The following is a 54,338-nucleotide window of genomic DNA, read 5'->3' as shown; positions in this document are numbered from 1 at the left end:
ATATGCACCGCAAGCAATCGACCCGGATCATTCAATACGACAGTATGAACACGATACCAAGGCAAACCCATGGAAATACCCCTTTAGCAAAGAAAAATAGACACGATGTCGCTTTATTTTATCGCATTGAAAAAGACTATCCATATCCTATGTACCTAACCCTTCTAGGGGATTCTGTGTCAGAAAGCGCGAATATTTATTTCATTCCATTAAAAATAAGAAGCCAATTCTGTTCATAAGAAGAAAGAGAAGCAGATCTATTCTATACTCGATAAGTGCCAATATGCAATGGGTAACTTGGCCAATTTGGAAAAAACGAAGAATAGATCGCTACCCCTCTTTGTTTAGCATTCAAATCACCCATTCCCTTTTCTTTATTCAATCTGTCTTACATTCCTTATATGTATAACCTTTCAATCTACGTATTAATAGAATCTATAATATTCATATAGAATAAGAATAAAAATTAAGACAATAAACTGCGGATTCTTTCTTTCTGTTCCATTCTTACGTTTCCATATTAAAGTGTGGTTTTCTTACTTAAATTTAATAATATTAATCTAATATGCCCATTGGTGTTCCAAAAGTACCTTACCGGATTCCTGGAGATGAAGAAGCGACTTGGGTTGACTTATACAATGTTATGTATCGAGAAAGGACACTTTTTTTAGGTCAAGAGATTCGTTGCGAGATCACGAATCATATTACAGGTCTCATGGTATATCTGAGTATAGAAGATGGAATTAGTGATATTTTTTTGTTTATAAACTCCCCAGGCGGGTGGCTAATCTCAGGAATGGCTATTTTTGATACGATGCAAACGGTGACACCAGATATATATACACTATATGCCTCGGAATAGCCGCCTCCATGGCGTCCTTCATTCTGCTTGGAGGAGAACCCACCAAGCGTATAGCATTCCCTCACGCGAGGATTATGCTTCACCAACCTGCTAGTGCTTATTATCGGGCAAGGACACCAGAATTTTTACTAGAAGTAGAAGAGTTACACAAAGTTCGCGAAATGATCACAAGGGTTTATGCAGTAAGAACAGGCAAGCCTTTTTGGGTTGTATCCGAAGACATGGAAAGGGATGTTTTTATGTCAGCAGACGAAGCCAAAGCTTATGGACTTGTCGATATTGTAGGGGATGAAATGATTGACAAGCACTGCGATACTGATCCAGTGTGGTTTCCAGAAATGTTTAAGGATTGGTAGTGTCCGGATTTCTTGTAAAGTTATTTCACAGCTAAATTCGTGTTTTCCTCGATTTAATAGAAAATAGAAAGACTTCATGATGAGCAATCATCAGGTTAAGATGGATCTAAACCAATCCATTTTTTTCTATATACATACAACATGCCGACGGTTAAACAACTTATTAGAAACGCAAGACAGCCAATACGAAATGCTCGAAAAACGGCCGCGCTTAAAGGATGCCCTCAGCGTCGAGGAACATGTGCTAGGGTGTATGTGCGACTCGTTCAGATCATGACTTCAAACAAATATAAAAAAAATTGAAGTATCCATGATTAGTACCAATGAATAGGATATAGCTTCTCTATCCTAGATTTCTATGGTATATGGAATTTATGGTTTCCTTTGGTGCAAATCCAATTATCTAAATTGGAAATAAGAAGCAATTCTCCCATTGGTAGCAAATGGTTATCCATTAAGCGGAGGAAATAGTAATAAAAAGAAAAAGGCTTATGCTCCTTTATCTTAAAAGAACGGACTAACAGGGTCAGCTACTTAGCCAACTTTCATAATTAAATACCGTCACTGTATGGATAACTCTTATTGTGAAAAGAGCTATTTACTCTATAATGGATAGGTAGAGCCAAAGAATGTGGACTATACAAGTTCGCAATACCTTTTGATGAAAGAAAGGGCTCCGGTGTATAGAGAGGGCCTCACCGTTTAAAAGGGAACCATAGAAACGATGGAACCCACTATTTTTTTTAGTATTATTAGAATGAATTTGTTATTTCGTATAGAAATAACTGAACGGAGTGGAATAAAAAATCGTGGTTGGGAAGGTTACTATAGCAAAAGCCATTGGAATTAATATTTTATATATCGGAATAATTAGTTTTGTTATTAATGAGAAAAAGGGTGGCTAAAAGAAGAGAAATCATTAGTTATTCATTAAGGTTAATTTGATTCAATGACCAGAGTTCCGCGAGGATATATAGCCCGGAGACGACGAACAAAAATGCGTTCATTTGCCTCAAACTTTAGAGGGGCTCATTTAAGACTTAATCGAATGATTACCCAACAGGTAAAAAGAGCTTTTGTTTCCTCTCATCGAGATAGAGGTAGGCAAAAGAGGGATTTTCGTCGTTTGTGGATCACTCGGATAAACGCAGCAACGCGGGTATATAAAGTATTCGATAGTTATAGTAAATTAATACACAACCTGTACAAGAAGAAATTGATTCTTAATCGTAAAATGCTTGCACAAGTAGCTGTATCAAATCCAAATAATCTTTACACGATTTCCAATAAAATAAAGATCATCAATTAAAGGTATAAATAAAGTAATATACTGGAATAATAAAAGATGAATTCCCGGAGAGGGAACTCCGGGAAGATACAATAAATTAAGATTAAGTGGTAGGAATCAACGAGCTGGATTACTTTCTTTATAATATATATAGGTCTGGCCCTTTCGAATTCGAATAAAACATCAACAATCGGAACTTAAGTTCCGGTTGTTGTTTCTTAAATTTTGGTTGTTGTTTCTTAAGTTTCGATTGGAATTGTACTTTTGCGTTAATTGAGGAATATGTCTATTTTTTCTGGGTCTAGAACCTGTAATTATTGAAATTGACTGGGCTTGAAATTGCTTTTCGTTCTCATAGTTACGAAACGGTAAGAAAGATAAAATACGAGCCTGTTTTATAGCAAGAGTAATTAATCGTTGTTGTTTCAAGGTTAATCTATTTATTCGTCTCGATAATATTTTTCCTTGTTCACTAATAAATCTATTAATTAAACTCATGTTTCTATAATCAATTCGATCTCCCGGGCCAATCCGGGGACGCCTACGAAAAGGTTGTTTAGATTTACGAAAAGGTTGCTTGAATTTACGAAAAGTTTGCTTGGATTTACGAAAGGGTTGCTTGGATTTATTAAAAGTTTGCTTGGATTTACTAAAGGGTTGCTTAGATTTAAGAAAAGGTTGTTTAGATGTATACATGATTTATTCCTTATTTAAAATTTGAAAATTTGAAAATTCACTTCTTTATTTTATTAATTTAGGATCCAGAAGAAGTAGTTTTTCTTTGATCCATATCTTATTTGATTCATATTATAGTATATGAATACCCTCTATACATATGAAATAATATCTACCGGAAATCAGATGAGTTGATTTGTATTTTGTATTCTATACTATGTTTTCTTTATATATTAAATATGAAGTTCTTACTCTTTCTGTTGTTTGGAAAGATCAAACACACGATGTTCCTATTTCTTTATTTCGTGATGAGTCGTATGCTTGCGACAATAACGACAAAATTTTTTGAATTCTAATTGTCCGGGTGTATTGTGGCGATTCTTTTGAGTACTATATCTAGAAATCCCCGTCGATTCCTCATTGGCACCTTTTCGAACACAACTGATGCATTCCAAAATAACTCTGATTCTAACATCTTTTCCCTTGGCCATGAACCTCCTTTTCTTTTTGGATTGACTTAACTTAATTCTTCTACTTATTCTTTTATTCTTCTATTTTGAATCCGAAGAAGAAGAATAAAATTCATTAGAATAATTTTTTTTTATTCTTTAATTAAGTAATAAAAAATAGAGAAATAATTAAAGAATACAATCCTTGTCGAATTAGCAAAGATTTTGGTTCGAAATCCTTTCATTTAATTAGCCAGCCCCGCCTTTTCTATGCTCTGATTTCTGAGGCCTTATTTAGCTTGGGTACCCCTTTAAATTGAATTTCTATTTTCAAAAATGGGGTTTACCAAATTTTTAATGACTCTGAGGTTCAACCCAATCCATCTTTTCTTTCTTTTTCCTTCCGATACTAAAAAAAGATTGAAAAGGATCAAATTTTGTCATATCACGAAGAAATCTATCCCTCCCATAGCAATAACTAGAATTAAAAAAAAGGGAATGACAAAGCATCTGGGAATAAACGATTAATTTCTATCAATAAACCTGCTAAAGCACCAAACCATAGAGTACTTAGCACGGGTGCTACAGAGAGATATGTTTTTATATCCCGCATTGAAAATCCTCCTTCCTTGTTGGAATACATATATGATCATAAACTCTTGCCCAAGATTGTTATGCTATATATAAAATGAACCATATCGACGAAATTTTCCTATCCCTAAAAAAGAAAAAGATGACCCCTTCTTCCTATATATTACCAAGGAAAAGTAATCCTTCTTTTATAGGCGAAATTATATTGGATTTTATATGTATATAATTCCTTAATTATATGAGACCAAAAAGAAGAAATGACACGAGGGTTCTATATATAGATAGAGAAAGAAAGAAGAAGAAAATTATGATGTGGAAAAGAAGACAGGAATTGTGTACAATGGCATTGTACAACAATTTAATTTGGAAAAGGGATGTAGCGCAGCTTGGTAGCGCGTTTGTTTTGGGTACAAAATGTCACAGGTTCAAATCCTGTCATCCCTACCTATTACTTCTTTCTTCTTTATAGGCAGTAGCGACGAGATCAATTAAAGTAAAGTGGGTATAACTTGAATTTGTGGAGACTATACGTACGTGAGATACATTAGGAATAGAAAAAGATTTTCTTTTTGAATGAATGAAAGCGCTCTTAGTTCAGTTCGGTAGAACGCGGGTCTCCAAAACCCGATGTCGTAGGTTCAAATCCTACAGAGCGTGATTCCATCTATTTTATGTCGAAGCAGAGTAAAATAACTTAACAAAATTGAATTGTAACTCCAATTTCAATTTGACCTCCTCTCTGGTCTGGAGGAGGTCAATCAAAAAAAAAAAATGACTCAATCAAAGATCCAACTGATCCCCACGCCTGTATTGCAAATACGCAGTCACGAATAATCCCGCTAAAGTAATAGGAATTAGGCCTAAGACGATTCCAAATAGAAAAACTTCAATCATTTCGATTTGTTCGAGGGGATAAAAAAAGAGGTACGATCTATCCCTAAATAGTACTCTAAATTATCCACGAATCTCAATGACCAAGAAAAGAATTCCTAATTAGTCTGGAAAAGAGTCGTAGAATGCCAGGAATCCCAAAGAAAGATTTTTCTTTTCTGAATTATAATTATTCAGTCAATTCAAATAAGGCGTATCTTGTTCAAGCCAATAAATAGAGCTGGGGTTATAGTTAAAGCAGCCAGTAGAAAACCAAAATAACTAGTTAAAGTAAGCATGAAAGAGTTAAATTCCATTTATTTTTTTTTACTACACTACATATGTTGGTAAAGCATTTACCTAAGTTATGGAAAATTCATAATTCATCAGTTATTTTAGATAATACTAAAAAACAAGATAGAGTAAGATACAGAAGTGTAAAAGAAAGTGGATTCATCAGATGATACATGAGTCCCTAATTCCGAATCAAGAGATTTGTTGTGGAATTTGTCAATTGAGTAAAGTAATAATATTAAGAACTAGATCATCTAACCCCATTGAATGAAAAAAAGAAATTCAATTTTCAGGGAAATTTTTGAATAAGAGATAAATAAACAATTGAATTTGAAAAAAAAAACTTCTTTCTATTTTGGATAATTTCTTTTTCAATAGGACCCTCTTTTTGGAGTGAACGATCGAATATTCCCCTATTCCTTCTTATTTTAACTGATTGTATTCCATATGGAATAAGAGGAGAACAAAAGCATTCCACGACCTGCCAAGGGGCTGTTAAAAAAAAAAAAAAAAGAAAGCTCTTCCTTGAATTTACTTTATTTTTATTCCTTTTTCGAACTCCAACCAAAGTAGATTCGAAGACGAGTCACTTCAATTATCCTTTTAAGTTCTATTCTATCTTCTGTCTTTCCCTATTTCATCTCGTAAAGTTCCGCGCTCGCAGTTTGGTCAAGAAAGTTAGACCTAATCCAACAAACAATACAAGGATGAATTACGAATTATGAAAGGATAGATTTCACATATACTTGTCCTTGTATTGTGTCAGTATGAGAATATCCTTCCTAAATTATTTATCCAAACCTATTGATCATTAACTTAGATTTTCCCAAGATTTTGGCTGCTATTCCGAATTACTCTATTATTCCGAAGCCAATGAAAAGTAAGTAGAACCTACAAAAATGGGGTTTTCTATTGATGCCTTGAATAACATATAGCTTACCTATAGACAAAAAAAAAATAAAAAAGTAATTATGTTTCGGAACCAGGCAAAACCAGATTGCTGTGCCATAGGAAGGATAGCTATACTAATTCGGTATACTCAAAATACACCTTTGGTACAAAATTGACAATCTCACAAGGATGAAATATCAGTAATTTTCTATTTACTGGTCGATCCCATCTTTTACGGAATCAATTCCTTTTTTGAATGTACAAAAATTTTGGGAGTTCAGCATGTCTGGAAGCACGGGAGAACGTTCTTTTGCTGATATTATTACCAGTATTCGATACTGGGTTATTCATAGCATTACTATACCTTCCCTATTCATTGCGGGTTGGTTATTTGTCAGTACGGGTTTAGCTTATGACGTGTTTGGAAGTCCTAGGCCAAACGAGTATTTCACGGAAAGCCGACAAGGAATTCCGTTAATAACCGACCGTTTTGATTCTTTAGAACAACTCGATGAATTTAGTAGATCCTTTTAGGAGGCCCTCAATGACCATAGATCGAACCTATCCTATTTTTACAGTGCGATGGCTGGCTATTCACGGACTAGCTGTACCTACTGTTTTTTTCTTGGGATCAATATCAGCAATGCAGTTCATCCAACGATAAAACAAATTCCAACTATAGAACTATGACACAATCAAACCCGAATGAACAAAATGTTGAATTGAATCGTACCAGTCTATACTGGGGTTTATTACTCATTTTTGTACTTGCTGTTTTATTTTCCAATTACTTCTTCAATTGAGAGAAAGAAAGAGACTAATAAGAATTCTCTTATCCCATTTGGAAGGATACCATCCTTATAACTACCCATGACTGTTTTTGTCTCTAGCATGACCAATTGATAAAATGTGGAGGAAAGTAGGGGAAATGGCCGATACTACTGGAAGAATTCCTCTTTGGCTGATAGGTACTGTAGCTGGTATTGCTGTGATTGGTTTAGTAGGTGTTTTCTTTTATGGTTCATATTCTGGATTGGGTTCATCTCTATAGTAATCGGAGGGACCAGATTGTAAACATGAAAAAGTAGGAGCTTAGCGGGTCCTTACCCCCCTTTATCTGATTAGAGCGGAAAGGACCCGCGGAATTTTTATTTTACTCTTATAACGCGAATTGAATCTATTCGATTCACTCTTATGAAGCAACAAGAAAAAGAGATCACTCGAGGATCCAATATCTTATTCCACGAAGGAAGTATCCTGAAAATCCTTGATTTAGTTTCGAGTAATAAACTAATAAAACCTTAATCAAAACTATTCAACTAGCCTAAAAATAAAAAAACCTTCAATGGAAGAGTTTACTTTTTTTTTGCAAAATTTCTGTAAATTTGAAGTTGAACTTAATTAAACAAGCCAAGCAATTTGCTCACAATCACAAGAAATTTTTCCCCCGCCATATTTTCTTCCCCTCTGTTTGTCCACTACCTCGGCTAAACCTAAGCAAAAGAAAAAGAGGTCCAAGAGACAGACCCGAATAAAGAAGAAATAGTAATCTTTGACGAATTAGGAAGAAAAAGGATTCTTATTTTGATACAAGAAGAATCGGCACAAGAAAAAGGCTTTTTCTTGTGCCGAATAGACGATTAAGAAGACCTGCAATCCCTCCGAAAAAGAAGAAATTTTAATTTGATTGTTCTCGCCTTTGCCTTGGATTCTCTTCTTTTGCATGGGATATAAATAAGGAATTCCAGACATCTCATAAACAAAAAGCAGTCTAAACAAAAAAAGGATTTCCAAAATAGATCATAGATAATTCTAGCAATTGCCAATAAATCGAGGCTTTTTACCAACTTGATGGTAAGAAATCCCGGGACCTAGAAATTCATTTCGTACAATTGAACCTTTTCAAACTGTTTCTTTTTGAGAACCAAAAAAACTTGTGCCAAAATAACGGATGCGAAGAAGAACAAAAGGCCTTGGACACGTAATGGATCCTGAAGCACGATTTCTGCGTCCCCCTGACCAAAACCTCCCACATTAGGATTGCTTGTTAATGGTTGATCAAGCTTGATGGATTCCCCCTCTGAAACAAGAAGTTCTGGTCCGGGAGGTATAATATCAATCACTTGGCGTCCATCTGATGCATCAACTATGGATATTTCATACCCCCCCTTTTCTTTACGTAGTATTTTTCTTACTATACCTGTTGACGTAGCATTATAGACTGTATTGTTACTCTTGCTACCATCAGGATAGATCTGTCCTCTTCCTCGGTTTCCCCCTACATATATGGGATATTTTAAGAAATGAGCATCTTTCTTCGTAGCAGGATCAGGGGAAAGAATGGGAAAGACAATTTCACTATATTTCTTACCGGGAACAGGGCCTATCACAAGAATGTTTTTTTTATCGGGACGATAACTCTGAAAAGCAAGATTTCCTATCTTTTCTTTTAACTCAGGGGAAATACGATCGGGCGGCGCTAATTCGAATCCCTCGGGCAAAATAAGAACAGCACCTACATTCAACCCTCCCTTTTTTCCATTAGCAAGAACTTGTTTCAATTGCATATCATAAGGAATTCGAAGAACTGCTTCAAATACAGTATCGGGAAGCACAGCTTGGGGAACTTCAATATCGACGGGCTTGCTAGCTAAATGGCAATTGGCACATACAATTCGTCCAGTTGCTTCTCGTGGGTTTTCATAACCCTGCTGCGCAAAAATGGGATATGCATTTGAAATAGATGTCCGAGTTATTACGTATATCATGATCGATACAGAAATCGATCGAGTTATCTGTTCCTTTACCCAAGAAAAAGTATTTCTATTTTCCATGTCCAATCGCAGATCCCAGAATTTCTACAATAAATTAGATAGGTAGCTAAGCTAATCTAGTTCCCTATACACGAATCTGTTGTCATTCTACTGCAACAGTTGTACTGCAATGATGAATACCTTAAAGTAGGTATAAATAGAAAGAATTTTGCTAAAATGGAAAAGGGCTTTCTTTCTAAAAAAAGATGCTTGCTAATTTGATTAATATTAATATCGGGAGATCAAATGAATTTATGCTTCACTAATTGAATGATAAATGACTACAAGCGAAGGAGATAGACGATTTAAACAAAAAAAGACCCAAAATTTCAAACATGTATCTAGAATTACTGGAAAACTACAAACAAAAATAGTGAAAATAAGCTCGTTAGGAGCCCATCCAAAATCGTTGTAGACCCAACGAATTACTAGTTCCCAACCACGGGTGGAGTGAAATCCAACAAAAAAATCAGTAACTAAAAGAATAAAAAAAGCTTTTATTGAGTCATTTAAATTATAGAAGAATTCCTGAACCCAAGAATTCAAAATGACAAGTTCCTCTTTACCCAGAAAAAAAGAACCACTTAGAATAGCCAAACAGATTATATTTGTCGAGAAATGCAAAATGGTATGGAGATGATCCTCATTATTTATTTTGACCCATTGTATTATTTCCTTGTGTATTCCTGTAGGAGGTTTTTGTACATGTGTCTTTAGTTTCCCTTTTATCATCTCGTCCAAGAGAGAAAGTTCTTCTAATTCTATGAATCTTTCTAGAATCCTTTTCTCTTGAATATCAGTTAAGAGAGTTTCGGATTGCCTGGTATTCCACCAATTCTTAATCCAAAGTTCCAGACATTTGTTAAATGAGGAAGAGACCCCCCAAGGCAAAAGTACGATAAATACAAGATATAGTAAAGAAGGCAATGCTTTCTTTTTTTTCATTTTTGATCTGTAAATGGAGTTGTTAATGAATATGCTTCATTCGCTGACTCTATTCCATTCCCTGACTCTATATGATGATATTTCTATTTCATGATATTTCTATTTCTTTGAAGCAAAAACTCTATAGGTTTGATACCCTGTATCTATTCTTCTTTTTTGTATATTAGTTATTAGTGGAATTTCAGTGCATTGGGTTCTTTCTTAGATCTAGATGGAATGAAATAGTGAAATAGAATAAAAAAAAAGCCCTTTCGGATGAAAAAGGAAGAATAGTATGCGATATATCTAACTTGGATAAAAAAAAATTAAAAGCAAATTTCTCTTATCCTCGTTTGTTCCTTCCTTTAGATAAATACTTAAAAATCCCCTTACAATAACAAATCCAATTTAGAAGGGACTTCCTCCCTGTGTTGAGAAAACTTTTCTTCTTCCAATTCTTCTTTTCTTCATTCAACTCAGTTCAAAAAAGATACCTCAAAATACTTCAATTGGTACGCGCAAGAAATAGGCCAATTCGGCAGCTTTTTGTTCAATTTCTCGTGGAGTAAAAAATTTATCATCAGTACGAGTCAAGGGAATGATCCCCTGGCCCCGGATTTCCATATAAAGAATACGACGAGGATAAAGACCCTCTTTAACCTGAATTCTAATTGATTGGATATCCCGCATAAGGAATCGAAGGAAGACGCGACGTTTTATTCCAGGGAATCCCCAACGAAAAATGCACACTATTCCCTCTTTTCTATCGAATCGGTCATAACCACTACCTACATTCCACAAAATAGTACACCACAAGTAGGAGCTAATGAATAGGCCTGCGATTCCGTAGAAAGACATCACGACCCCCTGCGGAAAAAAAAGAATTTCTTGAGATGGAAGTATAGATATAATATTCTTACCAAGATAACTGGAAATCCCAACCGATAAGAATCCTAGTGAACCTAGAAAAAGAATACAGGCCCAGAAAAAATTACCCCTTTTTCGAGAACCTTTTAGAAGTTCTACCCATATGTGTTCTGATCGCCAATTCATATTAGATATACTAAATCCAGCAGCGGTCGATTGAAATTGAGAGAATAAGCTAAATAATTTTGACTTTACTTTTTTTGATTCTGAAATCGCCTTCAGCAACTAGTACTCCTGTGAAATAATAGGTTAGATACATTGACTTTCTATTCAAAAAATATTCGTTGATTCAATTAAAATAAATAAAATAAAACTCGCTATACCTGGCTCTGCATATTCATGCATTTATGCTCGTAGCCTATATCCGCATCCATAACCGTTTTTCATTTGTGTGTAGAAAGTGTGTGTAGAAAAAGCCACATACCCTACCATATTATATTACTTACACTAAAAAATACTAGACAATCTTATTTTTTTGCACATAAAGAAATAAAGAAGTCATTGCAATTGCCGGAAATACTAAGCCTACTAAAGGCACGAAAATAGAAGGTAAGTTTAAATCCGTCATGGAATAGGTGTCTCAATTCAAATTTACTATTTCTATCTAGTCGAAAAATATCTTAAGATTCTTATGATATAATTAAGTATATCTATTATAAGGAATATTGACTATTGTATTGTATTTTTTATTTTTAGTTTGAAAAATATTCTGTAAAAAAAATGAAAGGATAATAAGAAAATTCCAAAAAAGGAGAACTAATTAAAAAGATTTTATTTTGATTTTCCCATCCTCATGGCCTTTCTATCTTTCTAATCTAATTTGAAATTGGATTCAAAAGAAAGCGGTTAGAATTTACTTCCTGCATACATACTTCTCTAGAAGCGCATACAATAATGCGTGGTAAAGGCGGAAAAATAGTATATTCAATCAAAATCAAAGGGCAAATTATCTTACCTACTATAGATCCCCTACTACCCTCTTAGACTTTAAAAGGCGATATACCACCCAAAGAAAGGGTATGAAAATGCCGGGTGGAGTTAGCTTTTCGACGAAGACCTGTCCCGTGCAGCGAAGCCCTGTTAGTAAGACCCCCCGCAATAATGGATTATAGAAGAATATTATTCCAAATACTCCTCTGGACGCATATAGTAGCATTGCGATTCCGAATCTTTTTTATTTATGAATATGAACAGAAAAAATTCATTGTATCGTTGGGTCGGAGCGGAGGTTTGGTCCAGAAAAATTAGAAACAAAACGTCTACTCTACCGCATTGAAGTCTATAGCGCTGTATTTCCACGAAAGTATAATTCTTACCATCAGGATACGATCCTTTCTTTTGAACTAAACGTCTCTACGATGGGTCCAGGTTCTATGTCCAATCCCAAATCAAGGATTTCTCGCTCTTGATCGGAGTCATAAACTAAAAAAAAACTACCTTTTTATCCTTTTTCTCAAGGTTATAGAAAACTTCCTTATCTAGTTCTAGCATTTTGAAAAAAAAAAAATGCTTCTTTTTTTACACACAGTTCGAGTCACTTGTTGACTCACGATTACGCCTGTTAAAAGTTTCAAACGTCCTCTTTTTTGAAATTGAAAGAGAGTCCTATAAAAAGGTCTAACTTCCAAACTATGTCTTTTTTCATTCATTCTCCTTTAGTTTTTTTCTCTATCTAGAAGTGGAATAGAATAACCCGGTTGAAGGGTAATGATCATACGTCTGTAATGCATTGTATGGCCCAGAATAGGTCCTATTCTTCTACCTTTTCCAGGTAGTCGATGGCTATTCACAGCTACCACCTTAACACCAAAGAAGAGTTCGACCCAATGCTTTATTTCTGTCTTAGTGAATCCCGATTCGACATTAAAAGTATATTGATTCTTTCCCAATAAACGAAGACTTTTTTCTGTAAATACTGCGTATTTGATTCCATTATCATTATCATATGATAATACTATATTTTATTATTTTATTATTTTATTTGTATTTCTTTATTGTATTATACCTTAATATATATATTCTAGATATATAGAATAGACGAATCTCAATTTGTCAAGTCTCATGATCATATCATGATCTATTTTTATTCGGCTCAATCTTTTTTTTCTAAAAAAGATTGAGCCGAGTTTAATTGCAATCAATTAGAAGAATAAAGAAGAATTACTGCATTTCATAACTGATTTTTTTCTCTTTTTATTTCGTTTCTTTTTTATTTATACCTTCTTTATCTTTAGTTTTATCTAGTTAATCAATAGTATCTACCGGCTCGAACTCGAATTTGATCGCCTTCCATACTTCACAAGCTGCGGCTAGTTCAGGACTCCATTTGCAAGCTGCTCGGATAATTTCATTACCTTCGCGAGCAAGATCGCGCCCTTCGTTACGAGCTTGTACACAGGCTTCTAAAGCCACTCGATTAGCTGCTGCACCAGGTGCATTTCCCCAAGGATGTCCTAAAGTTCCTCCACCAAATTGTAATACAGAATCGTCCCCAAAGATTTCGGTCAGAGCTGGCATATGCCAAACATGAATACCACCTGAAGCTACCGGTATAACACCTGGCATGGATACCCAGTCCTGAGTGAAAAAGATACCGCGAGCACGATCTTTTTCAATAAAATCATCGCGCAATAAATCAACAAAACCTAAAGTCATTTCGCGTTCCCCTTCTAACTTACCTACTACTGTACCGGAGTGGATATGATCTCCCCCAGACATACGCAATGCTTTAGCTAATACACGGAAATGCATACCATGATTTTTCTGTCTATCAATAACTGCATGCATTGCACGGTGAATGTGAAGAAGTAGGCCATTGTCGCGGCAATAATGAGCCAAAGTAGTATTTGCGGTGAATCCCCCAGTTAAGTAGTCATGCATTACAATAGGAACCCCTAATTCTCTTGCAAATACAGCTCTCTTAATCATTTCTTCACATGTACCCGCAGTCGCATTCAAGTAATGCCCCTTGATTTCACCGGTTTCGGCCTGTGATTTATAAATAGCTTCGGCACAAAAGACAAAACGGTCTCTCCAGCGCATAAATGGTTGTGAGTTTACGTTTTCATCATCTTTGGTAAAATCAAGTCCACCACGTAGACACTCATAACACGCTCTACCATAATTTTTTGCGGATAATCCCAATTTTGGTTTAATAGTACATCCCAATAAAGGACGACCGTACTTGTTCAACTTATCTCTTTCAACTTGGATACCATGAGGCGGGCCTTGGAAAGTTTTTGAATAAGTAGGGGGAATTCGTAGATCCTCCAAACGTAGAGCACGTAGGGCTTTGAAACCAAATACGTTACCTACAATGGAAGTAAACATGTTAGTAACGGAACCCTCTTCAAATAGGTCTAATGGATAAGCTACATAACAGATCCATTGGTTGTCTTCCCCAGCAACAGGCTCGATGTGATAGCATCGTCCTTTGTAACGATCAAGACTGGTAAGTCCATCAGTCCAAACAGTTGTCCATGTACCAGTAGAAGATTCGGCAGCTACTGCAGCCCCTGCTTCTTCGGGCGGAACCCCAGGCTGAGGACTTACTCGGAATGCTGCCAAGATATCAGTATCCTTAGTTTCATACTCTGGGGTGTAGTAAGTCAATTTATAATCTTTAACACCAGCTTGAAATCCAACACCTGCTTTAGTTTCTGTTTGTGGTGACATAAGTCCCTCCCTATAACTCTTGAATTAAGAATTCTCACAATAACAGGGTCTACTCGATGTTAATTAGGCGTAAATGAAACTTTAGCAAAAATCTCGTAAAACAAAAAGGATATTCAATTAATATAATATCAACTCATTAAAGAAAATTGAGGGCATGCTTAGGTTAATGAATATGTTTCATTCATATATAATGCGTACACCCTGTGTATGTTCTATCCTATAGGAATTCCAATATAGGAATTCGATAGGAATTGAGTTGTTGTTATGGTAAGTTAACACGGTTCGTTATTAAACCATGGATTTGATTTACCAAATCCATAATTATTGTATACTCTTTGATAGATATAGCGCAACCCAAATTAATTCCTAATCCTTATTTTACAAGTTCTTAATAGTTCTCTTTTCTTATTTTGAATGCAAATACCTAACTAAATACTAATAAAATTCTTTGTTGACAGCAATCTATGCTTCACAGTAGTATATATTTTGTATATCGAAGTCCTAGATAGGAAAGTAGAGTAGGCACAGATCCTCCACAAAAGGCAAAATGTATATGAAAAAAAAGATTGATTGAACTTTCCAATGGACTCATTCCATGAGTAAACGATTGAATGGGATTCGCTTGGGCAACGAAATCAAGTCCTGGTCCCCTTTTCTCTCTTATTGAATTAACTAATTCATTTCCTTTTTACTTTTGGATTTTTTTTGATTTGATTTGGCATTATTCAACAATAAAAAAAGAAAAATTTCGACAAATTCCTTTTTTTTAATTATGTGATAATTATGAGAACCAATCCTACTACTTCTCCTCCCGGGGTTTCCACAATTGAAGAAAAAAGTACAGGTCGTATCGATCAAATTATTGGACCCGTGCTGGATGTCACTTTTCCCCCAGGCAAGTTACCTTATATTTATAACGCTTTGGTAGTCCAGAGTAGAGACACTGCCGATAAGCAAATTAATGTGACTTGTGAGGTACAACAATTATTAGGAAATAATCGAGTTAGAGCTGTAGCTATGAGTGCTACGGACGGGTTGATGAGAGGAATGGAAGTGATTGACACGGGAGCTCCTCTCAGTGTTCCGGTCGGTGGAGCTACTCTCGGACGAATTTTCAACGTTCTTGGGGAGCCTGTTGACAATTTGGGTCCTGTAGATAGTAGTGCAACGTTCCCTATTCATAGATCTGCGCCTGCCTTTATCGAGTTAGATACGAAATTATCCATCTTTGAAACAGGTATTAAGGTCGTCGATCTTTTAGCTCCTTATCGACGTGGAGGAAAAATAGGACTATTTGGGGGGGCTGGAGTAGGTAAAACAGTACTGATCATGGAATTAATCAATAACATTGCTAAAGCTCATGGGGGCGTATCCGTATTCGGTGGAGTAGGGGAACGGACTCGTGAAGGAAATGATCTTTATATGGAAATGAAGGAATCCGGAGTAATTAATGAAAAAAATATTGAGGAATCAAAGGTAGCTCTAGTCTATGGCCAAATGAATGAACCACCGGGAGCTCGTATGAGAGTTGGTTTAACTGCCCTAACTATGGCGGAATATTTCCGAGATGTTAATAAGCAAGACGTGCTTTTATTTATCGATAATATCTTTCGTTTTGTTCAAGCAGGATCAGAGGTATCCGCTTTATTAGGGAGAATGCCCTCCGCAGTGGGTTATCAACCTACTCTTAGTACAGAAATGGGTTCTTTGCAAGAAAGAATTGCTTCTACTAAAAAGGGATCTATAACTTCGATTCAAGCAGTTTATGTACCTGCAGACGATTTGACCGACCCTGCCCCTGCCACAACATTTGCACATTTGGATGCTACTACCGTACTTTCCAGAGGATTAGCTTCCAAGGGTATTTATCCAGCAGTAGATCCTTTAGATTCAACCTCGACTATGTTACAGCCTCGGATCGTTGGCAACGAACATTATGAAACTGCGCAAAGAGTTAAGGAAACTTTACAACGTTACAAAGAACTTCAGGACATTATCGCAATTCTTGGCTTGGATGAATTATCGGAAGAGGATCGTTTAACTGTAGCAAGAGCAAGAAAAATTGAGCGTTTCTTATCACAACCGTTCTTTGTGGCAGAAGTTTTTACTGGTTCTCCAGGAAAGTATGTTGCTCTTGCGGAAACTATTAGGGGATTTCAACTAATCCTTTCCGGAGAATTAGACGGCCTACCTGAACAGGCTGTTTTATTTGGTGGGTAACATCGATGAAGCTAGCACGAAAGCTATAACCTTAGAAGAGGAGAACAAATCGAAGAAATGAAATTAAATCTTTATGTACTGACTCCTAAGCGAATTATTTGGGATTGTGAAGTGAAAGAAATCATTTTATCCACTAATAGTGGCCAAATTGGCGTATTACCAAACCACGCCCCCATTAACACAGCAGTAGATATGGGTCCTTTGAGAATACGCCTCCTCAACGACCAATGGTTAACAGCGATTCTGTGGAGCGGTTTTGCGAGAATAGTTAATAATGAGATCATCATTTTAGGAAATGATGCGGAACTGGGTAGTGATATTGATCCGGAAGAAGCTCAAAAGGCACTTGAAATAGCCGAAGCTAACTTGAGTAAAGCTGAGGGTACGAAAGATTTGGTTGAAGCGAAGCTCGCTCTCAGACGAGCTAGGATACGAATCGAGGCTGTCAATTGGATTCCCCCATCCAATTGAAGACAATCCAGTGGTTTATAGTTGATACAAAGAAAAAGGGAAGAGGGGTAGAAAAAGTTATTAGATAGCGAAGCGAAGTAAGTCCAATGCTATCTAGTAATTTTTCTACCTACTTACCTACTATTGGATTTGAACCAATGACTCCCGCCGTATGAAAGCAATACTCTAACCACTGAGTTAAGTAGGCAATTTATCACCACAAAGGAAGACCCATTACTTCGATCGATTATATATTGAATCCCTTTTCTAAGCAATACCGCTCTGTTATTGGTCTGTTATATACTAAATACTAAACTAAATACTAAACAGATACAGATCAAAGGGGTATCCTCTGGCATTAGAAAATATTCATCTTGACAAGAAATTATCTATATGTTAAGATATCTCTGATAAGGGCTATAGCTCAGTTCGGTAGAGCAACTCGTTTACACGTGCGCCAATGCTTTTCAAAGGAGCTTATTATGCAATGAACATAATCGATCTTATTGCAAAATCAATGTCTTACTTCATAGATTCGAGAGAATAGGAGAACAGTAGCCTGACAAACAGTCGGTTCAGTCCGATTCAGGTGCCAATTCAGGTGCCTAATCAAATAGAACCCTTATGGATTTGCTAGTTGATAAGGTAAATATCCAGCCCACTAAATGCTAGGCGTAATGAGGATAAGGGCCTCCAAAAAACTTCTTTTCGTTCTATGAACTTTAAGGTGTATGAAGTCTCATAGTTAACTCTTGCAGTGGAACGATAGAGACTCCATTTCACTTAGGTTGATTTAATTTAGACCGGAGGCAGACCTAAGTCAAGGTAATCCTCCTTTGAAACACTTTGGTATTGCTCCTAGATAGATCATAATACAAAAAATCAATCAGAGCACAGGGAGCCATCTCATTATCTTTCCGTAAAGAAAAACTATGGTGGACTAACTGATCTTTAAATCAGTTTATGAAAGAGCCCAATGCAAAAAAATGCATGTTGGGTCTTTGAAACAGTTCAAATCATTTCGATAATAATCCGTTTGATCTGTTTTACCGAGAAGGTCTACGGTTCGAATCCGTATAGCCCTAATATGCCCTTTTTTAGATTTTAGGATCTCTATCCTATGTTTTCTTTAGTTTAGTATAGTTTTCATTTTCTCATTAGTATTTGTTTATAGACTGGATAGGCGCCTGCGACATAGAATAGAGATAAAAGCATTACCAAAGGCTCATTCATCGAAAATCAAAATCATACAGACAGGAAAAGAAAAACGAATTTCTATCAAATCAATAGAAGAAAGGATCCTTTCCCTGATTTGAATCCCGTCCTCCTTCAAATAGGATATCTCTAGACTTCCCTATAATAACTGCAATGATTTTATCCATTTTGCGAATTCCTACTTTGTTTTAAGTATATTTATTACTTTGTTTATAGATACATTATGTAAATTGATCAACTTTAAATAGAAAAAATAAAGTAAAGAGTAAATAAGAAAACAGAATATTCTGTCTCATAGTTCTGAAATAGAGTTCTTTATTTTTATTTTATAGTATTACTTCTCATTAATTATACTGCATAGATTAGTCCTACTATCTTAATTAGGTTCTAATTTAGTAGTATTCTCATTTTTATTTAATAGTCTCTTATTATTTTATTATTAAATATTAAATAAAGGATAGAGCTATTCTTTTTTCTAGAGATTCTAGAGAAAGCGAGACAAAGTGAAACGAGAAAGTTTTCTTTATATAAGAATTAGATCTACATACACCATATCTAAATAGAATGGAAATCCAAAAGAAAGGGAGTTGGGATTCCATTGGATGAATCTTTAAAGAAGATGCAGCACAGAGGAAACAAAGGCTAAACTTAAACTAAGCGCTTTTGTTTGAACAAAAAAGATTCTTGTTTCACCGAGGAAAAGAGAGAAGTTCTGGATAAATTGACAATGCTGAATTGAATTGACTAATTTAAGTTCCGCCTATTCCACATTAATGGGAGTACATTATGTTTCTGCTTCACGAATATGATATTTTTTGGACATTTCTAATAATAGCAAGCCTTATTCCTATTTTGGCATTTTCGATTTCAGGCATTTTCGATTTCAGGACTTTTAGCCCCGGTTAGTGAAGGACCAGAGAAGCTTTCTAGTTATGAATCGGGTATAGAACCCATGGGAGGGGCTTGGGTACAATTCCGAATACGCTATATATGTTTGCGCTCGTTTTTGTTGTTTTTGATGGTGGAAACCGTCTTTCTATACCCTTGGGCAATGAGTTTCGACGTATTGGGTGTATCCGTTTTTATCGAAGCTTTGATTTTCGTGCTTATCTTAGTTGTTGGTTTAGTTTATGCATGGCGAAAAGGAGCTTGGAATGGTCTTAACTGAATATTAGACAAAAAAAAAGAAGGAAAAGATTCTATTGAGACAGTTATGAATTTGATTGAGTTTCCCTTACTTGACCAAACAAGTTCCAATTCTGTTATTTCAACTACACCAAATGATCTTTCGAATTGGTCAAGACTCTCCAGTTTATGGCCCCTTCTATACGGTACCAGTTGTTGTTTCATTGAATTGCTTCATTAATAGGCTCACGATTCGACCTTTGATCGTTATGGATTGGTACCAAGATCAAGTCCTAGGCAAGCAGACCTAATTTTCAACAGCCGGTACGGTAACAATGAAAATGGCTCCCTCTTTAGTGAGATTATACGAGCAAATGCCTGAACCAAAATACGTCATTGCTATGGGAGCCTGTACTATTACAGGGGAATGTTCAGTACGGATTCCTATAGTACTGTTCGGGGAGTTGATAAGTTAATTCTGTGGATGTCTACTTGCCGGCTGCCCACCTAAACCGGAGGCAGTTATAGATGCCCTAACAAAACTTCGTAAGAAGATATCGCGAGAAATAGTTGAGGATCAAACTCTATCTCAAAATAAAAATAGATGTTTTACTACCAGTCACAAGCTTTATGTTAGGCGCGAGTACTCATACAGGAACTTATGAGCAAGAATTGCTCTATCAATCACCATCTACATTAGATATACTTCTGAAACTTTTTTCAATCCAAAAGTTCAGTACCTTCCTACAAATTAGTGAATTAGGAGAGGGGCTCTTTTGTGTAGAAAAATAAAAAGCAGGGCAATCTTTCAAACTTGCATCCGAAATGTGAAATATTTATACAAAGAGGGAGAGATGAAGACAATGCAGCAGGGTTGGTTATCTAATTGGCTAGTCAAACATGAGGTGGTTCATAGATCTTTGGGCTTTGATCACCGAGGAATAGAGACTTTACAAATAAAAGCAGGGGATTGGGATTCCATTGCTGTCATTTTATATGTATATGGTTACAATTATTTACGCTCCCAATGTGCTTATGATGTAGCACCCGGTGGATCTTTAGCTAGCGTGTATCATCTTACGAGAATACAATATGGTATAGATAATCCAGAAGAAGTCTGCATAAAAGTCTTTGCCCAAAAGGATAATCCTAGAATTCCGTCTGTCTTCTGGATTTGGAGAAGTGCCGATTTTCAAGAACGCGAATCTTATGATATGGTGGGAATCTCTTATGATAATCATCCGCGCCTTAAACGTATCCTAATGCCTGAAAGTTGGATAGGCTGGCCCTTACGTAAGGATTATATAACCCCCAATTTTTATGAAATACAAGATGCTCATTGAATGATAAGAAATTCATGCTCACTTATACAACACAACTCCAGATTTTATTCAAGTCAAGGAATATTTTTAGGTTCTTTTCCTAGATGAAACGGAATACCTATTTATAATTAATTCCTAATTATACAAAAGCATTCCAGATAGACTGAGCAAAAAAAGGGTTTCATTTGGATTCCCCTATTTTGAAAATCGCATATTAATTTCCTTCATATGAACAGAAAAATAGGATGACTCAAAGAAGTTCTCTACCAGGAACTTTGTACCGCGCACATTACTTAGCACAACTAGGAAAATAAGATAAGATAAAGATAAGCAAGACTAAAAAAATATTCGTCGGAATAGCGGAATACAAAATTAAGAAACGCAAAAAAATAAAGGGGAATCTCACCCCCTTCTTTATCATAAAGAAAAGATATATTTTAAAACTTCTTTAAAAAGAAAAAGAAGTGCCTCTATATTTATATTATAGATTTATCCACTTAGATGAATAAATATTATTAATGAATATGTATCACAATCCATCTCGAGGTATTTGGATCAATACCTATTCGGTGGATCTTTTTTTTTTTTTTCTCTGCCAGGAACCAGATTTGAACTGGTGACACGAGGATTTTCAGTCCTCTGCTCTACCAACTGAGCTATCCTGACCTTTTCTTGTGCATCATCCTAGTAGAGTATTTGTATCTATGTCAATTAAAAGGACTAAAAATTAATTAAAGTATTTCAAATTTTAAATTTGAAAATGGGGGGGGTAGTCCTATGCATTGTGCATGGTTTACTTAAATAAAACTTAAAAATAGAGTGAATAACCAAGATTTCTTGCCGATACTCTAATAAAAAAGAAATCTATTCAATGAATAGGATAAGATCCATTGAGTTCTCTTCGCATTCCTTTGTGAAAGAGTAGAATGAGAAAGCTAATGAATCTTAAACCCATTGCATTGATAAAAAGAAAAAAAAGTGCATTGATAAAAAGAAAAAAAAAAAGAGGATAAATAATAATAATATAGTATAGTTAGGGAATAAAAGAGGATTTGGGGATAGAGGGACTTGAACCCTCACAACTTATAAAGTCGACGGATTTTCCTTTTACTAGAAATTTCATTGTTGTCAGTATTGACATGTAGAATGGGACTCTCTCTTTGTCCTCGTCCGATTAATCCACTTTTTTAAAGATCTCGAAAACTTTGAATTTTAATTGAAGAATTTGATTATTCAATATTCGATTGGAGTGGATTCACAATAATGAAAAAAAAAAATTATGATATGAGTTTTTTATTTCATAATCATTATCATTTCTAATTTCATTTTTAAAAAAGATAAAGAACCTATATTATAATTAGAATATAATATGAGTTCTGTGATTAATCGTTTGCTATGTCAGTATCTATACGTGTTTATTAAATGTATAAGGTATAAAACCCCTCTTTCTCTAATTTAGAACTAGAAGGAATTCCACTAACAACACAACGTAATTAACTCGATTCGTTAGAACAGCTTCCATTGAGTCTCTGCACCTATCCTTTTCCTTTGTATTCTAGTTCGAGAACCCCTTGTTTTCTCAAAACACGGATTTGGCTCAGGATTGCCCTTTTTTAATTCCAGGGTTTCTCTGAATTTGGAAGTTACCACTTAGCAGGTTTCCATACCAAGGCTCAATACAATCAAGTCCGTAGCGTCTACCGATTTCGCCATATCCCCATTTCCCTCTTCTTTGAGACCAGGATTCCTTGTGTAATTTCATCCATCTCTTAGTTTTTTTTTTGAATCATTGAGTTCATCACTCAACGTAGTCTAGCAGTTCAGTTCGACTCTATTTGAGAGACCTCGCTTGCTTATTGCAATTCAGAATTGAATTGATTCTATCCTTGATGTATTTGCAATTCAATCCGAATCAATATATCCAAAAGTTTTTATCTCCCCCACCTCCCGTCTTACTTTTTTATAGTATTCAAAATTATACTATAACGCTTGATATTTATTCTTTTTTTCTAATCAGAATTAGCAATTTTATTTACTCTGACTCTATGTTCCCCTTAGTGAAATATTAATCCTCAAATTATTAACAAATAATAAAGTCTATAATGATCGAATGAAAATACCAATAAATTCTATAATTTTATTTTTTAATATCCTATAGTTAAGCATATCAAGCTAACTTTATCTTTAAGAAGTTTTAGTATTTTTTTATTTTTATAAGTATAACTTCAAATTTAGAACTAGTTAATAGCTAAGATTAATAACTAATATCTGAGATTTTACGGATTTCCTATACTATACCTATTTCTATTTGTTACACTATTTCCGTTATGTAAGCCCACTTAGCTCAGAGGTTAGAGCATCGCATTTGTAATGCGAGGGTCATCGGTTCAAATCCGATAGTCGGCTTTTTTTTCTCTATCGATGTTCTACGAACAAGAATCTCTTTTTTTCCGAATTAAATGGAGAATCCAGGATCTTTTATGTTTTTTACCTTACAATTTTGCTAGATACAAAACAATAAAATAAATAATATATATACAAAAAAAAAAGATTTTGATGAAATTCCATTTTTTGGGGTACTTTAGTTGATTTTACTCTGTTTATCCTGTAGTTTAATTCAGTTTTAATTTCGATGTATTCTGTAATGTAAATACAATGAAATTAATTGTGTAAAATGAAATTTCAATAAAATAAAAAAAGGAGTCTTCATGTCCCGTTATCGAGGACCTCGTTTAAAAAAAATACGCCGTCTGGGAGCTTTACCAGGACTCACTAGAAAAACACCTAAATCCGGAAGTAATCTTAAAAAAAAATTCAATTCTGGGAAAAAGGAGCAATATCGTATTCGTCTTCAAGAAAAACAGAAATTGCGTTTTCATTATGGTCTGACAGAACGACAATTACTTAGATATGTACATATCGCTGGAAAAGCAAAAAGGTCAACAGGCCAGGTTTTACTACAATTACTTGAAATGCGTTTGGATAATATCCTTTTTCGATTGGGTATGGCTTCAACCATTCCTGGGGCCCGCCAATTAGTCAACCATAGACATATTTTAGTTAATGGTCGTATAGTCAATATACCAAGTTTTCGTTGCAAACCCCGAGATATTATTACTACGAAAGATAACCAAAGATCAAAAGGTCTGGTTCAAAATTATATTGCTTCATCGGACCCGGGGAAATTGCCAAAGCATTTGGCGATTGACACGTTGGAATATAAAGGACTAGTAAATAAAATCCTAGATAGGAAGTGGGTCGGTCTCAAAATAAATGAGTTGTTAGTTGTAGAATATTACTCTCGTCAGACTTGAACTTAACGAAAAAAGGAAAGGTTCATAGAATTTTCTTCCCCTTCCCCTTTCCCCGAACTAAATCGCCCTAAGACCATTACCATTAATTTGTATTTTCCCATCAACTAGCTAAAATTGATTAACCCTAGGATTAGGATCCTTTTTTCTTTTTTCCTCTATGTGTATTTTACATACCACAGTAATTTGCTATAGAGAATTTCTAATTTCTATTAAATCAAAATAAGATAATATAAGATATTATATTATTGCTGGAAAAAATTGTTATTTGATTTGATACATTGTGATCCTTAACGTTGATGAATTAAGAAAAACGGAAAGAGAGGGATTCGAACCCTCGGTAAACAAAAGTCTACATAGCAGTTCCAATGCTACGCCTTGAACCGCTCGGCCATCTCTCCTACATAACTTATTATGGAAAATAAACTGAGTGAATAGCGAGTTTTCTTATTCCTGCAGTACAGGTACAACCGCAACCACTCGGGGGTTCCATAGTTCTATTGGAAAAATTCCTTTTGATCTAAGTGGAAGGATACAGGATTTTTTACTAGAAATTGCGCTCGCTATAAAATAAAAGTTTTAATTTGGGTTTTCCCGCAACTAAAGAAAAAGAAAATGGAAGAATTCTTCTTATTGCATAATAAAATAAAGAAACCTTAGAATTCCGTTTGCATAAGATACGCTACACCATACTATCGAAATCAAAAATAGGGTATGAGACAATTAATAACTTTGAAAACACGAAATAGTTGATAACATAAGTTGTTGTTCAGAAATAGGAAAGTGGAATGAAATCCAGTCTTAGTCAAATATTTCATATCTCTTCGTGTCCAAGCAGAAGGAAAAGGATACAATTTGAGCTGAGCGGAAAATCCATATCTCTCTTATCCATTTAAAGCATATGGATTTAGAGTAGAGCATATGGATCAATCTATTTATAATTATAAGAATCGAATGTGTTTGTTTTTATGTTATTTTGTGAAGGAATGAAAACAATTCTATATAGAATGGGTTGGGAATTATGCCTAGATCCCGTGGAAATGGAAATTTCATTGATAAGACCTCCTCAATTGTAGCCAATATTTTATTGCGAATAATTCCGACAACCTCAGGAGAAAAAAAGGCATTTACTTATTATAGAGATGGTGCGATTTGACTCTTTTTTTTGCTTTTTTTTAGCCCTACCTATACCTCAGTCTTACGAAAAAGAGAGGGGGGTTGGCATAGAGAGAACCAAATTTGTAAAGCAAACAAACCCACGCTTCGGGAAGGTGAGGCGAACTAACAATTCCTTCCGTCGTGTATCCTCGATTGATGCGGCTTCAGATACTTCAATTGTAGATTTGAGTATTGAGCGAAAGGTTACACCTACAGGATATGGTATGGTATGGATTACAGGCCAATCCTACTCTATTAGTATCCGTAGGCAGCATAGGGGAGAAAAGCACTACACCTAGAAATAGGAATCAACAAGAGAAAAACTTTGTTAGAAATTACCCCTTTCCTGATCGGTATCAGGGCTGGGAAGAATGGTTGGGATAACAAACAACCATCAGGTTTGTACTTTGGATACCCCTATAACCATCAAAGATCGTTGAAGTAGCTAATTCCTCTAAATAGGAGGCGTTGAGAACAAAGAAATTATTGGAGCTATCGTTTTCCTCTAGCATTAATAGAATTCATTGGTGTTAAGAAAAACCTCTTGTGGGAAGGTTGGCTAGAGATTTCTTGGAAAAATACCAGCCCCTTTCGGTTCATAATGAGACGGGACTAATTCTATTTTGATTCTATAGATTATTTCGCTTAGTACTATTATGTACAGAAGGGAGGAGCCGTATGAGATGAAAACCTCATGTACGGTTTTGGAACGGAGATTTTTTGAATAGAATGAACGACCGTAACGGATGTTGGCTCAATCCGAAGGAAATTATGCGGAAGCTTTGCAAAATTATTATGAAGCTACGCGACTAGAAATCGATCCCTATGATCGAAGTTATATACTCTATAACATAGGCCTTATACACACAAGCAATGGAGAGCATACAAAGGCTTTGGAATATTATTTCCGGGCACTAGAACGAAACCCCTTCTTACCGCAAGCTTTTAATAATATGGCCGTGATCTGTCATTACGTGCGACTATCTCCACTATAGAAAGAAAAAAAAAAAAGAGAGGATCAAATTTTCTAGTAAATACTAGAAAAAAAGGGCTTTCTACATAGGGATCGTAAAAACAACGATTTTTCCCTATCAGCTGTAGGAAGGAAGGACACTTCACGAGAATCAAAAAACGAAGAAAGTATGGCCTATACTACTACTCTATGGATAAAGTTTCTCAAATTGATAGAGAAAGCACCGTAAAGATCAATTAGTGAGCGACTGGGTCGATACAACTAAAAAAAACTGCTTACTTATCCCATGATATGGGGCAAAATTTAGGAATCCGCTTATGTAATAGAGCCGATCCACTAAGGGATTAAGCAGCGGTGTAGTATCAGATCCCAAAGATAGTAAGTTCTTTTTTCTTTCTTATGGAAAAAAGTCTTTTTCAAGGATTCTATAGAGATTTCATATATGAAACCGGGATAGTTACCTCTCAGAAAATTTGAACGAAGGCTCTATATCTATCTATGCTTCATTCTTCTGAAGGTGGGAAAAAAGATCAAACTGATTATTGATAAAAATTAGGGTTTGAAACTTAGGTAATTAATTTCTTCTGCTTAACCCAAGAACAAATTGGATCGATTTTTGATAAATCGAATTCAGTTAAGATAGGGGAAATTCAGATAGCAATTTCTGAGCCGTATGAGGTAGGAAACTCTCAAGTACGGTTCTAAGGGAAGGAACTTCCTATTCCGACCGAGGAGAACAGGCCATTCTACAGGGTGATTCGGAAATTGCGGAAGCTTGGTTTGATCAAGCTGCTGAATATTGGAAACAAGCTATAGCGCTTACTCCGGGAAATTATATTGAAGCACAGAACTGGTTGAAGATTACGAAGCGCTTTGAATTTGAATAAGACCATGCTCCTTCTTTTTCATAAAATGGGTGGTTTGGTTGTTGATCCATTAATCAAATAAATTAGGTCGTAAGATCGAATCAAGAATTTCATTATATCCATTTCTTATACCTTCTATTTTATATGATATTTCATAAGAATAAACCATAGGGATAGGGTCTAGAATAGAAGTAATAAAGTGAATAAAAAGAGGGGGCAATCTAAATATTGCTAATATATTAGGACCATCTTATTAATAATTCTAATGAGTTATCTTGGAATTTAGAATCAAATAAAAAACCCTATATTATGCTCAAGGAAAGTAGATATAGATAGGAGCTTATGCCCTCAAAAAAAATACACTAGTTTCTTAAATTAAAAATAAAAAAGATTTTTTTCTTACGTCGAGAAATATTTGTTTTTCAAGATAAACAATGTCCGTTAGGCACCTAATCTTTATGTCATAATAGACCCGAACACTTGCCTCGGATTGACTTCAATATATAATTGCTCCAGTGAATAACTAAAAAAAAAATAGAAGGATGGTAGATAGTAAAGAAAAGAACTAATCACAATATCTATCTTTCAAAATCTATCTTTCAAAATCTATCTTTCAAAATATATATCTTTCAAAGATTCACTAAAAAGACAGTTGGCGGGTCTCTTTGTATGTCTTGTCCGGAAAGAGGAGGACTTAATGATTATTCGTTCGCCGGAACCAGAAGTAAAAATTGTTGTGGATAGGGATCCTGTAAAAACATCTTTTGAGGAATGGGCCAGACCCGGCCATTTCTCAAGAACACTAGCTAAGGGCCCTGATACTACCACTTGGATCTGGAACCTACATGCTGATGCTCACGATTTCGATAGTCATACTGGTGATTTGGAGGAGATTTCTCGAAAAGTCTTTAGTGCTCATTTCGGGCAACTTTCCATTATCTTTCTTTGGTTGAGTGGCATGTACTTTCATGGCGCCCGTTTTTCCAATTATGAAGCATGGCTAAGTGATCCTACTCACATTGGACCCAGTGCTCAGGTAGTTTGGCCTATAGTAGGGCAAGAAATATTGAATGGTGATGTAGGCGGGGGTTTCCGAGGAATCCAAATAACCTCTGGTTTTTTTCAGCTTTGGCGAGCATCTGGAATAACTAGTGAATTACAACTCTATTGTACTGCAATTGGTGCATTGATTTTTGCAGCGTTAATGCTTTTTGCTGGTTGGTTCCATTATCACAAAGCCGCTCCCAAATTGGCCTGGTTCCAAGATGTAGAATCCATGTTGAATCACCACTTAGCGGGATTATTAGGACTTGGGTCTCTTTCTTGGGCGGGGCACCAAATTCATGTATCTTTACCAATTAACCAATTTCTTGACGCTGGGGTGGATCCTAAAGAGATACCACTTCCTCATGAATTTATCTTGAATCGGGACCTTTTGGCTCAACTTTATCCTAGTTTTGCCGAAGGAGCAACCCCTTTTTTCACTTTAAATTGGTCCAAATACGCAGAATTTCTGACTTTTCGCGGAGGACTAGATCCAGTAACCGGTGGTCTCTGGCTGACCGATATTGCGCACCATCATTTAGCTATTGCTATTCTTTTCCTAATCGCAGGTCATATGTATAGGACCAATTGGGGTATTGGCCATGGACTTAAAGATATTTTGGAGGCTCACAAGGGCCCATTTACAGGACAAGGCCATAAGGGTCTTTATGAAATCTTAACAACGTCATGGCATGCTCAATTATCTCTTAACCTAGCTATGCTAGGCTCTACAACCATTGTTGTAGCTCATCATATGTATTCTATGCCTCCCTATCCATACCTAGCTACTGACTATGGTACACAACTTTCCTTGTTCACACACCACATGTGGATTGGCGGATTTCTAATAGTCGGTGCTGCTGCACATGCAGCAATTTTTATGGTAAGAGACTATGATCCAACTACTCGATACAACGATCTATTAGATCGCGTCCTTAGACACCGCGATGCAATCATATCCCACCTTAACTGGGTATGTATATTTCTAGGTTTTCACAGTTTTGGCTTGTACATTCATAATGATACCATGAGTGCTTTAGGCCGTCCACAAGATATGTTTTCGGATACTGCCATACAATTACAACCTATCTTTGCTCAATGGGTACAAAATATCCATGCTACTGCGCCTGGCGTAACAGCTCCTGGTGCAACAACAAGTACTAGCTTAACGTGGGGAGGCGGCGAGTTAGTAGCAGTAGGTGGCAAAGTGGCTTTGTTACCTATTCCATTAGGAACCGCAGATTTTTTAGTCCATCACATTCATGCATTTACCATACATGTGACTGTATTAATACTTTTGAAAGGTGTTTTATTTGCTCGGAGTTCCCGTTTGATACCCGATAAAGCAAATCTAGGTTTTCGCTTTCCTTGCGATGGGCCTGGCCGAGGGGGAACATGTCAAGTATCCGCCTGGGATCATGTTTTCTTAGGTTTATTCTGGATGTACAATGCAATTTCGGTAGTCATTTTCCATTTCAGTTGGAAAATGCAGTCGGATGTTTGGGGTACTATAAGTGATCAAGGGGTGGTAACTCATATTACAGGGGGAAACTTTGCACAGAGTTCCATTACGATTAATGGGTGGCTTCGAGATTTCTTGTGGGCACAGGCATCGCAAGTCATTCAGTCTTATGGTTCTTCATTATCTGCATATGGTCTTTTTTTCTTAGGTGCTCATTTTGTCTGGGCCTTCAGTTTAATGTTTTTATTCAGCGGCCGTGGTTATTGGCAAGAACTCATTGAATCTATCGTTTGGGCTCATAACAAATTAAAAGTTGCTCCTGCTACTCAGCCTAGAGCCTTGAGCATTATACAAGGACGCGCTGTAGGAGTAACCCATTACCTTCTGGGTGGAATTGCCACGACATGGGCATTCTTCTTAGCGAGAATTATTGCAGTAGGATAGTGGCTAGGAGGATTTGAAAGGCATTATGGAATTAAGATTTCCCAGGTTTAGCCAAGGCTTAGCTCAGGACCCCACTACTCGTCGTATTTGGTTTGGTATTGCTACCGCACATGATTTCGAAAGTCATGATGATATTACTGAAGAACGTCTTTATCAGAACATTTTTGCTTCTCACTTTGGGCAATTAGCAATAATCTTTCTATGGACGTCCGGAAATCTGTTTCATGTAGCTTGGCAAGGAAATTTTGAATCATGGATACAGGATCCTTTACACGTAAGACCTATTGCTCATGCGATTTGGGATCCTCATTTTGGTCAACCCGCTGTGGAAGCCTTTACTCGAGGAGGTGCTGCTGGTCCAGTGAATATTGCTTATTCTGGAGTTTATCAGTGGTGGTATACAATAGGATTACGCACCAATGAGGATCTTTATACTGGAGCTCTTTTTCTATTATTTCTTTCTACGCTGTCCTTAATAGCGGGTTGGTTACATCTACAACCCAAATGGAAACCAAGCCTTTCGTGGTTCAAAAACGCGGAATCTCGTCTCAATCATCATTTGTCAGGACTTTTCGGGGTAAGTTCTTTGGCTTGGACAGGACATTTAGTTCATGTTGCTATTCCCGCATCCAGGGGGGAGTACGTTCGATGGAATAATTTCTTAGATGTATTACCCTATCCCCAGGGGTTGGGACCCCTTTTGACGGGTCAATGGAATCTTTATGCCCAAAACCCTGATTCGAGTAATCATTTATTTGGTACCGCTCAAGGAGCGGGAACTGCCATTCTAACTCTTCTTGGGGGATTCCATCCACAAACACAAAGTTTGTGGCTGACCGATATGGCTCACCATCATTTAGCTATTGCATTTATTTTTCTCATTGCCGGTCACATGTATCGAACTAACTTCGGAATTGGGCACAGTATTAAAGATCTTTTAGAAGCGCATACTCCTCCGGGGGGTCGATTAGGGCGTGGGCATAAGGGCCTTTATGACACAATCAACAATTCGATTCATTTTCAGTTAGGTCTTGCTCTAGCTTCTTTAGGGGTTATTACTTCCTTAGTAGCTCAACATATGTACTCTTTACCTCCTTATGCATTCATAGCACAAGACTTTACTACTCAAGCTGCTTTATATACTCATCACCAATATATTGCAGGGTTCATCATGACAGGGGCTTTTGCTCATGGAGCTATTTTTTTCATTAGGGATTACAATCCGGAACAGAATGAGGATAATGTATTGGCAAGAATGTTAGACCATAAAGAAGCTATCATATCTCATTTAAGTTGGGCTAGCCTCTTTCTAGGATTCCATACCTTGGGCCTTTATGTTCATAACGACGTCATGCTTGCTTTTGGTACTCCAGAAAAGCAAATCTTGATCGAACCTATATTTGCCCAATGGATACAATCTGCTCATGGCAAGACGACATATGGGTTCGATATACTCTTATCTTCAACGAATGGCCCCGCTTTCAATGCGGGTCGAAGCCTATGGTTGCCCGGATGGTTGAATGCTGTTAATGAGAATAGTAATTCGCTTTTCTTAACAATAGGACCTGGGGATTTCTTGGTTCATCATGCTATTGCTCTAGGTTTGCATACAACTACATTGATTTTAGTAAAGGGCGCTTTAGATGCACGCGGTTCCAAATTAATGCCAGATAAAAAGGATTTTGGATATAGTTTTCCTTGTGACGGCCCAGGGCGCGGCGGTACTTGTGATATTTCTGCTTGGGACGCATTTTATTTGGCAGTTTTCTGGATGTTAAATACCATTGGGTGGGTTACTTTTTATTGGCATTGGAAACATATCACATTATGGCAGGGCAACGTTTCACAATTTAATGAATCCTCCACTTATTTGATGGGATGGTTAAGAGATTACCTATGGTTAAACTCTTCACAACTTATCAATGGATATAATCCTTTTGGGATGAATAGTTTATCGGTATGGGCGTGGATGTTCTTATTTGGACATCTTGTTTGGGCTACTGGATTTATGTTCTTAATTTCCTGGCGGGGGTATTGGCAGGAATTAATTGAGACTTTAGCATGGGCTCATGAACGCACACCTTTAGCTAATTTAATTCGCTGGAGAGATAAGCCCGTGGCTCTTTCCATTGTGCAAGCAAGATTGGTTGGATTAGCTCACTTTTCCGTGGGTTATATATTCACTTATGCAGCTTTCTTGATTGCCTCAACATCAGGCAAGTTTGGTTAATTTAGTTTGTTTTTTTGTACTGTATCAGCACCTAGTTCATTACTCTTGATAGAGAGGGAGGATCTGCCTTTTTAGATTTCTTTTTCTATTTATTTTTCCATCTAGGATTAGAACCGTATACTTGGTAATAATAGCAACGACACATTATGGCAAAAAAAAGTTTGATTCAGAGGGAGAAGAAGCGGCAGAAATTAGAACAGAAATATCATTTGATTCGTCAATCTTTAAAAAAAAAGATAAGAAGCAAAGTTTCTCCCTTGAGTTTGAGTGAAAAAACGAAAATGCGAGAAAAATTGCAATCCCTACCGCGTAATAGTGCACCTACACGCCTTCATCGACGTTGTTTTTTGACCGGAAGACCTAGAGCTAACTATCGACATTTTGGGCTATCCGGACACGTACTTCGAGAAATGGTTTATGAATGTTTGTTACCGGGTGCAACAAGATCCAGTTGGTAAGGATAAAATACCCTTTCGTATTTGTATGGATTTCTGGAATTGATAATCATAGAGGAGCCCTCTTTACCATTCTGTATAAATGGACTATTCTATTTGTATAGATATTGGTAGAGGGGCGTATCCAACCCTCTTTTATCCACTAGTTACCCCTCTTTAGTTTAAGAGTATAGAGCAGTTTGGTAGCTCATAAGGCTCATAACCTTGGGGTTGCGGGTTCGATTCCCACTACCGCCTCCATACTCCTTCTTTATGATATATGCATGATATAATATATACATCATGCATTTGTATCTGGATTTTTTGATTTCCTAAAAGAGTTTTGGTCTAACAGTTTTTTCTCGGAAGAAGCAAAAAAATAAAAGAAAGAATAAAATATGAAAGAAAAGCGTCCATTGTCTAATGGATAGGACAGAGGTCTTCTAAACCTTTGGTATAGGTTCAAATCCTATTGGACGCAATCTTATTTCTATCTATTCTTTAAATAACTATACTAAACTAAAAACAAAGAAAACTTTTTTGCATGATTCAAATGAAAAAGCTTTCTCAACGATTCCTATTCTACTAACAAGAGTAGACATGCAAAATTTATTTGTTACTGAAGAGAAAACCGTTCCAGCTGTTCCTGAATAGCTTCCTTCAAAAGGATTTCCGCTTGCTCGGTGAATGTCTTGCTAGAAGATATAATTTCTTGGAATTGAGGTTTAGTATCTTTTAGATGTTTACGTAACTCATCCAGAAATTTATTTACCTGTTCAATTTCTAACGAATCAAGATATCCTCTTGTTCCGGTATAAATAGTAGCTATCTGCTCTTCCACTGGGAGAGGATTTGCCTGGGATTGTTTAAGCAATTCCCTTAATCGTCGACCCCTTGCCAATTGATTCTGACTTGTTTTATCGAGAGCAGAGGCGAATTGTGCAAAGGCTTGTAACTCTGCGAATTGCGCTAGTTCCAATTTTGATTTGCCAGCTACTTGTTTCATGGCTTTAATTTGAGCCGCGGATCCTACTCTGGAAACAGAAATACCCACATTAATAGCGGGTCGAATTCCGGCATTGAATAGATCCGCAGATAAGAATATTTGTCCATCTGTAATGGAGATTACATTAGTAGGAATATAGGCGGAAACGTCTCCAGATTGAGTCTCAACTATTGGTAAAGCGGTCATACTTCCTTCGCCTAAAAGAGAATTTAATTTAGCGGCTCTTTCTAAAAGGCGTGAATGCAAATAAAAAACATCCCCTGGATAAGCCTCACGTCCGGGAGGTCTTCTTAATAGAAGGGACATTTGGCGATAAGCTTGTGCCTGTTTGGAGAGATCATCATAAATTATTAAAGTATGCCGTTCGCGGTACATAAAATACTCAGCCAGGGCTGCTCCCGTATAAGGAGCGAGGTATTGTAATGTAGCAGGTGAATCCGCCATTTCAGCTACTACAATAGTGTATTCCATGGCCCCCTCCTCATGGAAAGTAGTTACTACTTGAGCTACGGAGGATGCTCTTTGACCGATAGCTACATAAACACATATTACACCTTGCCCTTTTTGATTGAGAATTGTATCTGTGGCTACTGCTGTTTTGCCAGTCTGTCTGTCCCCAATAATTAACTCTCGCTGACCGCGCCCTATATGGGATCATCGAATCGATAGCAATAAGCCCTGTTTGAAGAGGTTCGTATACGGAACGCCTGGAAATTATACTTGGAGCAGGAGATTCAATTAAGCGAGATTCGGAAGCTATAATTTCGCCTTTCCCATCAATAGGTTTAGCCAGAGCATTTACAACACGACCCAAGTAAGCCTCACTCACGGGTATCTGAGCAATTCTTCCTGTTGCTTTTACAAAACTTCCCTCTTGTATCATCAACCCATCGCCCATTAATACAATCCCAACATTTTTGGATTCCAAATTCAGAGCAATACCCCTAGTACCTTCTGCAAATTCGACTAATTCACCTGACATTATTTCACCAAGACCTATAATACGAGCAATCCCATCCCCCACTTGAACTACGCGACCTATATTCTCAATCCCTACTTTCCTATTATATTGTTCAATACGTTCGCGGAGAATTTTATGAATTTCGTCGACTCGAAGGGTTGCCATTAGTGTTTCTTGACTCTTTTTTCGGAAGCAAGGGGAAAAATAATGCCTAAATTCTAAACGAAAGTAGAAGTTCAAGGCCTAATTAATTTAATTATTTCTTCCATTCCAGGGACCCGAGAATGCCAATATTAGCACGAATCGTACGGAAATGTAACTCGGTATTCAAACAACTATTCAGAGTTCCTAGAGCTCCTTGTACGGCCTGTTGGAAAACCCGCTGTCGGACCTGATTCATTGCCCTTTGTTTTTCAAAATAAAGGGTTTCGTTTTTAGACTTTTCCAATTGTTCCAAACTAATAGAAGTAGCATTAATCAAATTTGCTTTTTCTCGTTCTATCTCAGAGTATCCATTCATTCGATACTCATCCGCTTCTAGTTCGACTTTCTGTAATCGAATCCGAGCTTTTTCGAGTTGCTCAATGGTCCCTCTACGCAATTCTTCTGAATTTCGAATAGTACTCAAGATCCTCTGTTTTCGATTATCTAATAAATCTTTTAATGAAAGTAGATTATTTTGTAAGTTTACAACTTTTATGATCTCTTCCCGAACCAAACATGAATCTTTCGATTCATTTGGCTCTCACGCTCCTTTTTTTTTTTCTATAGCTATTTCCATATCTTTTTTTTAAGTAATGAGCCTATCCTCTATCTTCTTTTTTATGTTTATATTTCAATATACCGAAACCTATATAAGACTAGATAAATATTAAGAGGACTCTTCCGCCTAGATAAAAATATATCATGGTCAGCAAAGTTGTTTCTTTATTTTTATTTGCCCTCTAGTTAATAATTTCAATTTCATTAAGAAAAACTAACTAAATAAATGGAAAATGAAAATTAATAGAATTCTTTTTTATTTTTTTTTTCTTCAAATCCAAAAAATTTCTCTTTTTTATACATAGGTCGTCGATTCGGCATTGGTTAAAAAAGGGCAGGGTGCCCCCTTTTTTTTCTAGTAAATAGTTCAAACCATTTTATCGATATGAGTGTTCTATATCAGATAAATTTTACATTAGCTATTTCCCGTTTAAATTGGTACTAATACTAATATAGTTGTAGAAAGAGTACCTCTTTTTGCCTGGACTTCAAGCAGTTTAGCTTTAACCGTGTTAATGGTCTCACATTCTTGGTTTATAGAGAATCAAAGTTGATTTACCAATGAGTCGCGAAATGCTATGGTTCTTCCATATGATTTCTGAATTTATTCAGAAGTAATTCGTCGAGATCGTGCACCCTTTTCTTATTTATCCGAAAAATACTAAAAAATATTATAAAGTGCAGCCGGATAGATCCAATCTATTCTTGAAATAGACAACTCGCACACACTCCCTTTCCAAAAAAAATCAAAACACCAACCACTACAGTTAGATTTATTAGATTTGTTGCTAAAATATCGGTATTAAGCCCGAAACTGCCAGCGGATGGCCAGTGAGCTAAAAAAACGAAAGAATGGGTTACATTTTTCATATGCTCTCCTCTTATAGATAGGACGAACAAAGAACAAAGTTTTTCGATCACTTACTTCGCTCGCCCTTTTTTGATCGGTTTTTTTAATGCAAATAGATTCAATCTAGTAATTTCTTTTAGATTAAGTCTTACGTCTTGTTTGACCGGTGAAAGACTTCCTTTGTTGAAATGTTCTGTTCCCAAAATTCCTAAAATAAAAGGAAAAAACTTTCCACTTTCCTAAACTAAGGACGGGAAATAAGAAGGTGAGCATATCTTCTAAATTAATAATACTCAACTCAGCCCTTCCTAGAATGGGGTATTATCTGTCCCGATAAATAGATAATTCCAGGAGTAATAAATAGGAGTAAATTAAATAAAGTATTGATATAATTGGAATTGTGGAAGCAAATACCAATTTACTAAAAAAAGAAAAAAGTATCTAATCGAAATCGAAAGAATTTTTTTTTTAAGATTAAACAAAAGGGTTCGCAAATAAAAGCGCTAGTGCCACAACTAGTCCATAAATTGTTAAAGCTTCCATAAAAGCTAGACTAAGCAATAAAGTACCTCGTATTTTACCTTCTGCTTCTGGCTGTCTCGCAATACCTTCTACAGCTTGTCCTGCAGCAGTACCTTGACCAACTCCAGGTCCAATAGAAGCAAGCCCTACGGCCAATCCAGCAGCAATAACAGAAGCAGCAGCAATTAGTGGATTCATGGTGAGTAGTTCCTCGTGTCAAAAAAAAGAAATGGTTAAGGATACAATCAACCAATAAATTCTTACTTCTAAGCTCTATTGGGGAGAAGTAAAGTAACTAAAAAGTACAAATTGAAATCAAATTGAAATGATAATGTGAATTGTCCGAACTACATAGAAGGGAATTCCATATCCATATATCGGATTAGATAATGAATCTAACCTAGGAATATATAATATAATATCCTATATATATACATTTGTTTCTTCTATTTTGTTTGCATATTTTCTCATTTTCTATTGAATCGGATTCTAAAATCATTGCTTAAAGTGGAAACCTGCATAAAAGAGGACTCCACTTATAGACATTAAGGATATTATAGTATAGATCTAGCCTGACTCCACCCTCCTTAATGCATATATACTTTGAAAATTCCATAATATAGTCTATTCTATTCTCTCTCCTACAACTCTAGGCTATATATTCATACGCATTTCTAACTATTTTTTTGCAACCAAGCAGATTATCTGGAACCATGCATGAATTGAGCTAAGCTGCAAAAAAAAAAAATACTATTTCCAAAAAGAGTCAATTCAATGATGACCCTCCATGGATTCACCTATATAGGCTGCGGCTAATGTTGCAAAAATAAGAGCTTGAATACCGCTTGTAAATAATCCAAGAAACATGACCGGTATAGGGATTACTAAGGGGACTAAAGAAACAAGAACAACAACGACTAATTCATCCGCCAATATATTCCCGAAAAGTCGAAAGCTAAGCGATAATGGTTTTGTGAAATCTTCTAGGATGTTAATTGGTAAAAGGATTGGAGTTGGTTTAATATATTTCTCGAAATAGCTCAATCCTTTTTTGCTAAGACCAGCATAAAAATATGCCGCTGACGTGAGTAAAGCTAAAGCAACAGTAGTATTTATATCATTCGTGGGCGCTGCTAATTCCCCATGGGGTAACTCTATAATTTTCCAAGGTAAAAGAGCACCCGACCAATTCGAAACAAAAATAAAAAGGAACATAGTTCCAATAAAGGGAACCCAGGGACCATATTCTTCTCCAATCTGAGTTTTGCTCAAGTCTCGAATAAACTCAAGGACATATTCAAAAAAATTCTGACCGTCGGTCGGGATGGTTTGTGGATTCCGAACAGCTATGACAACTGAACCTAGCAAGATAGTAATTACGACCCAAGAAGTGATGAGTACTTGGGCATGAATTTGGAAACCTCCTATTTGCCAATAGAAGTGTTGGCCTACTTCTACACCCGATATATCGTATAACCCCTTGAGTGTTTTAATGGAACAAGGTATAATATTCATATTGTCCTCTGATAAAAATTGAACTTCAAAAAAGGAATTCTTTTGATTCAACCATCTCTTTCTCAACTCAGCAACTTGAAGTATTAATCTTATATTTAGGATACCAAGAAAGCACATCAGATCATAATATATATCAATACCCTCTAATATATATCAATATTCCCCTTCTTTTTTCTATGCAAAAAAAATTCTATGCAAAAAAAAAGATATAGTAAAGTAAGTGATTCCATAAATTTACGCAGTTGCCCAAGAATTCACTATATATTCTTAATCAACGATTTCTTATATAGAGAGAACGGCCCTCACAAATTGAAAATACTAATTTGTTAAGAATCAATCGAATTGAAGTCATAGTGTCATCGTTGGCTGGAATCGATATATTCGCGAGATCCGGGTCACAATTTGTATCGACTAAAGAAATAGTAGGAATCCCCAAAATGGCACATTCCCGAAGAGCTATATACTCTTTTTGCTGATCAAGGACGATCACAATGTCTGGCAATCTCGTCATATATTTGATCCCGCCGAGATACCTTTGCAAAGTAGATAATTTTCTCTTCAAGATTGCCACATCTCTTTTTGGGAGATGGTGGAATTTTCCCATTTTTTCTTCTGCTCTTAAGTCTCTAAATTGAGAAAGTCTAGTTTTCGTAATCGACCAATTCGTTAACATACCACTGAACCACTTTTTATTAACATAATGACAACGAGCCCTTATTGCAGCTGATGCTACTAAATCTGTTGCTCTTTTTTTGGTACCAACAATTAAGAAACTTTTTCCCTGACTTGCTGCATCAAAAACTAAATCACAAGCTTCTGATAAAAAACGAGCCGTTCTAGCGAGATTTATAATATGAGTACCTTTACGCTTTGCCGAAATGTAAGGGGCCATTTTAGGATTCCATTTCTTAATACCATGACCAAAATGAACTCCTGCTTCTATCATCTCTTTCAAATTAATGTTCCAATATCTTCTTGTCATTTTTTCCACACTTCCTTTTTTTTAATCCTACCATTCCATTACGGAATTTAGTTCTTTTTGAAGATTAAGAAAGATCCGAAATAGCTTGAAATAAATAATAATTGTTCCGAGAGAACCTTGTACTAAGATAAGAGTTGGCCATTGATACATGGTATAAACATAACCACCTTAATGAATTAACTGACTTGTTTTACTTATTAAAATAAAAATCTTAAAAATCTAAAATTTGACCTGTTAGTGTTCTAAGTTCAAAAGTCTAGTAAAGTAAAAAATATTTTTATGGGGGTTCTTATGTCTCATAAAAATTGTTTGTTACGTCAGAATCTGAAGAAACTAATTCTGTATGGAGAAACAAAAAATCTCTCATTTCCGACGCGAATAGATTTTTTTTTTTTATTTCGAAATAAAGGTTCTTGTCTTGTGGGGAACGATGCACAAATTTTTGGAATCCGGTACCAACAGGTATAATCCCCCCCAGAACTACGTTTTCTTTCAAGCCTTTCAACCAATCAATGCGACCTCGTAGGGCAGCTTTTGCTAAAACTCGAGCAGTTTCTTGAAAACTTGCTTCAGATATGAAACTTTGGGTATTCAGGGAAGCCCTTGTTATTCCCAATAAGATTGCCCGATAATAGATCGATTCATCCAAAGCTCGTCCTGCTCGTTCCGCTCGCAATAGTCCGATTAATTCCCCAGGCGAAAAAACATTAGACATTCCATCTTCGGAAACCCGCACTTTTGATGTTACTTGGCGTATAATAATCTCTATATGTCTATTATGGATCTGTACCCCTTGGGATCGATAAACCTTTTGGATTTTATTAACCAAAGAGATACGACTTTGGGCTATGGTTAGCTCAGCTCCAATCAAGAATCCCCAAGGGACCCCAAGAATTCTTGGTATACGCTCATTCCAATCCTCAATTCTCCTTTCGAGATTCGGGGATAATGAATCAATTGAACGCGCTTCAAAGATTTGTTCCACTTTTGGAAGACCTTGCGTTATGTCACTAGATCTCGATTTTTCATATATAAACGTAACTAACCTATCTCCCTTGTAAAGGATTTCTCCATAATGACCATTAACAGTTGCTCCTGTAGTGGCCAAATAAGGTTTAGCTGCTCTTATAACAAAGGAATTCATATTTACAATGAAAATTTGACCGGATTTTTTTATGTGCGATTTAAATAGACATACATTTTCACAAATAAATTGTCCAAGGTGAATTATTGCCAATGTCTCTTCCCAAGAATCATGATGGACAAAGTGACAATTCAAAAGGAATGGATCCAACATTATGTTACTATCGAAATTAGAAATCCTTTTATTTTCATCTATTAAAGAGTATTTAAGTTCTTGAAGTACTTGGAAGGTTTGTTTTAAATTGTCAACGAACAAATATTTTTTTAACAGGATTTTATTATGCGTTAGTAAATAGTAAGATGAAGAAAAATGCGATATACTAGCTACAATAGCGCCTAAGGGCCCAAAAATTTCTCGAATAGGAATTCTAGGATTCCATTCTTTTATCGCATTGGGATGTTTTGAATTCTTGAATAAACCAATTCGAGAACAGTTGGATGCCGACAAAATCATCAAAGAGTGGTATTCTTTATTTCGATTCAACAAAGTGCCAATAGCTTCTGGATGTTGGCTAAGTGATTCAATCTTCGCCTTGGAATAAAAAGAATTGATATTGGCGCGATCTAACCTATTATGGGGAATCGGTCCTGCACTTGTCCTACCATACCTTTTTCGTGTATACGAAATAGTGGACTTGACTAACTCAATTCTTAGGAAATCGCGAATAAGATCATTTGCTCTTACCTCAACAAGGGAAGCACCAGCCTTTTCTTTTTCTTCTTGTTCCCAATTCACTACTAAGCAAGTTCTAACAAATTGACTATTTGTGTGATAAATTCTTTGAGTTAACTTGCTATTTTCATGAGAAATAAAATTGACAAGTCGAATTTGGAGATTATTTTCTTCTTGCAAGAGATCCTGCGGGAAAAGTGTTGCTAAATTTCTTCCTTCGTCCATTTCATATGCCACTGTAGGGCGAACGGAAACAAAATACTTTTCCTTGCTCTTGAGAATTTTTTTCCGTTGAACATAGACCCAATTTTTCCTTTTTTTTGATTCCTTAGAATCTTTTTTTTGTCTTTCTGGCGGTATCAAACAGCCACCTAATATCTTATCCGCCTCTTCAGGAAAATGAATATCTCCGGAAAATATTTTGAGTTCCGTATGGCTTTTTTTTCTCTTCACTCGGACCAGTCCGCCTAGTCGACTTCTTGTATTTTTTGTGAGTTGTGTATTCACTCCAATAATACTATTGTCAAGTATCTTTAGGGATGAAGATCTCGGCAAGATATGAAGTTCTTGAAGAATGAAAAAAAACCGATCTACTTCTTTTTGGTATTTTAGACTAAATTCTTTTGTTCCTCGATGCTCAATCAAACCCTCTTTTTTTAAGATGGAATCTTCCTCTGGGCTCTCGTATTCGTCCTCTGAATCTTCTTCTGAGTCTTCCTCTAAAGTACCATATTTTTCCTCTGCGCTTTCCCCGGGGCTGCCATATTCGTCTTCTGAGTCTTCCTCTAGAGTTCCATATTCGTCCTCTTGGGTCCTATATTTGCTCTCTGGGCTCCCATATTCCTCTTCTGAGTCTTTCTCTAAAGTCCTATATTCGTTCTCTGGGTTCCCATATTCGTTTTCTGGGCTCCCATATTCGTCTTCTAGGGTTTCATATTCGTATTCGTCTTCTAGGATTCCATATTTAGATTCTTCTAGGGTTTCATATTCATATTCGTCCTCTCGGGTCCTGTATTCGTCTTCTAGGGTCTCATATTCCTCTTCTGAGTCTTCCGCTCGAGTCCTATATTCTTCTTCTAGGGTCCTATATCTAAATTTAACAATTCCTGAACCCTTTTTATCTTTTCTGTATCGGGGATCGTCAAAATAAGCAAAAATAGTATTTCTACGTAAAACACCCATAAGGGGGATTTCAATCGAAATCCCAAAACAGGATATTAGTTCTTTCTCTTGTTCTTGATGATATTGTAATGGAATGACGAACCTATTTCTTCGCTTTTTCGCCAACAAATCTGAATTATCTTGAAAAATAGAAGGATAGATAAAATTCCAATGGCCATTGGACATGATTCGATCCGACGTTGAATAATCAAGAATTTCCCTATCTTTTTTACCATAAGTATTCATTTGATCTTGATCCTTGTGGAGTGAAAAAGACGCTATACTGGATCTGCACATACTTACTGACAATATCCATAAATGGCTTGTTTTTGGTAATCGGCGAAGATTACCATATTGATATTCGGGCGCATGGTAAACATCAGTACTCCAGTGCATTTCGCCGTCTGATTCAGAATAAATATGCTTTTGTACCCTTTCTTTAAAATGTAAAGTGGACGTTCCGGCACGAATCTCCGCAATTACTTGTTCGGATTTTACATATTGATCATTTTGCACTAGAATCAAGCTTTTTGAGGGAATATTCACACTATATAGAATATCTTGACTCTGAATAGTTACATGCAAGTCTATATAACATAGAAAAGCAGGCTGCCCATGACGGGTACGTGTGGGGTGAACCAAATTCTCATTGAATTTTATTTTTCCATTCGAAGGGGATCGTACAAGGTCGGCAGTACCCCCTGTGAATACTCCGCCAGTATGAAAAGTTCTTAATGTTAGTTGAGTCCCTGGCTCCCCAATTGATTGACCTGCAATAATACCTACGGCTTCTCCCAATTCGACCAGATCACTATGAGTAGGACTCCGGCCATAGCATAATTGACAGATCCAAGAAGTGCTTCGGCAAGTAAAGGGGGTTCTAATATATATTGGTTGTGCTCGAAATGGTTGTGCTCGAAAGGCAGTTATGAATCGATTGACTAATCCAATTCCAATATCTTGATTTCGCGCGGCAATGCATCGTGAACCGATATATATATCGTCTGCTAATACACGACCAATTAGTGTTTGGACAAAAAGTTTTTCCGTCATCCCATTTTGAGGACTTACAGAAATACCTCGGATAGTACCACAATCTCTTCTACGCACAATAATATGTTGAACTACTTCAACAAGTCTACGTGTAAGATATCCAGCATCTGCTGTTCGCACAGCAGTATCTACAACCCCTTTGCGGGCTCCATAGCAGGAAATTATATATTCTGTCAAAGAAAGTCCCTCGCGTAAATTGCTTTGAATAGGTAAATCAATCATTTGTCCTTGAGGGTCCGACATTAATCCTCTCATACCTACTAATTGGTGTACTTGAGATGCATTTCCTCTGGCTCCTGAAAAAGACATTAGATAGACTGGATTAGAAGGATCCGTTATCCGAAAATTTGAATTCATTTCTTGTTTCAAATATTCACTTGTCGCATACCATATCTCAACAGATTGGCGTAATTTTTCTACCGCGTGTACAGCCCCATAATAATAGTGTTTCTCCAAAAGAAAACTCTGTTGTTCCGCGTCTTGGACTAACCATCCCTTAGAGGGTATTGTTAAAAGATCCTCGATTCCTAACGAAATCGATGTAGTAGTGGCTTGATGGAAGCCCAGAGTCTTTAGTTGATCCAGTATATGGGATGTATATCCCATTCCAAAATGATCTATTAATCTGCTAATAAGTCGTTTCATACCAGTTCCGTCTATCTCTTTATTATGAAAGACCAGATTGGCCCGTTCCGCCATACATAAGTACCCCCTTTTCGGCTGAGTAGGATTCGACAATTGCTGAGTAGGATTCGACAATGGGCCTGAGTCAGTGATTCGAAAATTTAATTAACTTAATTGCCTCAATCTCAATCTGGATTCGCGTGGCAAATAATGATGATACTAGGGAAATCGGAATGCCCCCCGAAAGGGGAGGGGCATCGCCGAATCTAACTTTCTTGTTTAGGTAGTGTATGAATAGGCCTGACTAAATCCTTGTATGGCTTCCTCTATTTCTCTATAAAAAGAAATATGACCAAGAGTGGTTCGAATGTATATCGAACGAATTTCTTTTTTTCTATTTCCCATTATTAGATAGTGGGCATAAATCTCATGATAAGTCCCCAAAGATTCATATTGAACTTCAATCGGAACTTCTCTTGACCCAATGACGCGTTGATCCAGGTTCCATCGTAGCCACAAGGGACTATCTAAACTGATTAGTTTTTGTCTATAAGCTCCCAGTGCATCATAAGAACTAGAAAAATGGGGTTCTTTATCTTTCCTATATTTAAAATTATTATTATTATTGTAATTTACTTTTAGATTTGGGTAGTTTCTGCAACTATTATATCTATTTGCACAAATACCTCGACGCTTTCCAATCGTTAATACATAAAGCCCGATAAGCATGTCTTGGGTTGGTACGCAAATAGGATCCCCAATAGCGGGAGATAAGAGATTCATATGAGAAAACATAAGTAAACGGGCTTCTGCCTGAGCTTCCAAGGATAAAGGTAGATGAACAGCCATTTGATCTCCATCAAAGTCCGCATTGAAACCCTTACACACTAATGGGTGTAAAGAAATAGTACGCCCCTCTACTAAAGTGGGTTGAAAGGCCTGTATGCCTAATCTATGCAGGGTAGGTGCTCTATTTAACAGTACAGGATGTCCCCGCATAACTTCTTGAAGTATTTCCCATACAATGGGTTCTTTTTCCCAAATTTTCCTTTTAGCAATCCTTACATTAGAAGTGGCGCGTTTCGTGATTAAATCGCGAATTACAAATAGCTGAAAAAGCTTTATTGCTATCTCTAGAGGTAATCCACATTGATGTAATGAAAGCGAAGGACCCACAACAATGACAGAACGCCCCGAGTAATCGACCCGTTTCCCAAGCAGAGTCTCGCGAAACCTTCCCTCTTTACCTTCAATTACATCTGAAAGTGATTTGTATACTTTATTGTGACCATCCCTCGTCGGTTGCCCGCGGGACCCACTATCAAGAAGTGTATCCACGGCTTCTTGTACCAATTTTTCCTGGCACATTACTAAATCTGCTGGCGCTAATTCACTTCTTTTTAATAGATAGGCAAGATTGTTGTTCCGACGGATAACTCTCTTATAAAGTTCATTAATGTCTGAAGTCACTACTTTATCTCCAGACCTATAAACAATAGGTCTCAATTCGGGAGGAAGAACCGGTAATAAGCACAAAACCATCCATTCTGGTTCTACATTTGTTTGAATAAAATGTTTCGCCAATTGCATGCGTCTAATCAAAAAAACTTTTCTTATTCGTCTTTTTCTATCTTCCCACTCATCTCCACTATACCCCTCGTCTTCTAATTCCTTCCATTCGACCAAAGAATTCTCTATAATAATTCGCAAATCCAAATCTGCTAATTGTTCTCTAATAGCACCTGCTCCTGTCGCAATTTCCCGATTTCGAAATGTTGCAAAGCCTGGGGTAGAAAAAAAGGGAGAAATGCTGTGGTTACAGGATGCAATTTCCTCTTCGAATAAACCTCGTAATCGTAAAAAAGTGGGTTTTTTAGTGCTGGGCCTAGCAAAAGAGAAATCGCCGTATACTAGGCCCTCCAACTTCTTAAGAGGTTTATCTAAAAGATTCGCGATATAACTAGGAAGACCTTTCAAATACCACACATGAGTCACGGGACATGCGAGTTTGATGTATCCCATTTGATATCTTCGTATCCGAGAATCCACAAATTCGACCCCGCATTTTTGGCAAAATCTTTCGTCTTCGTTTTCAGCTCCGCTCGCTCGAGAATTGCCACAAGCGCAAATCCCGCTTTTTATGGGTCCAAAGATTCTTTCGCAAAACAATCCATCTTTTTCTGGTTTATCGGTTTTATAATGAAAAGTAGAGGGCCTTGTGACTTCGCCAACGACTTCTCCATTAGGTAGGTTTTTGTTAGCCCAAGCCTTTATTTGTTGAGGGGAAACGAGTCCAATTTGAAGTTGTTGATGTTTATATTGGTCAATCATAAAATAGAAATAAGAAAAGAATTTATATTTATTCCGATCAAACTTCCTCCCTATTAACCTGGAAGTTCTTTTCAGATACAAGGAAATGATTCAGTTCTAGAGCCAAAGATCGTAGTTCTCGAACGAGCACTCGAAAAGATTCTGGAGGATCCTCATGATTAGGTATTCTTTTTCCCCAGATCGTAGCATTAAGTATTTCTTGGCGAGCTATAAGATGGTCAGATTTATAAGTAAGTATCTCTTGTAAAATATGAGCAACACCAAATCCTTCTAAAGCCCAAACTTCCATTTCTCCTACTCGTTGTCCCCCTTGCTTGGCTCTTCCTCTAACCGGTTGTTGTGTAACAAGTGAGTAGGGCCCAGTAGAACGCCCATGAATTTTCTCATCAACTTGATGAATTAATTTTAAGATATAGGACTTCCCTATTAGAACAGGTTGCTCAAAGGGGTCGCCTGTTCTTCCATCAAATATTCTGCTTTTTCCCGGGTACTCGGGTTCAAATACCCATGGATTTTTTGTTTCTTTACTGGCTTCATATAATTCTGAAAACACAAGTTTTCTTGAAGCCTCTTGCTCATATCTCTCATCAAAGGGTGCTATTCTATAATGTTTCTTTAGCAGATCCCCCGCTAATCCGAGCGAGCTTTCAAATATTTGTCCCACATTCATTCGGGAGGGTACTCCTAAGGGATTGAAGACCATATCAACGGGTGTTCCATCTTGCAAATAGGGCATATCTTGCCTAGGCAAAATTTTGGAAATGATCCCTTTATTCCCATGTCTTCCGGCTACTTTATCCCCAACTTTGATTTCACGTTTCTGTAAAATATATACACGAACCATTATGTCGAGCGGGTCCCTTTGGATCCATTTCACATCGATAACGCGCCCTCTTCCACCTATAGGTAATTTCAGAGAAGTTTCTTTTGAAGTGGAAACCTCAAGGCCAAATATGGCCCGTAATAATCCAGCTTCCGCGATATAAGATGATTCGCTCGCTATCTGAGGCGTTAATTTACCTACTAAAATATCACCAGTTTCTACCCAGGATCCCAACCTAACAACTCCATTTCTGTCCAAATTGCGGAGTAAATGTTCTTCTAGATGTGGTATTTCTTTAGTGATTTTTTCAGCGGAGCCCTGGCTTGTCGTATCCGTCTGAATTTCATATTTCCGGATGTGAAAAGAGGTATAAATATCTTCATATACCAAACGTTCGCTAATTAGTACTGCGTCTTCAAAATTGTAACCTTCCCATGGCATATAAGCTACTAATACGTTTTTTCCTAAAGCAAGTTCGCCCCCAATTGTAGCAGCTCCTTCTGCTAAAATTTGTCCTTTTTTAATGGATTTACCCCGTGGAACCCGGGGTTTTTGGTGCATACAAGTATTTTTGTTAGAGCGACGGTGGTTAACTAAAGGAATACTTATAGTCTTCCCACTACTTGATAAAAGTATCTTATGACTATCAGTAGAAATGATCTTTCCCTCGCGTTCGGCTATAATGGAAACCCTCGAATCTAGAGCTGTTTGGCGTTCCAATCCAGTTCCAACAATGCATTTCTCGGACCGAGAAAGCGGAACTGCTTGGCGCTGCATATTAGAACTCATTAAAGCCCGATTCGCATCATTGTGCTCAATAAAAGGAATGAGAGAACCCCCAATAGAAAAATATTGGAAAGGAAAAATACTTCTAACATGAATCTGTTCCCATGCAATAGTCAAGAATTCTTGACGGTATCTAGCCGGAACAACCTGTTCTTCCTGAATACCTTGATTCAAGGACAAAGAATTTCCTGCTGCTATCATATAATATTCATCTCTATTTGGTGATAGATAAACCACCTGTCTCTCTTTTTTTTCTTTTGCTTTCTCAGCAGATATTTCATAAAACGGACTCTCTATGGATCCCCACAAGTGATCAATTCTCGCATGAATTGTTAAGGATCCAGTAAGTCCAACATTGATTCCTTCAGACGTGTCAATTGGACAAATACGCCCATAGTGACTCGGATGAATATCTCGGCTCCGAAAACTTGCGGTTCTCCCCGTCAACCCTCCAGGACCTAAACAACTCACTTTTCGCCCATGAACAGTTTGTGTCAATGGATTCGTTTGATCAAAAACTTGAGATAACGGGTATGTGCCAAAAAAGGTCTCATAAGTAGTTATTAATAAAATTGAAGTTGAAGTTGGAGTTACCAAAGTTTGGGGAGTCGGTTTCGATTGACGTATGAATACTCTACGAATAGTTTTTTGAACTGCATGTTGTAAACGACCAAGAGCCAATCCGAATTGATCTTGTAACAGATCCGCAACCGAACGAATACGTTTATTTTTCAAGTGATTCATATCGTCATCGTCAAGTATACCCGTTCCAAATTTCATTCCAATCAAATGATCCGTAGCGGCCAATACATCTCGTGGTAACAAGAATGTATTGTTCTGAGGAATATCAAGATTAAGTCTCCGATTCATATTTCGTCGACCAATCCTTCCTAATTCACATTTTTGTTGAAAAAATTTCTTTTGTAATTCCTCGCATAAGGACTCCGAAAATACCAGGTCCCCACCTACACAAGCAAATTGTTGATAAAACTCCAAAATAGCTTTTTCTTTTGACTCAATCCTCTTCTTCTCTTTAGCATTCGGGAAAGACAAGAAAATTTCAGGGTAGGAAACATTATCCAGAATTTCTCTTAGATTCGAACCCATAGCTGATGATAGAACTAGAATAGATATCTTTTGTTTTCTACTCACGCGAGCCCATATCCTTTCTTTTTTATCAATTGCTAATTCCGATCTCCCCCCCCAATCTGATATTATAGTGCCAGTGTAGATAGAAATTCCCTTATGATCTAATTCCGAGCGGTAGTAAATACCAGGACTTAGCAATATTTGATTGATCACAATTCGGTATATTCCATTTATAATAAAGGTTCCTAAGGAATTCATTATAGGAATGTTTCCGATAGAAATGGTTTGCTTTTGCACATCGAAACCAAAAATTAATCTCGCAGATACATATAATTCGGAAGAATAGGTGAGTGATTCATACACAGCATCTCTTTCTTTTATCGAGGGTTCTAGCAGTTGATATCCTTTCGCAAATAATTGAAATGCAATTTCGTGATCTGGATCTTTAATTGTTGGAAACTTGTCAAGTTCTTCTGCCAAGGCTTGATTAATGAACCTACAAAATCCCTCGAATTGGATCTGACTAAATCCGGGTATTGTGGACATTCCCTCGTTTCCATTCCGGAGCATCTTAATCTTAAGTTTCCTGTTTATCAAAGAAAAATTCCATTATCAGCTCACTCTTCATCAATCCCTATGGATCGATCTAGCAATCATGGAATCTATATTCTGTTTACTGAATCACATGAAATTCTAGGGAACTCCACATACGTATTTCATATATGTATTTCATACATATGAATAGAGACCATTTGGACGAAAGTTCGAGTTTGCCAGGGGTACAAATGAAATGAAAATGAATTGATAAAACATTCCTACAAAAAAAATTCTGCCACTTATACTTTATGTTATGATATTCTAATCAGATTGGATGGCAAAGATTTCTCATTTTATCTCCTTTCTATGAATGTAATAAAGCCGTAATATAATATACTAGAAAGTTTGACTTTACTTCGATTTAGAATAGCGTGCTTACTTTAATTTCTCAAAATAATTTGAGGGTTCTTTTTTATTTCGGATCGGAGTAGTATAATTGCTAGAAAATTCAGTATTTCATTGTGGAATTCTAAAATAAAGTAAGTCCCTTTTTTAAGTACATGCCAATCTAGTTATCCACCTCTCCCCATATCCATGCTTTTCTTTTATCGTAATTTCACTTGGGTACGCCAAGATAGTCAGGTTATACTCTATATCAGAGCAAATTTCCTTTTTTTATTCAAGATATTTAATTTAATACTTTGAAAAATTAAAGCATGATTCCCCATAGAGATATGTACATAAAGGGGATCTTTGGATAATAATGCTGTTCGGACCTAAAGTTTACCTATACACGGATTAAGCATAAAGCCATAATATTTTATTATGCCATTGAAGGGGGGGGAGATAATACCGATTTAAGAGTAGTTCACTACTGCAATAAAAAAAAGAGAATTCTAGTTAACGGTTCCAATTTATTCTGAATTTTGCAGCCTGTGAATAGAAATCCACTTTTTCTTCTTTTTCATCTCAATAGAAAGAAATGGGAAGTTTTATTGTGTTAACAATGTATGTTTTAAGATAGAATCTATCGAGGAGAATAATAGAAACTGGATCAAAAAAAGCAGGAATAGATTTTTTGAAAAAGATTGGAAAAAAGTAAGTAGAATTATATTCAAAATAAAAGGGGCTTTTCGTAAGAAAACGTGGATGAATACTTGCTGTTTTCTAGATTTTTGATCGGATTTTTTGGCGGCATGGCCAAGCGGTAAGGCAGGGGACTGCAAATCCTTTATCCCCAGTTCAAATCTGGGTGCCGCCTGATCAATAAAATACTTAGGTTTTTTTTATAGTGCTGATCGAATTCGATAAATTTTTACTTCGCATAAGTTCGGGCAAGAGAGTAACTGGGCCTGCCGATACTGGGTTTAGAGAAACCATACCATAGTTCTATCCTCAAACTAGGGTTAGGGTTTGTTTTGACGGTAGTGGCCAAAATGGTTATCAATAGGGGTGAGGTAGTGTTTCCTTATTCTTTTATTATATGAATTTGAATTGGTTCTTAATTGAGATTCGATTTGATAATTTTAAAATACGAGGATAAGATGTCAGAAATCTTGGTATCCAAAGAAAGGTCCCTAAGGGGCATTCTTTTTTTTTTTCAATCTAAGATTCAAGAAGGGACTCCACGAAAGAATATCAAGACTTACTAATTATTATACATTTTTTTATCGTACATCTTATGTTACCTACATACACTAAAGTAAGGACTACTTAATTCTAACGAGAATCAGATTAAATAGGTCGATCAAAAATCAATTTAGGAGTTGTATTATGGATAAAATCTCTTCATTCTTTCATAGAATGATACAAAGCAAGGCTGCAGGGTTTAGGTCAAAAATAAACATTAGGTAAGGTAGGTATCCAATAAATATTTATCTATCGATAATTTTATGGTATATTCGGGCGTCCTTTGCTTAAAAAAAAAAAAAAGAGTAACAAAAGGAATAAAAAATCTTCCTATTCCCGCTTCTTCTATTCAGGACATCATTCCCGTACTCTTTCTTTTTTAAGGAAAAAAGGGCTATAGTATCTCGTATTTTTAATGCTCTCTAATTCTACCAGAATTCCTATAAGAATTTGTTAGGAGTAAATTCCTTGAACTGATTGATCCATGGCCTTAGGGCGGAATCCCTTTTTGACTCTGTACCCTTGATTCCACTATGATTATTGATCAATAGTAGAATAATCCCTTCATAGAAATAGGAGACATAATTTAGATGGATATAGTAAGTCTCGCTTGGGCTGCTTTAATGGTAGTCTTTACATTTTCTCTTTCACTAGTAGTATGGGGAAGGAGTGGACTCTAGGGATACTACTAATTGATTAAGTAATCAAATTGTTGTATCAATTCTTTTCTTTAATGGATCATTTTGCATTAATCATTTTGTCAAACGTTATTCTTTAATCTTTTTCTTTAGTTTTGTTTCACTCCTGTAAGAAACTCTTGTATTGTAAGTTGTAATGTAAGAAAGAGCCATTATACCAATTCAGAATTTCTACTAGAAATGACGAATGGTTAAAAAAAGTTCTATACATAAGAAAATTAGACTTTCTTCCACGGAACTATTCACGGCATATCACACATTTTCCATTTCCTTTTACTTTTTACTATAGTCTATTCTTCATATTATTTTTCTTTCCTTCCATGGATTCTTTGGTCAAGAATTGTCTTAGATTTTTTTATTTTGACCTGATTGAAATTAAGTGGATGCAATGAAAAAAGAAATTGAATTAGACTACTTAACTATTTCAATCTACTAATCTATTCTATGTAGATTCAAAGATAATATAATAGAAAGAATCTAAAGTGTCGTAGAAAAAACTATATGTAGTTCTTTCTACCACACTTTAAGATTCCAACCAGATCCTTTCATTTAAGACTTGGATTTTTTTTATTTAATCCCTTTTTAATTTCTTCAATGATTAATTGGAATTCCAATTAATTATTTTGGCTGACTGTTTTTACATAAATAATAAGTAAAAAAGAAGTAGGAACTAGAATGAACAGTGCAGTAGCAATAAATGCGAGAATATTGACTTCCATAACCTCTTTATTTTTTATTTTCACAATAACTCGGGATGTAATCCCATGGAGAGGAAAAAGGGGTATCTTGTAAATTCAAGGGTAGGGCTTGCATTCTGATAATACTGAATCAATTCAATATTATGAATATCGGATCTATCAAATCAATTCATGGATGAGAGTTATATTTCACGGATGAGAGTTATATAGTATAACATAGGAAGATCCTCTATCCACACTAAGACCAAAATGGGTTTTTTGATTGGATTAGGAATTCCCTCTTTTTTAATCCTTTTCTACTTTTTCTTTTCTATATCTCTAACCCACGAGCTTTCTTAATCTTATACTTTCTTAATCTTATACAATTTCCCTTCCTTTTTCTTATAGTTATACATACAATTATGTATGTATTATATGACCAACTTTCACTTTCTATGGGTCACATAGACATCCAAATAAGCAGTAGAAGTGAGATGGGGAAAAGAGGTCTGAAATAAAAAGGGAATACGATTTATGTATGGATTCCGGTAAAATACCGGTACTCTATTCCATAAGAGTGGAATAGGAAATTAAGATGAGGATGGTATCATCATAAAGAAAGATAGAGTAATATAATATCCTAAATTCTACTAATCCACATATCGTATGTGTGTCTTTCTTTATCGATTGGGAGTAGTGAAAAAAAAATTCCTATATGCCCTCCCTCCCTCTTTAATGAGAGATGCAAAATAAAAAAGTGAAGTAAGGGTGCCCTGTGGGTATTTGATCTTGCTCCCTGCCCCTTTTTTTCATGGAAAAAGGAAATATCAATTTCTCCATTCATTGAACCCTAGTTCGGGACTGACGGGGCTCGAACCCGCAGCTTCCGCCTTGACAGGGCGGTGCTCTGACCAATTGAACTACAATCCCCGCGGGGTGTATGGCATACCCATTCTTAAATAGAACCATAAGAAGATTCGATTCGTCTTTCGTACTCTAAGAAATAGACGAATCATATACTACATACCCACATATTATATTATACGTGGGTATAGTGAGAGTGACATAACTAGTATGTCGTGATTTTTTATCACTAAAAATGGATAATAATCCAGCCTTCAATAAGAAAAACTCTTTTGTTTGTAAGAAAGGAATGAGAGAGATATGGATTAGAAAAAAAAATTTCCCTTTTTTCTTTATCTTTTATTTCTATAGATCAGACATTTTATTTTATGGAAGAAAAACAAAAGGATTTAGTTCATACTCACGAAGCCCTAGATTTTTGGTTTGGGCCGAGCTGGATTTGAACCAGCGTAGACATTGTCAACGAATTTACAGTCCGTCCCCATTAACCACTCGGGCATCGACCCAGGAAGAATTTATTCTAGGGTTTTTGCTAATCTATGATTAACCTCCTTTCATAATACTCCCTACCCCCAGGGGAAGTCGAATCCCCGCTGCCTCCTTGAAAGAGAGATGTCCTGAACCACTAGACGATAGGGGCATCACTAGACGATAGGGCCATATACAACCGCTCGTGATTATACTATAATCATAGTATGAGCAGTTTTTTGGAATTGTCAATATACTCGAAAAGTATAAATAGATCCAAAGCAAAGAGTTTTTCCAACTTTTCTGTTATGTTTT

The 54,338-nt window shown here is 36.3% G+C and overlaps 7 non-coding genes across 7 annotated transcripts; 5 read left to right on the top strand and 2 right to left on the bottom strand.

Annotated features, from left to right (window-relative positions):
* The first annotated feature begins 4,591 nt into the window (after positions 1-4,591).
* Positions 4,592-4,665, top strand: TRNAP-UGG (transfer RNA proline (anticodon UGG)). The gene has a single exon. It is a non-coding gene; the product is annotated as a tRNA-Pro (tRNA).
* Positions 4,666-4,804: 139 nt separating this feature from the next.
* TRNAW-CCA (transfer RNA tryptophan (anticodon CCA)) lies at positions 4,805-4,878 on the top strand. The gene has a single exon. It is a non-coding gene; the product is annotated as a tRNA-Trp (tRNA).
* Positions 4,879-21,540: 16,662 nt separating this feature from the next.
* On the bottom strand, positions 21,541-21,613 carry TRNAF-GAA (transfer RNA phenylalanine (anticodon GAA)). The gene has a single exon. It is a non-coding gene; the product is annotated as a tRNA-Phe (tRNA).
* A 1,667-nt stretch (positions 21,614-23,280) lies between these two features.
* TRNAT-UGU (transfer RNA threonine (anticodon UGU)) lies at positions 23,281-23,353 on the top strand. The gene has a single exon. It is a non-coding gene; the product is annotated as a tRNA-Thr (tRNA).
* Positions 23,354-24,572: 1,219 nt separating this feature from the next.
* TRNAS-GGA (transfer RNA serine (anticodon GGA)) lies at positions 24,573-24,659 on the bottom strand. The gene has a single exon. It is a non-coding gene; the product is annotated as a tRNA-Ser (tRNA).
* An 8,619-nt stretch (positions 24,660-33,278) lies between these two features.
* On the top strand, positions 33,279-33,350 carry TRNAR-UCU (transfer RNA arginine (anticodon UCU)). Its single transcript has one exon. It is a non-coding gene; the product is annotated as a tRNA-Arg (tRNA).
* A 17,527-nt stretch (positions 33,351-50,877) lies between these two features.
* On the top strand, positions 50,878-50,948 carry TRNAC-GCA (transfer RNA cysteine (anticodon GCA)). The gene has a single exon. It is a non-coding gene; the product is annotated as a tRNA-Cys (tRNA).
* Positions 50,949-54,338: the final 3,390 nt, after the last annotated feature.

The sequence above is a fragment of the Triticum urartu genome, unplaced genomic scaffold, assembly GCF_056163025.1.
Source record: "Triticum urartu cultivar PI428250 unplaced genomic scaffold, HENAU_Tu73 scaffold2, whole genome shotgun sequence".
Taxonomy (NCBI): Eukaryota; Viridiplantae; Streptophyta; class Magnoliopsida; order Poales; family Poaceae; genus Triticum; species Triticum urartu.
The sequence above is the reverse complement of the archived record's forward strand: the minus strand, read 5'-3'. Positions and strand labels throughout refer to the sequence as shown.